The sequence below is a fragment of the Ochotona princeps genome, chromosome 22, assembly GCF_030435755.1.
Source record: "Ochotona princeps isolate mOchPri1 chromosome 22, mOchPri1.hap1, whole genome shotgun sequence".
NCBI lineage: Eukaryota > Metazoa > Chordata > Mammalia > Lagomorpha > Ochotonidae > Ochotona > Ochotona princeps.
In genome coordinates this window covers 18,907,698-18,975,130 of record NC_080853.1, presented here as the reverse complement: position 1 = coordinate 18,975,130, position 67,433 = coordinate 18,907,698, and the positions used below count along the sequence as shown (strand labels likewise).

The 67,433-nt window shown below is 51.1% G+C and overlaps 1 protein-coding gene across 2 annotated transcripts; it reads right to left on the bottom strand.

Annotated features, from left to right (window-relative positions):
* Window positions 1-33,491: 33,491 nt before the first annotated feature.
* COMMD7 (COMM domain containing 7) lies at window positions 33,492-62,019 on the bottom strand. Of its 2 annotated transcripts, none has more exons than XM_058679467.1 (9): window positions 61,826-62,019; window positions 51,278-51,328; window positions 51,077-51,179; window positions 36,672-36,728; window positions 36,552-36,589; window positions 36,053-36,143; window positions 35,729-35,778; window positions 35,315-35,363; window positions 33,492-34,824 (listed from the first exon to the last, which is right to left on the bottom strand). In XM_058679467.1, exons 1-9 carry the CDS (start codon window positions 61,907-61,909, stop codon window positions 34,748-34,750), a joined length of 600 nt encoding a protein of 199 aa, XP_058535450.1. In that variant the 5' UTR covers window positions 61,910-62,019; the 3' UTR covers window positions 33,492-34,747. The 2 variants fall into 2 exon arrangements, with proteins under 2 accessions (XP_058535450.1, XP_058535449.1); XM_058679466.1 differs by having other exon boundaries at window positions 51,278-51,331; window positions 61,826-62,015.
* Between the last annotated feature and the right edge of the window lie 5,414 nt (window positions 62,020-67,433).

The window sequence follows — 67,433 nt, the reverse complement described above, 5'->3', positions numbered from 1 at the left end:
TTCTGAAAGGCAGAGTTAGGGAAAGGAGTGTTGGAAAGGGGACTCGAATCCAGCCTCAGGCCCTTCTCTCCCATCCACCAATGGGATCCTGCGCCTACACTCCCAAGGGCACATGCCTGCCTCTGAGGACCTCCCCACGCACCCTGCAGTCCTGCCCCACATGAGGCAGCTGAGGCTCAGTCCTGAAATTGGAAGAACAGGCCCCCCCGCTAGGGGCCTCGCCCACAACAGGTGCCTGGTGAATGTGATGGGCAGACAGGCGAACTATCTCCGGGAGCCAGCCAAGCAAAGGGGAAGGAAAGCCGCCCATAACCAGAGTCTGCAGCCAGAGGAGGAAATGGCTGAGGCCCGGCTCCGGGAGGTGCAGATAAAGCTGTGAGTAGGCCAAGAGGCCCCCTGTGCAACTGTCCCCCATGGCCTTGGCGGTAGAGACAGCCTGGCTGCTTGCCTGCAGTGGCCTGTGACACGAAGGCTGGGAGGTGGGAGGTGGATGGGGGCCAACAGAGGCAGGGGTAGGAGGACAGAGGGGGCTGGGCCTGCCATGGTCTCCAGGGCCTACCCACAACCTCCTCATCAAGGCCTCCTGTATCTTTGGCGAATGGCCCTAATCTCCTGAGGCCATGATGGTGCCATGGGACCATGAGCAAGTCACTTGTGCCTTGGCTTCTGGAAGGGGCTGGGCCACTCATGGGGAGATTGGGAGCTGTCCCCTGGCGAAATGGGATTCCCTGGCCTTACCTGAGGACACTTGAGGCAAGTCCCTAAAGAAGCCACCCCTCAGACTCGGGAACCATTTACATGGGACAAGCAGTGGAGGCAGCTTTAGGTGCCTACACCAGGTTGGGCAGCAAGGGAAATAGGAGTGGCGGCCTCCTCCAGGCAGCCAGCGTCAAGGCCCAGCTCTGACCTTGGCTGGCTGTGAACCTCAAGCAATGACCTGGCTTCTCTGTGTCACTGTGTATCTCTTAAAAATAGAACCGACAGGGATAGCATTGTGGTACAGTGAGTTAAACCACCACCTGCAATAGTAGCATCCCATAGGGGTGCCAGTTCAAGTCCCAGCTGTTCCACTTCCCATCCAGCTCCCTGCTGATGCACTTAGGAAAGCAACGGAAGATGCATGAAGTGCTTGGGCCCCTGCATCCGGATGCAGTTCCAGGCTCCTGGCTTGGGCCGGGTTCAGACCAGGCTGCCGTGGCCATTGGAGGAATGAACCAGCAGATAGAATGTATCTCCCTCTCTATATATGTCTCCCTAACTCTGTCTTTCAAATAAACACTAAAAATGGCAAATAATAATAATAATAAATTAAAAGTATATAAAATAATAATAATAATAATAATAATAATAATAAAGGGGGCGGGGAGCCCAGTGGGTTTAGCCTAGTGGTTAAAGTCCTCGCCTTACACGCCCAGGATCCCATATGGGTGCAGGTTCATGTCCTGGATGCTCCACTTCCCATCCAGCTCTCTGCTTGTGGCCTGGGAGAACAGTCGTGGACGTCCCAAAGCCTTGGGACCCTGCACCCATGTGGGAGACCTAAGGGAATCTCCTGACTCCTGGCTTCAGATCAGCTTAGCTCCGGCCACTGTGGCTACTTGGGGAATGAACCAGTGGATGGAAGATCTTTCTCTCTGTCTCTCTTTCACTGTGTAAATCTGCCTTTTCAATTAACAACAACAACAACAAAAACTAAAAAATGGCAGAAATGACATTAGTAATTATTTTATAGAGTAGTAAGATTACATGGATCAATACAGATATGGGTAAAATATGAAAGTCTCATGCATTTTATGGCTTTTATTTTTTATTTGAAGAGCAGAGAAAAAAATCAGAGCCATCAATCTCCCAGAGCCAGAAATTCCAGCGTGTGCATCAACAGGAACCTGGATAGGAATTAGACTCAAACCCAAGCACTCCCCACAGGGCTGCAGGTGTCTCAAGTGGTAGTGTTACCCAATGTGCCACAAAACCCACCCTGAAAGTCTCAATTTGAAAATAAGGAGGGTGGGTACTTGTGCAAGTGGTTAAGACGCCTCTTTAGAATTGGTGTTGTGTGCAGTGCCAGCACACAAGTGGGTGTTGGTCAAGCCCAAGCCGCTCTGCTGATCCAACACCTTGGCTAATACACCTGGGAAAGCAGCAGGTGGGCCCCCTGTCAGCTACCTGGGAGACCCGGATGGAATACCAGGCTCCTGGTCCAGGTATGGCTGCTGTGGCCATTTGGGGAGTAAACCAGCAGATGGAAGATTTTGTCTCTCCCTTTTTCTACACAACCCTGCTCTGCTTTTCAAGTAAATAAAGCTTTTCTTTTTTTTAAAGATTTATTTATTTCATTACAAAGTCAGATATACAGAGAGGAGAGACAGAGAGCAAGATCTTCTGTCTGATGATTCACTCCCCAAGTGAGCCGCAACAGCCGGTGCTGCGCCGATCCGATGCCAGGAACCTGGAACCTCTTCCGGGTCCCACGCGGGTGCAGTGTCCCAATGCATTGGGCCGTCCTCAACTGCTTTTCCAGGCCACAAGCAGGGAGCTGGATGGGAAGTGGGGCTGCCGGGATTAGAACCGGCGCCCATATGGGATCCCGGGGCTTTCAAGGTGAGGACTTTAGCCGCTAGGCCACGCCGCCAGGCCCGTAAATAAAGCTTTTTAAAAAGCTGCCTCAGGCCCAGCGTGGTAGCCTAGTGGCTAAACTCCTTGCCTTGCATGCGCTGGTATCCCATATGGGTGCTGGCTTATGTCCCAGTTATTCCACTTCCCATCCAGTTCCTTGCTTGTGGTCTGGGAAAGCAGTTGAGAACGGCCCAAAGCCTTGAGACTTTGTACCTGTGTGGGAGACCTGGAAGAGGCTCCTGGCTTCAGATCGGCTCGGCTCTGCCCATTGTGGCCACTTGGGGAATGAACCAACGAATGGAAGATCTTTCTCTCCTTCACCTCGTAAATCTTTCTAATAAAAATAAAAATTAAAATTAAAAAGCTGTTTGCAGCCTTCATCAGAGTGCTTGGGTTCAAGCCCCAGCTCTACTTCTGCTTCTAGCTTCCTGCATTAGCACATGCTGGGAGGCAGTAGCTCAAGCAACCTGGTGCCTGCCATCCACGTGGGAGGCCCAGATGGAGTTCCCAGCCCTGAACACTGCAGACATGTGGGGACTGAAGCAGCAGATTGGAGCTCTCTTTGCCTGTCTTCCTTTCAAATTAAAAAATAAATAGGGCCTGGCACAATAGTGTAGTGGTTAAAGTCCTCATTTTGAGCACGCCAGGATCCCATATGGTCGACAGTTCTAATCCCGGCCGATCTGCTTCCCATTCAGCTCCCTACCTGTGGCCTGGCAAAGCAGTCGAGGACGACCCAAAGCCTTGGGACCCTGCACCTGCGTTGGAAACCTGGAAGAAGCTCCTGGTTTCTGGCTTCAGAATGGTGCAGCACCGGCCGTTGTGGTCACTTGGGGAGTGAACCATCAGACGGAGGATCTTCCTCTCTGTCTCTTCTCCTCTTTGTATATCTGACTTTCCAAATAAAAAGAAAAAAATCTTTAAAATAAATAAATAAATCTTTAAAATAAACAAGTAAGTAAGAAAATAGAAAGTAAAATAAAAGGCTAGAGTGTCTCCTGGATGCCGGAGACTCCCCAGCTGTGATGTGAGGGGAGCAAGAGCGGCTCACTCTTCTTTTTATTGGAAAATCAGATTTACAGAGTGAAGGAGAGTCAGAGAAGGATCTTCTGTCTGCTGGTTCACTCCCCAAGTGGCTGCAATGTCCAGAGCTGAGCTGATCTGAAGGCAGGAGCCAGGAGCTCTTCCGGGTCTCCCACGCGGGTGCAGGGACCCAAGGCTCTGGGCCGTGTTACTGCTTTCCCAGGCCACAGGCAGGGAGCTGGATGGGAAGTGGAGCAGCCAGGACATGAACCAGTACCCATATGGCATCCCAGCGCGTTCAAGGTGAGGACTTTCGCCACTATGCTACCATGAGTGGCTCACTCTTTTGGGATCTCCTAAAGCCAGTTCCAGAGCTGTGCCAACACAACACAAAAAGACTGCCCCACCCCCTCAACAAGCAGGCAGGTGCAGCCGTGTCCAGGGCCTTGAGTGGCCTCGCACCAGAACCCCACAGGACACACAGAGCCTGCTGGACGTTGGCCTCGGTGTTGCCCAGATTCATGAGACAAGGAAGGCTTTTTTTCTGCCTAATATCAGTTTAACATCCTCTGGGTAAAATGCTGATGGCCAAGGTCAGGCCAATCTCTCTGCGCCAGTGCTCACAAAAAAGATAGCAAGGTTTGCTGAAAGTCCCCACCCCTGGCCCCCTTGCGGGGGGGACTTGCACCCTGCCCCAGGACCAGAGGGGGTCCAAGCCCAGTGGAGGGCTGCCTCCGGGACACCTGGCACGCTTGGCCACCCAGCTCCCTGCCCACACCCCATCCCCTCACAATCGCCTCCAGCTCCCACAGACCAGAGAGAACACCCAGAACACTGTCAAAACAGAAGGTGGGGTTTGCCAGGAGGCTTCTAGAAAAAAGCAGTTGCCAAAAAGCAGCTGTGTGGGTTGAGCCCGCCCAGCCTCAGGCCAGAGAGGTGGGCGGGGCCAGGAGTCACCTGCAGAGAAGGCCCTCTGACCTCTCCTCCATGGCAGCCACTCACAACACCCTGTGGCTGTCCTAGCCACCCCTCTACCTGCCATGCGCCCTGTCACCAGGGCAGCCTCTGGCACACAGGGACTGCTGCACATACCAGGAGGTCTGGAGCAAGAGATGACTCAGCTCATTGCTGGAGGAGAGTGGCAATTATTGAGCACCTACTGTATGTCACACAAGATACAAGAAGTTCTCCCTGTATGCGGACACCACTGATAGTAACCTCATTCATCTCACAGGTGAGCAGACCCAAGCCCATGGGGTGAATTACATGCCAGGGATGCAGGAGTCGGGACTTGAACCCACAGAACTGGCTGCTGCAGCCTGGCCAACATGGGTACCTCCCCCTAACTCGCACTCCCTGGTTTCCCAGATTCTTTAGGACCAAGGATGGAGGGAATCCCACAGAAGACCAGCAGGGCCAGCCTCTCATAGATTGGGCTGCCACTTGTGAGGAAATGGCCACTGGGGCTATTGGTGGCCTAGAGGGGCTGGTGGGTTTAGCCCCCAGGAATCTAGTGGGGGAGGAGAAGTGCAAGCCAGCCCCAGGGTACCCTGCCAGCTGAACCCTGCCACAGTCACCAGGGCCCCTCCTTATCTGTCCAAACCCCAGGAGGCAGCCTCCCTTCCCAGCATCCTCCCCACAGGCCTGCCTGCCTGTCTGCAGGGCCCCTCTGGCGGGGATGGCTGAGGGCTGGGAAACCATCTCTAGGATAACCAAGTTCCTTCCCCCTTCACAGAAACTGGTCTCCCCTATGCTCCCAGCTTCTAGAATTCCAGGGTCAGCCCCGCCCTTCCCTCTTCCTGGGAGGCTCCAGCCTTTGCAGGGGTGGAGCAACTTACTGTGCCTGGGGCCATAGCTCCCGCCTAGCCCAGCCTACGGTTCTGTCCCTGGGGAGTGGTGCTGGCCCTCAGGCAGGAGCAGGGACACATCCCAGGCCCCATAACGAAGCAGAGGCAGCTGGGCACTCAGCTCCCCTGCACTCAGAGCTGGGCTGAGTGACTGGACCCCACTGCATCTCCCATCACCTGTGATGTAAAACAGAGCCATTGTCACAGCTCCAGCCAGCGGGGTGGAGAGACAACTGTGAGGGCTTCTCAGGAGGAGCAGCCACTGGTCACTTGTGGTTGCTGTGGTTGCCATGGTTGGGGGTGGGGGAGGCAGGGCTGTCTAGATGGGCTCAGAAAAGCTAGATGGCCTAGGAAGTTCAGGAAACAGGTCCCAGGAGTCTCTGGTGGGGATGACCCAGAGTTGGGGACCCCAACCTGTCCCTGCCCCTTCACAGACGCACATACATGGGCACACGGATGCTCTTAACAAAGCTGGTTTCATATCTGTCATACAGAGCTCTGAGGACTCCTGGCACCTTGAGGCCCCACACCGCAGGGACCTCTCTAGCTGCCCCAGAGTGTTACCCCAGCTCTGCCTTTCACCCACTCCATGACTGTTAGTGAGACCCCTCTGCAGCTTCAAGGCCACGAGAGCCCCCTCCTGTTGCTAGCACACCATGCGGGCTGTGAGCATGTGCCCTAGCGGCCGAAACGCCCGAACTCTGTACTTGGGTACCTGGGTTTAAACGTTCCAGTTTCCTGCAAATACACATCCACTATGGTGGGGGGAGGAAGGGGAGAAGGGAAAACAGGTGCTAGGTTCCTCCCACCCTAGAGACCCAGATGGAGTTCCTGGCTCCAAGCCAAGCCCAGTGCTCTGGGTCTCTGCCTCTCAGAGAGGTAAAAACACAGAAAATCACTTGCCTTGGCATGGGGTAACCACTGGCCACTCTCACCTGGGAGTGTCAGCAACTCTTCCAGGACAGTGGTGATGATTAAAATAAAGAGCTGCTGGGGCCAGTACTGAGTAGCCAGTAATGCTGCTGCTTGCAATGCCGGCATCCAAGGTGGGCGCTGGTTCGTATCCTGGCTGCTCCACTTCCCGTCCAGCTCCCTGCTTGTAGCCTGGGAAAGCAGTAAAGCCTTGGGACCCTGCACCTGTGTGGGAGACCTGGAAGAAGTTCCTGGCTCCTTGCTTCAGATCGGCTCAACCCCAGCTGCTGAGGCCATTTGGGAACTGAACCAGTGATGAAAGATCATTCTGTCTCTCCTCTCTGTAATTCTGCTTTTCCAATGAAAATAAATAAATCTTGAAAAAAAAATGATGCCCTCCTGTCCTTTGAGAAGGTAAAGTGATGCCCTAGGGAGACTCATTCTGGGGTCCTGAACCTGTCTCCACCCCACTCCTGCTCTCATGGGGCTCACAGGGTGCTTCTCCCAGTATCTCAGGGGTCTGCCCACTTTTAGGGTCTTACCTGTACCCTCCATGCCCCATCCCCACAATGCCCTCTGAGGTGCCCCCATCCCTGGCCCCTCCTGCTTCTGGGCCTTGCACCTGCTGCTCCCTCCTACACATCCTTTCCTAAAGTTCCTGAGGCTGGCTCCTCCTCCCCTGTCTGCTCAAGCTCAGCCTCCTCCAAGACCCACCCGCTTTTCTAAGCATCCCTTCCTATCCCTGGTGTATGTTTTCTTTCTTTCTTTTCTTTTCTTTTCTTTTCTTTCTTTCTTTCTTTCTTTCTTTCTTTCTTTCTTTCTTTCTTTCTTTCTTTCTTTCTTTCTTTCTTTCTTTCTTTCTTTCTTTCTTTCCTTCCTTCCTTCCTTCCTTCCTTCCTTCCTCCCTTCCTCCCTTCCTCCCTTCCTCCCTTCCTCCCTTCCTCCCTTCCTCCCTTCCTCCCTTCCTTCTTTCTTTCCTTCCTTCTCTCTCTCTCTCTCTTTCAGATTAATTTGTTTTGGGTTCTGGCAAGATAGCTCAGTGGCTAAATCCTCACCTTGCAAGCTCCAGGATCCTATATGGGCACTGGTTCGTGTCCCGGTTGTTCCACTTCCCATCCAGTTCCCTGCTTGTGGCCTGGGAAAGCAGTAGAAGATGACCAAAGCCTTGAGAGCCTGCACCTTTATGGGAGACCCGGAAGAAGTTCCTGGCTCTCCATAAATCTCATCTGCCTTTACAGTAAAAATAAATAAATAAATTTTTAATGATTTATTTTTTTAATTGGAAAGGCAGACTTACGGGGAGAAGGATTAGACAGAGAGAAAGATCTGTCTGCTGGTTTACTCCCCAAACAGCCACAATGGCCAGAGCTGAGCTAATCTGAAGACAGGAGCCAGAATCTTCTTCTGGGTCTCCCACACAGGTGCAGGGTCCCAAAGCATTGGGCCATCCTGACTGCTTTCTCAGACCACAAGCAGGGAGCTGGATGGGAAATGGAGCAACCAGGCCACGAACTGGCACCCATATGAGATCCTGGCGCATGCAAGGCAAGGATTCTAGCCACTAGGCTAAACCACTCTGGGCCCTAGGGCTGTCTTTTTTTCTAATAAGCGTTTTTAGGGAGCACTCTTCGATATCCCAGAGCACGCCTGTGGAATCTCCAGAGTCCCCTAACACAGGACTGCCCCTGGTCACTGAGGTTACGCTTGGGACACACACAGCTTTTATCCAAGGACCTGTCAAGTCCCCACGACTGCTGCGCCTTTCAACCCAGCTTCCTGCTAACGCACCTGGGAGGCAGCTACTGATGGTGGCAGACAGGAACCCTGACAGAGTTTGTGGCCCCTGCCTTCCACCTGGTTCTCTGTCATTACTCCTTTAAAATAAATAAATAAATATATTTTGTTAAAGATTGGAAAAAGGTGGGCTCGGTGCAGTAGTCTAGCAGCTAAAAGTTCTCACCTTGTATGTGCTGGGATACCATATGGGCACCAGTTCTAATCCCGGTGGACTCACTTCTTATCTAGCTCCCAGCTTGTGGCCTAGGAAAGCAGTTGAGGATGGCCCAAAGCCTTGGGACCCTGCACCCATGTGGGAGACCCAGAAGAGGCTCTGGGCATCTGACCTTGGATAGGCACAACTCTGGCTGTGGCGGCCACTTCCATCCAACAGATGGAAAATCTTCTCTGTCTCTCCTTCTCTCTGTATATTTCACTTTCCAATAAAAATAAACATACATCTTAAAAAATAAAAAAGATTAGTAAAAGCTCCTAGCACTGTAGCCTGGTGGGAATCTCCTATGGATGCCGGTTCGTATCCTGGCTGCTCCACTTCCCTTCCAGCTCCCTGCTTGTGGCCTGGGAAATAAGTTGAGAACAGCCCAAAGCCTTGGGACCCTGCACCTGTGTGGGAGACCTGGAAGAGCTCCTCGTTCCTGGCTTTGAACTGGCTCAGCTCTGGCCATTGCAGCTGTTTGGGGAGTGAATCAGTGGATGGAAGATCTTTCTCTCTGTCTCTCCTTCAGGCTATAAGTCTGACTTTCTTAAAAAAAAAAAAAAAAAAAAGCTTTAAAAAAAGTCTAGAAGGTTGACAGGGGCACCTTGCCTGCTCTACTGCGGGCTTTACTCTCATGCAGCTGTGAATTTTTTTCCTCTCCCAGGAGCAGTAAGTTGAGAAGCTTTGGAGGGGGGCAGTAAGGAGGTATCTGGGGCTCCCAGGCAGTGAGAGGAGGAGGAACCCCAACAGCGAGAAAGCCCTCTGCCCCGCTGAGCTATTCCTGAGCGCTAAACAGGCGGGAAGCCACTTCACCCGGTGGATACTCATGTGGGGAAACTGAGGCAGGCGCAGCCTGGGGCTAGGGATCAGCACGGACGGCAGTGCCCGGTGGGGATGGGGGGGCCCTTCGCCCCCGAGTCGCTCCTGCTCCTGATCGGCCTGAACCCGGTGAGCTCCGGCCTGGCGGCTCCGGGCCGGCTGGGAAGGGTGTGGGCGCTCCTCGCGCAGCGCCCGCCAGGGAACCAGAGGGCGGCGGCCCGGGCTGCTCTCCCGGCCACCCCAGAACCCCACGGCCGTGGAGCCTCCCCCTGTGTGCGCGCAGGGACTGGGGAGAAGGGAAGGCGAACAGGTGCGGCCGCACCCCCATGCCCCGCAGCGTGCCCGCCGGTGTCCGGTGTCCGGCCCCGGCTTCCGAGCGGCGCTGGATGGGGTCGGAGCGGAGCAAGCGACGCGACGACAGCGACACGGTGGCAGCCGCCGAGCGAGGGGGAGGGGGCGCCATGCGCGGCTAATTAAACAGTGACTGTGATGAATCGGTAGAGGCTGCTGCCGCCTGCTAATTAAAGGTGCGGGCGCCGTGGCTGGTGAAGAGAGAAGGCAGCAGCAGCCTGGCCGTGGCCAGGGCCCATGCCAGCAAGGCCCAAGCTTGGCCACAGCCCCTCATGGCTGCGGTGCCCGGGCTACTCCAACTCCCCTCCCAGCACACGCATACCCGCAGTGGGGGCCCTGGCCCCCTCCTCACTTCCCTATCTCTCTGCCCACCTTGTCCAGCCAGAGCCCACTTCCCCCTCCCCTTGCCTCCAACCCAAATCGCTTTCCTGATAAGGCCTGGTTGCCAGGAGCGGGTGCCTGTGGGTGACCGCCAGGGCTGGGGTGGGTGAGGGCCCCTGTCTCCCCAGGATGCAGGGTAGGGCAGATGAGTCCAACAGGGACAGACCCTGCACCTGTGTTCTGTCCCCTCAGCTCCTTGGTCACACACCTGGGAGGGCAGCAGGAGATGAGCTTGGCTTGGGCTCTTGCACCTGCTTAGGAGCCCTGAGTGAAGCTCCTGGCTTCTGCCTGGTCTAGCCCCGGCCAGTGCAGCCATTTGGGGAGTGACCTGGTGGGGGTGTGTGAATTTGTGAGTGGTCGGGGGTGTGTGTGAGTGTTGGTGTGAGTGAGGCCAACTCTCTGGGTCCTGTCGGTCCTTATAAAGTACATGGCATTGGGGGCAGACATTGGGCACAGCAGGTTGACCTGCCACCTGGGACTCCCGCATACCAATCCAACTGAGGGCTTCCAATCCAACTTCCTGCCCAAATCCAGGGAGGCATGATGGCTTGCTCCAGAGCTTGGGTTTCTACCACCCACATGGGAGACCCAGATGAGGTTTGAGGTTCCAGGCTCCTGGTTTTGGCCTAGCCTTGTTCCAGCTTTCGGGGGTGTTGGAGGCCTGAACTAGTGGATAGAAGATCTCTCTCTCTGTCTCTGTCTCTCTCTCTGCTTCTTCCTCTTTTAAATACATACAAACTTAAAAAAAAAAAAAAAGATGCAAAGCTTCCCTAGGTCAGTTCAAGGCAGAGGTGTGTCCCAGGAGCAGAGCCACCTGCTGGGTGTCTTGCCTCCCCATCACTGCCTGAGGTCAGCGATGCCCCCAAACCCCAGCGGCCTAGCTGGCTGTGACGGGAGTCTGGGCCAGCCGCTGTGCAAAAGCATCCAGGGACTCCTCCCAGGCCCCTGCTGTGCAGGAGCAGCCCCCAGGCCCTCTGAGAGAAGCAGAGGGCAGGGGCTGGGGTCCCAGGCTTACACCTGGTGTAAGCCCTGGCCCTGCACCAGCCACTGTGGGGGAGCTGGGACGCACTGGAGCCTCCCTGTGATTCCAAACGGAGCCCGAATCCAGGAATCCGGCAGGGCTGAGGGCGCTGGCATTGGGCCAGCTCCAGGATCCCTCCCCAGAGAGGCTGGGCTAGACTCAGGACTGGAACAGCCGCTGTGACTTCAGGCTTAGTGTACAAACATGTATGATGCAGCAGCATTTGTGGCCATGCCCAGGCCCTAGCATGAGTACAAGGGTATCTGCAGGTCTGTGCTGTGCCCTCCAGGAGGCCAGACGCCCTCAGCCAGGGAGGGGCTTCCTGCCACCAGGCAACCTAACTGGGGAAGGACCTTAGCCCTGCTAAGAGGCTTGGAGAAGGAGGGAGGAGAGAGGTTCAGCATTTTAGGCAGCCAACACTTAACTCTGATGGTCTCTGTCCTTGGGAGGGATGCCTCCTCCATCTCTGTTGTAAGAGATTAGGACTTGTCTGGAGAAACCAGGAAGACAGCCTGGGTAAATGCACCCACCAGGACGCCTGTGCCAGCAAAGCCCCAGCTCTTGGAGAACACGCCCTGCCTCTGTCTGCCTCCCTAGGGGGACGCCGGTACCCAAGTGGGTCAAACACTGGTCTGGTGCGCCCTCTGGTGGCTACTCCTGGCAGTGGCGGATCCCGAGGCAGTTGTGGTTTTAAGGTGGGTGGGACATAGTAGTCACTATTGCCCCTTACACAGATGGGCAAATCCAGGCGCAGCAAGAACAAACTTGCCCTCGGTAATGCAACAAGACAGGGCTGAGCTGGGAACAGAACCCAGGTGTCCCTCTGCCCAGTGGCTTTGCTTGGTGGGGCTATCAGGGAAAGGAAGACAACATCCAGGGCGCTGGTGTGGACGGCTGCACTGCATGCGAGGCCTGGGGCTCTGCCTCTCCCTACCCAGGGGAGCTGCTGAGGATACAGTGCTGGGGCAGGACCCGCGGCCTCCCTCTCACCGCTTCCCCTGAGGTCTGCGAGAAGGGAAGGCTGTCCTGTCCCACTCCATCTAGCCAGTGTTATTTGGGAGGCTCCTGGCTGGGCAGGCTGGTGCCAGACACTACCCAGGTATCCAAGGAAGGCTGTGGACCCGCCTCTGCAGCTTCCCAAGGGTGTGCATCAGCAGGAAGCTGGATCTGAAGGGGAAGCCAGGCCATCCCCGGCAGCAAGCACCTGTAGCATGAGTGTGGGCTGGAAGGTCGAGTGGGTTGAGTTGTCAGGCTTCAGTGCTCAGTAATGTGAATGGGATGTGGGACAGACTTGACCAATTCACTGCACATGCTGGCAGGCCTGGGAATCAGAGCTGGGGGCCAGTCCAGCGGGGATCCCTCTAACTGGACTGCAGCTCCCCCTGGTGTATGCCAGGGCCAAGCATGTGGTGAGTAGGGCTGGGCTGGGCCAAAGTACTCACTGGTTTGCAGAGGAAGGACAGGACAAATTGATCAGCTACCCAGTAAAGCTTGATAGATTTCTGGGCAAATGGAGACTCTGAGGTGGACTAGGTCAGCCGATTGACCTTGGAGAGATTTCCTCATCCTGGGAGCAGCGATATCAACAGCGTCTCAGAACTATCAAAAAGACTTGAGCAGAACCCTTGGAGCATGTTCCACATCAGGGACCCTGGCATGACATCAGGTGGCCATTTCCCATCCCTAGGTACTGAGGCGGCTGGGAGGCTGCGTGTGGTGTCTTCCCTTGTATTCCCCCTCCCCCAGATACAGGAAGAAGAAAAAGAAAATGTGTAAACAGGGCCTGTCACGGTAGCCTAGTGACTAAAATCCTTATCTTGTATGCACTGGGATTCCATATGGGCACCAGTTTGTATTCCAGCTCCTCCAATTCCCTTCCAGTTCCCTGCCTGCAGCCTAGCAAAAGAGTCGAGGACAGCCCAAAAGCCTTGGGACCCTGCACCTGCATGGGAGACCCAAAAAGATACTCCTGGCTCCTAGCTTCAGATCGGTTCAGCACCAGTCATTGTGGCCACTTGGGGAGTGAACCAGTGGATAGAAGATCTTTCTCTCTGTCTCTCCTTCTCTCTGTAAATTTTCCAATAAAAATAAATCTTTATGGGCCCAACGCGATAGCGTAATGGTTGAGGTCCTCGCCTTGCAGGGAACCTATATGGTTGCCGGTTCTAATCCCGGCAGCCCCACTTCCCATCCAGCTCCCTGCTTGTGGCCTGGGAAAGCAGTTGAGGATGGCCCAGGTCATTGGGACCCTGCACCTACGTGGGAGACCCAGAAAGAAGTTCCTGGCTTCTGGCTTTGGATCGGTGCAGCACTGGGTGTTGTGCTCACTTGGGGAGTGAATCATCGGATGGAAGATCTTCCTCTCCGTCTCTCCTCCTCTCTGTACATCTGCCTTTCCAATCCGGTGCCTGTCTGGAATGGCGGTGCCTCAGGTGGAGGCTTCACCTCTTGGGCTGTAATGCTGCTCCTGCAGATTTGATTTGCTCACTGGGGTGTCTCTCTGTCTTAACTTATATGTACATACTGACTTGGATATATACCTGCACCTGGCCCGTGTTAGTAGTCCACACCAACCCACCCCATGATCCCTTCAGACATGGGAGCCACTGGACCCTGCTGGGGGACATGTAGGTTACTTTCATGCTTTTGCTGCCACGAGACAGTGATGAGAGCCTTCTTGTGTATGTCTGCGCACTTGAACGGCTCCTAGAAGAGACTTGTCGCTGTGGGACCAAGGTCCTAAAAATGGGCAGGACAGCTTCACTGGGAAGTCCTTGACAAACCATGCAGTTTGTGCTTCAAGTTTGCAATCGAGCAGTGTTTAGTGTTTACAGAGTCACTCAGCTTTAGGACACGGTGACACCCTTGCAGCGGGCCTGACTGCCTCTCCGCCCCCCAGCTCGAGGCAGGCCCTCACCCGCATGCCGTCTGCCTGGTATGCACGTTCACGTCTGCACAACCACACAGCGCATGACCTTTTGTGATCACTTTGGGGCTGTGGTGTAGTGAATAAAGCTGCTGTCTGTGGTGCTGGCATCCCATATGGGTGACAATTTGAGCCCAGCTGCTCCCCTTCCCATCCAGATCCTTGCCTGGAAAAGCGCTGAAAGATGGTCTAAGGCCTTGGGACCCTTCATCCATGGGAGAGACCTGGAAGAAGCTCCTAGCTGCTGGCTTCGGCCCAGCCCAGCCCTGGCCATTGTAGCCATTTGGGAAATAAACCAGTGGATGTAATATCTCTCTTTCTGGGCCTGGTACGGTAGCCTAGAGGCTAAAGTCCTTGCCCTGCACACACTGGGATACCATATGGGCGCCGGTTCTACTCCTGGCAGCCCTGCTTCCCATCCAGCTCCCTGCTTGTGGCCTGGGAAAGCAGTCAAGGACAGCACAAAGCCTTGGGACCCTGTACCCGTGTGGCAGACCTGGAAGAACTCCTAGCTCGTGGCTTTAGATCAGCACAGCTCCGGCCATTGTAGCCACTTTGGGGAGTGAATTATCAAACAGAAGATCTTCCTCTCTGTTTCTCCTCCTCTCTGTATATGTGACTTTGCAATAAAAATAAATCCTTTTTAAAAATTTATATTATATACACATACAGCCTGGGACAGTAGGTCCTTTCACATTTACTGAATCTTACATTCTTCCCTGCAGTAAGCAAGAACACTTTAGGGTCAGAGAGAAAGCCTCAATTCTGGCTGAGTGGCAGATGCTCCACCCGGTGTATACGGGAAGGCTGGATATGCTGACTCTTGGCTGCAGGCAGACGGAGCAGGAGGAGGTCCACTGCCTTCCCAGCCCCTCGTGCCCAGCCAAGCTCCTACTGCGGCCCCAGGGGAGAGGCTCCGGGCATGCACCTGTGGCCAGCTGAAGGTCACCCTGGTCCCAGGTACACCTTCTCTCCTCGTGCCCAGGAAGGAAAGGCCCTGGAGGCCCTGGGCCGCTTGCTCCCAGCTCTGTTTCTCTGAGCCAAAAACCCTCCACCATGTGCCCAGCACAAGTGCAGGGTGGGCAACCTCAGGCAGTGGGCGGGCATCACGTCCTGGGTCCATGCTGGCAGACTGAGGGCTCAAGTGCTCACAATGGAAGCACCTGCAGCAGCCATTCTCTTTGGACCTGGCCAGAGGCCTCACATGCACAACCTTGGGGAGTCCTCCAGGGAGGAGGGGCCCAAGGCTGAGAAAGCAAAGCCACGTGCCACCTCGGCTGTGTTGTTGCATCAGGTGCAAAGCCACGTCTTGCGTTCCCAGTCTCCTCACCCTGCCATGGGCCGTGGCCTGCACCACCTCCCTGAGCTGGCTGCTAGGGATGCTAATCAGGCTCCGGGCAAGCTGCAGTCCAGCCCTCCCCACTCCTCCTGGTGGGAGAAAGGACACTGAATGTCAGAGTCAGGGACCTGCCAGGAACCTGCCAAAGGGAAGCGAAGGTGGGGGAAGGTGCCAGGGCCAACTCCCAGCAGCTCAGGGCATCTGTGACCTTCTGCCACCTGCCCTAGCCCAGGGTCACTCCAACCCAGCCCACTGAAGCTCCCAGCACGGACAGCACGGACAGAGGGCCAGGTCCCACCCACAGCAGGTAAGTCTGCTCCCAAGAGTACACCACCCGACCATGCAGCCTCAGCCTCACAGTGGAGGCACAGCGGCCTCAGTGTCTTGTCCCCAGTATCACACCAGGAAGCCCCCAGAGTCCTTGGTGGTCAGCTTGAGCCAGGAAGGAAGGGAATGGAAGATGCCATCAGGAGCAAAGGTGGGGAGGGTCCAGCCAGAAAGCATAGATCCTCCCGGGGTGTGACATTCCCCCAGTGCCCAGTCCTCATCTGTGAGCTAGTTCTCTGACTCCCACCCCACGCTGGGCGTGTCCTCACTGGGCAAGGAGGTGAGCGGGGCCTCTGTGGATCAACAGCTGGCTGGATTCAGGGCTGGGCCTTGATGGCACCCAGGCTACTACCTTCCCCCCAAAATGTTTTCAGGCCCCAACCAGTCAACCACCTCTGAGCTCATCGATAGGGAGCTGGCTTAGGGAGCGATATCACATTCCACTCTGCCCTGGACAATGGACTTGCCCAAGAACCCACCACTAGCTCCCGCATAGGCACTAGAAGCAGTGGGCTGCATCCTATGCCAGCTCAGGCCAACTCTGTCATCCAAAAGGACAGATCCAGCTCTGTGTGGGTGACATGGGACGCCCTATCACACATGACCATCATGAACAGTGTGAACCCTGGACACAGAGAGGACTGCCCAAATCACGGTGGCAGTAGCTGCCTTGCTGGTTTTTCATAAATGCTAAGCCTTTGCTGACCTTCTGGGAAACTGAGATCCTCTCCAGGAGACAGGGTGCCCCAGGACCTCTCCATCTCAGTCTATGAAAAGGAGGGGCTGGAGGTGACCTTGCAGTGCAGTGAGCTAGGCAGCCACTTGAAAAGCTGGCAGCCCATATTGGTGCTGGCTCCAGCTCTGACTGCTTCACTTTCAATCCAGCTTCCTGTTGATGTGCCCAGGGAGATGGCCCAAGCACCAGGTCTCTGCCACCCGCATGGAAACCCAGGTCCTGGCTTCAGCCTGGCCCAGCCCTGGCTGTTGCAACCATTTGGGAGGTGACCCAGCTGGCGTTACTCCTTCTCTCACTCTGTCACTCTGGCTTGCAAAAAAAGAGAAAGAGAGAGACAGAGACAGAGAGAGAAGGAACAGCTGGATTTACATTTTTAGATGGAATTTTGCAAATTGCTAAGTTCTCTTGTTAAAACAGTCAAAATAGGAGATGGTTCCAAAAACCCAAAAGGCTAAATCAATGACTATCAGACATCTGATAGAGTCATCAGATGATGGCAGAAGGCATGTTAATGCTATGAGCCACGTTTCCAGGATAAAGTTAGGTACATGGGGACATGATTGAGACTGAGACACAGGTGCACACATCCGTGGAGAGGAGAGGGCAGGGGCGGGAGGGCAACACAGGGGACCTGGTAACAGGCAATCTCTGTGTCCTCCTTCCACTTTTCTTTTTAAGATTTATTTTATTTTTATTAGAAAGTCAGATGTATGGAGAGAGGAGGAGAGACAGAGAGGAAGATTTTCTGTTTGATAATTCACTCCCCAAGTGGCCGCAATGGCCAGAGCTAAGCTGATCTGAAGCCAGGAGCCAGGAGTTCTTCCAGGTCTCCCACATGGGTGCAGGGTCCCAAGGCTGTGGGCCATCCTTGACTGCTTTCCCAGGCCACAAGCAGGGAGCTGGATGGGAAGTGGAGCTGCCAGGAGTAGAACCGGCGCCCATATGGTATCCCAGTGTGTGCAGGGCAAGGACTTTAGCCTCTAGGCTACCGTACCGGGCCCACCTCCTTCCACTTTCATCATCAGAAACAAAGCCAGGGTGTCAATTGGGGGCTGGGGCTACCTCCATTCTCCCTAGGGAACTGGGTGGGGCAAAGTCAGCTAGCCCAGCTGTGAGAGTCCATGTAAGGGGAGCCAGCGGCAGCCCAGGGCCTGCTGGAGGGTTACTCACAGGTTCCTGGGGACACGGCCAGGAGGACCGTCTTACCGGCTCAGAACAGAAACAAGTGCTGTCTGAGTGTGGGAGAAGGCAGCTCCTTTGCCTCTTGCTGCGGAGTGCAGGGACAGGCTGGGGAGAGCAGGTCCTCACCATCTCCCTCTGCCGGCCTGCCTGAGCACCCTGGGCCCTCCCAACTCTGAGGCTCTGAGTCTCCTTGGACTCAGTAGGTGAAGGCCCAGGTGGCTTGAGTCCAACTGAGTCCAGGAAGAATGGAGTTCAGAGACCGGGACACCAGCACCCACCCTCCTGTCTGTTTGAGGCGCTGAGTGATGTGAGTCAGGAGCAGGTGGGGCCCTCCAAGAGTGTACCCCAGCGCAGGGCCCAGGGTAGAGATCCCATGTTCCCTGGGGCCTGGCACCCTCTCCCCCAGTCCCAGCCCCATCCTGGAGCCTCTATCTGAAGCTGCTGCCTTCCTCCTGGGCTGGTGTGGCAACCACAGGTAGATGCATGCTGGGCAGAGGCTGATGGAAACCCACAGGCCTCCTCCAGCTCCTACCAGCAGCAGGATCCTCAGAAAGATGAGAGAGAACGGGGGTGGGGAGGGCAGGCATGGTCTAGTTAGTTAAGCTTCCTGGTAATACCCTTGGAAAAGCAGTAGAGGATGGCCCATTGACTTGGATCCCTGCAACCCACATGGGAAACCAAGATAGAATTCCAGGCTCCTGATTTTTGCCTGGCTTGGCTCTGGCTATTGTAACTGGGGAGTAAATCAGCAGATGGAAAAAAAAAATCAGTCTCTATAACTCTGCCTTTCAAATAAACAAAAATCTTTACACACACACAGGCACACGTGTGTGCAAATGTATATGGTCAGTATCGAGGCATGGCTTATACCATTGGCATCTCACGTGGGCACTGACAAGAGTCCCAGCTGCTCCACTTGTGATCCAGCTCCCTGCTAACACACCTGGGAAAGCAGCAGAGGATGGTCTATCTCACTGGGACCCTGTACCACGTGGGAGATTTGAAAGAAGCTCCTGGCTTCAGCCGGGCCTAATCCCAGCTATTGTAGGTATTTGGGGAGTGAGCCAGCAGATGGAAGATTGTCTCTCTCTCTCCCCATCTCCTTCTCAAATAAAGTAAAAATAAATAAAAATCAAACAGAAAGAGTGTCTCTTCAAGTGTAGTGGCTTTCGCTGGGAGGAGCAATCACCCCAGGATGTGAGTGTCCCCTGCTTTCATCCTTCGGTAACCCCCCCACTACTCAGGGCAGCAGCCCCTGCCAGCCCAGGGGAGGTAAGGTCCCCGCTTCTGCAATACCCCCCCAACAAGGACTTAAGGAAGGTGCAACTCAGGATCGGCCTCAACAACAGGGTGCAACTACTGTTCACTACAGAAAGTCCTCCAGTGTGATGGCTCCACTGGCTAATCCTATACCGCTAAGCACTGGACTCCAATTTGGGTGTCACTTTATGTCTTGGAGAGACCTGGAAGAAGCTCCTGGCTACTGACTCCTGGCTTCAGATCAGCTCAGCTCTGGCCATTGTGGCCATTTGGGAAGTGAATCTTTCTCTCTTGTCTCTACGTAAATTTACCTTTCTAATGAAAATAAATAGAGCCCGGCATGGTAGCCTAGTGGCTAAATCCTCGCCTTGCATGCATTGGGATCCCATATGGGTTCTGGTTCATGTCCCAACTGCTCCGCTTCCCATCCAGCTCCCTGCTCATGGTCTGAGAAAGCAGTCCAAAGCCTTGGGACCCTGTACCTGAGTGGGAGACCTCTTGGGGAGTGAACCAGCAGGATGGAAGATTTTCTTCTCTGCCTCTCCTATTCTCTGTATATTCGCACTTCAAATTTTAAAAATCCTAAAAAATGTACTCAATAACTAAATAAAATATTTTAATATAAATAAATAAATCTTAAAATAATTTTTTAAAAAGTTTATTAGTTTACTTACTTGAAAGGTGGGAGGGGAGAAAAAGAGATCTCTTTCATTGGTTCCCCCCCAAGTGGCCTCAACAGCCACGTCTGGATTAGTCTGAATCCAGGAATCCCATCCTGGCCCTCCATGTTGGGGCAAGGATCCAAATGCTTGGACCATCATCCATTGCCTTCCCTGGCACATTAAACCAGCAGTGTGATATGGGCTGCTGGCATTGCAAGCAGTGGCTTAACATGCTATGTCCCAATAGCAGCCCATGTCTGTTCTAACAAGGGAGAAACAGCAAGGCCAAGGCACTCGATGTTTTTAGAATATACCACTAGGAGTCGCTCTGGGGCCAGGAGCTCCCTCAGATTAGCCCAGAATTCTTCAATTTAAATGATTTAAATGACAATACACGGGCTTGGCAGCGTGGCCTAGTGGCTAAGGTCCTTGCCTTGATCCCATATGGCCGCTGCTTCTAATCCCGGCAGCTCCACTTCCTCTCTGTCTCTCCTCCTCTCAGTGTATCTGACTTTGTAATAAAAATAAAATAAATCTTTAAAAAAAAAAATGACAATACACAATCCTTCTAAAGAACTTCTCAGTCCCACCCTGGGGGTCCCCTCTGCCCTTCCTCCCAGACTGCTCCCCCACCCATCCCTTCTCAGAGACTGCTTCCCACCACCACTCTTTGCCTGGGCCACATGGGTGCCACCCACCCAAGACCCCATTCACTGCCCTTCCTGGTCCCTGCCTAGGACACGGCTCCTGCACCTCCCTGACTCCAGAGTATCCCACCCCGCAGGGTAGCCCCTCTCTTCCTGAACTGGGCAAAGAAGCTCAGATGGGCTGAGCTATTCTCCACTCCTGTCCAGCAGTTTTTCATTAAAGGAGGAGGAACATAAAAGTATCCCTTTTCCTGGCTCCCATGGCTGTTTACAACGGCAGTTTGGGAGGAACTGGAATTTCAGCTGTGCACACACGGGTAAACACACACGAGCACACACAGTACACACACATATCCACCATCTCAGGAGGCAGCCAGGCTTCCTCTCCTGGTGGACAGGAGGAACAATTCCAGGGGTGCCTGCTGTCTTCCCTTGTCTCCCCAGGCAGGTCTTGCCCTACGCATGGTGGACAAGGCCCAGGGCTCTGGTGGCCCGGTTGGCCCTTTGGCCAGCACTGTCCTTACCTAATGCCACCTGGCTGTGCCTGGCCAGGTGAGTCTGCAGCTTGGCATGTGCTGTGCCCTTTTCCCATGGTCTCCACCAGCCAGGCCCCTTCCTTGCTCAAGACCAGCCAAGTGCCACATCTTCTGAGACAAATGTTTACCCCAGCCCAGGCAGCTGGCTTTAGGGTCAGAAGTGCTAGTTCCCCCAGTCCGAGCCCTTCCCCAACACTCCCTTACACACATACACACACACACAAACACACACACCTGCCTCAGGAGGATGCAGTAGCAGGGCTACAAAGCCAGGAAGGACAGTCTAATGTTAACCACCATGGTGGTGGCTCCAGAAAGGTCACTCTTGGTCTGAACTAGGCCTGGGGTGGCAGGGTATGCCCTGGCAAAGCCAGTTCCTGGGTGGGATTCCCTGGCTCTGGCCTGCTGGTTTAAGAATGCACTACTCCTATCTTGGGCAGATGGGTGGTCAAGGAAGGCTTCCTGGAGGAGATGGCCCCTGCGCTGAGACAGAACCCTGTGTAGGACAACCTATAGACAGGTAAATTGAGGCACCAAACGAGGTGGCTGCAGCTGTCTGGCAATGCCTTCCCAACCACCTCCCTCCCCTGCATTCAAGAGGATGTCCAGCCCAGAAACAGGCCAGCAGCCACACACCACGCACTCCTGGCTGAGGCCTTCCTCAGACAGCCCCCTGGGGGAGGAGCAGCGGGGGCAGCTCCAGCTTGGAGCCTCCCTGGGGCCAGTTTATCAGCTTTGGCAGAACAGCAGGAACCACCAGCTCAGGATGTGGCAGGTGCCCGGGTGGAGGGGCAGGCAGGGGAGAGGAAGTGCGCTGCCTGCAGCAGGCTCTTCCCTCGGCAGCCTGAGGATCTTTTCCTCTCCAGGCAGGGTAGGCTTCTGAGATGACTATGGGGCAGGCAGGGATAGGATAGGCGGTAGAGGGTATGCAGAATAGTGCACAGGGCTTAGAAGCAGGAGGGGGAGGGTTTGGCACTATAACTCAATGGCTAAATCCTTACCATGCAAGCACCAGCATCCCATATGGGCATGAGTTCATGTCCCAGCTGCTCCACTTCACATCCAGCTCCTTCCTTATGGACTGGGAAAGCAGTAGAGGAAGATGGCCCAAAGCCTTGGGACCCTGCACCTGCGTGGGAGACCCAGAAGACACTTCTGACTTCAAATGGGCTCAGCTCTGGTCATTGCAGCTGTTTGGGGATTGAACCAGTGGATAGAAGATCTCTCTCTCTCTCCTCTCTGTAAATCTATTTGCCAAAAAAAAAAAAAATCTATTTGCCTTTCCATTTAAAATAAATCTTAAAAAAGAAAAGAAGAGGGCCCAGCACGGTAGCCTAGTGGCTAAAGTTCTTGTCTTGCATGTGCAGGGATCCCATATGGGCGCCAGTTCTAATCCCAGCAACCCCACTTCCCATCCAGCTCCCTGCTGGAAAAGCAGTCCAAGATGGCCCAAAGCCTTGGGACCCTGCACCTGCATGGGAGACCCGGAAGAAGCTCCTGGCTTTGGATTGGCTCAGCTCCCTGGCCGTTGCGGACACTTGGCGAGTAAATCATCGGATGGAAGATCTTCCTCTCTGTCTCTCCTCCCCTCTGTATGTCTGACTTTCCAATAAAAATAAATAAATCTTTTTAAAAAATGAAAAAGAAAAAAGAAACAAGGTGGAACTCCAAAAGTAATGGGTGGAGTGGGGTTTGTGCACATTTCCTTTTGCTGCTGCTTCTCCAACAGCCCCGGGGCGGGGCAGGGAAGCACTGCTCTCATTTCAGAGATGGAGAAAGCAAGGCAGGGAGAGGCCACTGATTTGCCCGTGGGCCTGCCGGCAGTGAGCACAGGACTGGTGGAGGAAGCAGGACTGCTGCTTCCAGAAATGTCCCTAAGTAATAGCTTGAGGGGGCCTCCAAGCACCTGCTGTGTCTAAGCAGCCGAAGTAATTCAGCTACCTGGGCTTGCCTCTAATAACACCAGCTACTCCCACCCAGCCAGCACTGTGGGGGCGTGTCCAGGGCCTTGGCCCCACCACCAAGGCCAAGAGGCAGGCCTGCAGACACAAGGGGGAGGAGGAGGAGGACCTTGGCCAGATGCCAGTGGGCGAATAGATTCCAGGACCTCCAGAACCTGCCTGCTCCCCTCCATCTGCTCCACGGACACCTGCGGATGGTTTCCGGTGCTGCCAGCTGCAAGAGGCCCCACCCGGAGTAGCTCCCTACCTTGGTGTGTCCTGGAGCCCTTCAGCACCGGTCACCTCCCCTGAGTGCTTTGAACTGGACACTGTTTATTTTCCGAGCCCCAGCAGAATCTTCCCGGGCAAAATGTGGCCTGTTTTTTCCCAGCAACTCCTGTCCTCATTTGAGCTGAGTGAGCCCTTGGGGCGCATGCAGGCAGAAGACAAGCCAGGCCAGGCTCTGGCTGGTCAGCAGGTCAGGATGGGCCAGTAGAGCCAGTGTCCAGCCCCAGGCAAGCGCTGTGGCAAGGGAAGATCCCTCCGGAAGGAAAGAACAGCGCCGCTAGCAGACACCTGAAAGGTGTTCAGATGGGATGACGGAGGAGCCGGCAAGGACACAGCCCGCCCAGAGCTGGGAGCAGGGCAGGCCAAGCCCTGACTCCTGACTTTGGTCAAGGGCTTACCAGCCCACAGGCCCTGGGGCTGGCCAGAGCAGGCTCCTCCACCCACTTGGGTTTTGCGTGTGTTTGGGTAACCCCTTCCCCTCTCTGAGCACATTTTCCAAGGCTACAAAATGAGGGAAATGACTGTTTCTTAAGGTTCTAGGGCAAACTCCATGATGGCACAAGTGCTTATCACAGTGGTTAAACCACTACCTGGGACACCCTTGTCCAGTGTCACAGTACCTGGGCCGTCCTTCCTCGGCGTCTAAGTCCAGCTCCCTGCTAACATCCACCCTGGGAGGCAGCAGAGGACTGCCCATATAGGGGATCCTAATGGAATTCCTGACTCCTGGCTTCTCACTGGCTCAGCCCTGGCTACTGGGGGCCTTTGGGGAGTAAACAAATAGAGGAAAGATCTTTTTCCAGCTGTCTTTTTCTTTCTCCATCTGCTTTTCAGCATTTCCAAATTATTTTAAAAATAAACATCAGGGGCTCGGCAGCGTGGCCTGGTGGCTAAGGTCCTTGCCTTGATCCCATATGGCCGCTGGTTCTAATCCCGGCAGCTCTACTTCCTCTCTATCTCTCCTCCTCTCAGTCTATCTGACTTTGTCGTAATAATAAAATAAATCTTAAAAAAAATAAATAAATAAAAAAATAAACATCAGGTCCTGGCACAGTAGCCTAGCGGTTAAATACTTGCCTTGCATGCCCAGGATCCCATATGGGTGCTGGTTCATAACCTAGTTGCTCCATTTCCCTTCCAGCTCCCTGCTTGTGGCCTGGGAAAGCAGTCGAGGAGGCCTAAAGCCTTGGGACCCTGCACCTGAATGCAAGGCTTCTGGCTTTGGATTGGCTCAGCACCGACCATTGTGGCTACTTTGGGAGTGAACCAATGGATGGAAGATCTTCCTCTCTGTCCTTCCATTTTGTAAATGTGGCTCAACTGGCTGATCTTCTACCTTCAAGTGCTAGAATCCCATATGGGTAACGATTTATGTTTTGGCTGCTCCACTCCCCATCCAGCTCCTTGCTTGTGGCCTAGAAAAGCAGAGAGGATGGTCCCATTCCTTAGGTCACTGCACCGGTGTGGGAAACCCAGAGGAAGCTCCTGGCCCCTAGCTTTGAATTGATTCAGTTCCAGCCATTGTGGCCATTTGGGGAGTGAACCAGTAAACAGAAGATTATTCTGTCTGTTTTGCCTTATATCTCTAAATCTCTCTTTCTAGTAAAAATAAATATTGAAATTAAAAAAATAAACATTAAAAATATCATTTAATAGAATAATTAATCTCCAGGTCAGGGAGCTTTGTGGCGGCCTTGACAGGTGGCAGGTGAGGCTGGGCTTGGAGGAGGCCTGGCAGGGCCAGTCCCTGGCCTTGCTGCCTCTGCCTCTCCTCTCAGTCCAAACACACCCAAGCTCTGCCATGTGTTCCCTGCCTGGTCTTGAACACTCTTCCACGCTGGCCATGAGCTCACGCCTTTTAGGTTCTATCACCTGGAGGGGTAAAGGACGGACCCAGCAGTGCAGAGCTAAGTGAGAGCTCCCGGGCTGGCAGAGTTCCTGGGCTGGCATAAGCTGGACTGGCAGACCCTGCCTCCCCATCTCTGCCATCCTGGCTCACTGAGGCTCAGTGCTTGCCCCTAGCCCACCCTCCCCTGCCCCCACCCTGGGTTTCAAGGCTGGCTGCAGAGACTGCTAGCTTGGAGTGGGGGGCACTGGTCTGGGAGAGCAGCCTTTCCTCCCTCCAGCAAACACAGCTGTTATAGGCCGTGCAGGCTTGAGGCTGGCAGTGGAACTGAAAGCTGCTGACAGCAGCCTTCTGAGAGGCGGCTGGGGTGGGTCCCTCTCCGCAGCCCACCCCAGACAAGCTAAGAAAAGCTCTAGGGCAGAAAAAAAAAAAAAAACGGCCAAAGCAGCAGCACAGTTTCCAGCCCTGTCTGGCAGGAGGCCCTTCCTTCCCGGGGGGCCAGCTGCCCCAGGCAGATTAGTATTGGGCTCCGGAAAAGCAGGCGCCCACGGCAGCCTCTGTGCAGGCTGCGGGCTGTGTCAGCTTCTCTACCTGTCAGGAAATCATTCATAAAAACTGACACCTGCCCAGGCCCCTCTGCGCCTTACTCAACCCATCTCCCCCTCCCCGTGCCACTTCCTAGAGCACATCTCCCTCCCTCCCTCTCTTGGAGCAAGATGAATGGGCTGATGGAACGGGCGGCCAGCCCAGCCTCGGTCCATCAGGACATCAGTGTTCGCAATCACCTGCCCCTGGGACAACGGCAGAGTCCAGATTCCAGGCGGGAAGGACGTCCCTCGTCTCTGGGCTGTGGACAGATGTCAGTGACACCCGCAGGGCCCTGACTCTGCAGGGCTCTTATCTTTCATTTCAGCTGTGTAGCCAGGGGTTCCCAGGACCCGGGGCTCCCAGCTCTCAGGGCTGGTCCTCCCAGGCTTTCCCACAGGGAAGCGGAGGTCTGCAGAGGGCCAGGGCTTGCCCTGGGTCACATGTGTGTCCAGACTCCAGGGCCATGTCCTCCAGACATCCCTGGCATTTAGCATTGTCCTTTGTACTTTGTCACTGAACCCTGACTTATTCTCTCCAGGAGAGATTATGGGAGTTGGGATTTTTTTTTTTTTTAAGATTTATTTCTTTATTTGAAAGGTAGGGTTACAGAAAGAGAGGGGAGGACAGAGTGAGTCAGAACTCTTCCACCTGCTGGCATACTCCCTATATGGCTGCAATAACCTGGGCTGAGCCTGGCTGAATTCAGGAGTCTAGAATTCCAGCCGGGTCTTCTGCATGAGTGACAGGGGCCCAGGGACTTCAGCCACCCTCTGCTGCTTTTCCAGACACATTAGCAAGGAGCATGATTGGAAGTGGAACAGCTGGGACTTGAATTGGCACCCATATGGGGATGCTGGCTGGCATGTTCTCATTTTAGGCTCTTCTGTTTTTCCTTATCCCCACTGGGCTTGGGTTACAAACACAACAAAGTAATTGTCACTGCAGGGCCTCTGCACATGCCACCTCCCTGGCTTCCCATCCACTCCATGTCAGGCTTCTTATCAGATCTACCACACAAGCACCCACCTGCTCTCAGCACAAGTGCACACGCTTACACACACACACACACACACACCATGCACTGCCTGTGCAAAGACAGTGCCCATCCTCATTCGCATTAAGGCTCAGTGTGCACTTCCTTCCCCATCTACCAACTGTCCACTCACCTCACCCCCACAGAGACAGCAAGTCCATGAGATTGGCTTTGCTCGCCATGGGCTCCCTAGGGTCAATAATGCCAGGTGCCAAGCAGACCTCAGAGAACATTTGTTAAACAGGTGATCAAGTTCTCACCATGCATGATCAGAACCCCTTCTGCTGGCATGCAAGCCTGCCTGCCTTCTGTGTTCATTCTCATTTGATGTTCAGGCTCAGAGGAGCACAGAGCATGAAGCTGTGAAAAGGTGCAACCGGATGATGCTACCCCATTACAGTAGGCAGATGTGACTCCATCTTGGTCCCTTGGCTAAGTTTTGAGCATGGCTAATTGCAGCTATCTGCTTTTGCAAATGCACTTGTTAGCTGATTGGCTTCAGGTGTGGTCTGAATGTAAATTGATTGGATGCTTTGTAACGGCGCACCACCTTAGTTACCTGGGTGACTACTGTGTACCAACGCAAACTAAAAATCCCCTGACTGGCCGTAGCCACATGGTGTGGTGGTTCCTGGAGTACAGTGGAAGCTGCCATCGCCAAGCTTGGCTTCTAGACTCCTCCTTCCATCCCACACTGGTCTGTCACTCTGCTCACCACACCCACATTCTGCATCCCAGTGCCAGGACCTGGCTTCTCACCCAGCTCACTGCTAACATTCCTGGAAAGCAGCAGGTGGCCCATGTACCTGGGCAGTGACTCACCTGGGAGACCTGAGCTCCAGCTCCTGGCCTTCTGCCTGGCCAGCCCTGGCTACTGTAGACACTTAGGAAGTGAACAGATAGATGGAAGATTTTTTTCTTTCTCCGTCATTGTCCCCCCCCCCACTTTTAATATAACCCTAACAAACTAAGTTTTTTTAAAATATTTATTTATTTTATTATTATTATTATTTTTTTTTTGGAAAGGCAGATATACAGAGAGAAGGAGATACAGAGAAAGATCTTCCGTTTGCTGGTTCACTCCCTAAGCAGCCTCAATGGCTGGAGCTGAGCTGATCTGAAGCCAGGAGCTTCTTCCAGGTCTCCTATGCAGGTGCAGGGTCCCAAGGCTTTGGGCTGTCCTCTACTGCCTTCCCAGGCCATAGGAAGGGAGCTGGATGGAAGTGGAACAGCCGGAATTAGAACCAGTGCCCATATGGGGTCCCAGCATGTGCAAGGTGAGGACTTTAGCCACTAGGTTACCACTCTAGGCCCTGTGATTGTGCCTTTTAAATAACTTTTAAAAGATGTGGTTCCTGACCAGGCCTCGCTCCCCTCACAGCTGGAGGCCGGGCAGTTCTGATGCACACCAAAGACTGAGGCCTGCCGGCCCAGGTCAGAGATGCCTGTTCCTCGCCTTGTAGGACCTCCCCATACACCTCAGTGCCAGGGCCCCCTGGCTGGGCACTCAACAGTGGCTTTTGTCAAACAATTCTTATACCATTATGCAAATGAGAAGATCTTTGGCCTGGAACCTGCCCCAGAGCTGCCAGCCTGGATTACCCCCCCCCCCGTGGGGAGGAGCATATTTAGGGTCAGCACCACACAGCCACCCTCAGCAGCCCTATCAGGGAACACCAGGCCAGTACTGAATGTGGCTCCTTCCTCCCTGGCTGGGAGGCAGCTAGCAGGGGCACGGCCAAGGCAGGGGTCCAGAGCTCATGCCCCTCTCGTGCTGCTAGTCCCCATAACTCCTTTTACCACCTGAGGGCCACACGGTGACCTGCCTGCCTTCCTGGCCTCCTCCCCTCTCGCCCAACACTCACCTGGGGCCTCTGTGCCCGCTCCTTTTCACCTCCCTGCCAGGCCAAACCTGGCCCCTTGAGCGACGCTGTTCCTTACCTTGCCTGTCTGCCTCACTCCTGGTGCATCTGACCCTGGTGGCCGTCACAGATTCCCCGCTTGGATTCCTGGTTGTACCCTGCTGGCTCCTTTCCAGGGGCGTCCATCACTGTGTTGGAGTTAGGGCCCATGTCCATGCTGAGTGAGGCTCAGCAGATCCAGCCTCTGACATTCAGGGCACGTCCAGGGTTGGGAATTGAGTGTATGCAGGGTCAAGCTGTATCCTTCAGAAACTTGTGTCCATCAGGTTGAAAGGGTTTTTGTGGAGGCTGAGAGTTCAGGGAAGGCACTACAGGACAGTGCTCTGGAGTAGACTAGGAGTTACAAAGCTGCCTCGCCAGGCAGAGCATGCTGGGCTGCGCGCAAACCACCTGTGGGCCTTGTTGCGTCCTCACCCTAAGCCTCACTCTGCAGGCTCAATGTCCTCATTCTTCCAACTAAAGGTGGCTGGAAGCAGGGAAGCGAGCACACGTGCATAAAAGCACTTAACCCAGCGCCAATCGCTCAGGACACCTGGTGCTAAGAAGGCCTTGGAAAGCCTCCTGCCCAATCTCTGCTTTTCCACACTCAGGGAATCAGCAGTGCAGATGAAACTCTAACCAGCCTCTGGGCCTCCAGACTCAGGGCAGGCTGTAGCCAGTCGCACTTGGTTGACTGGCAGCGCTGGTCGGACCTCAGCCTGGGGTCTCTAACGACATGGAGCCTGACATATTCCCAACTTCTCGGCTTTCCTTTCAGGCAAGCTCATCGAGCATATTTTAGGATCAACAAAAACCCACAATGCCTTTGGCGGAGCACTTTTCCTCTTCTGGGGAAGCCCAGGGGTATTTTCTAGGAAATTGAATCCATCTGTTTCTGATTCGTTTGTACTTAACTCATCACCCAGCTGTTTTGTAAGAGCCCTTTGATTTGAAAACCGCCTTTCTCTCTAAGCCTCGCTAAGCCTTTATTTAGCCAACAGTAGGTAAACTGGTCTCTCCAAAGAGGCCCCAAGCAGCTTCCTGATCTCACCGCATGCTGGCCAGGCCAGGGGAAGTTTGGCCAGCTGGCCAGTGTCTTCGCCCTTTGATCTGGAGACTCCTGGCCCCTGAACCTGCAAGGCAAAGCAGATAGTACCGTGTGACCCAGCTCCCCACACTTCCAGCACTAAGAGACTCCCTCCCAGGGTGTGGTAGCCTCTTCCTCCATGCCTTCCAGCCTCTCTACGTAAGACTGAAGGCTTTTCTGAAGACCACAGGCCAGGCCCCCTGACTCACTGCATGCCCACGACCTGGCACCATCCCTTGTCTGCAGTCACAACAATCATTACTTCTGCACCGGAAGCCTGTAAGGATGGGTGAATAGTGTAAGGGTGCCCAAAGGAACGAAGGCACAGAATAACTGAAACCAGGGCTGCCAGACACACAGGGAGCAGCTCTAAGCACTGCACCTGCCAGCCTGTGAGGGGGAACTCTGTCTTCTATTGTCTGACACCAGCTCAAGCTCCTTATAGTGGGCTGAAAAAGCTGAGGTACTCCCTAATCCTAGAGTTAGTGTGACTGTGACTCAGGAGAGCCGTGGGAGGCTTGAGGGGCTTCCTGAACTTTGGATTGGTTTTAGCACTCAACACTCCACCCAAAGATGTCTCTGTTGTCTCTATGTTTACCAATGATACATCTGGGGGTCTCTCACAGGTGGGGCGTGCTGAGCCTGGTGGTTCTCAGGCTTAAGTATAGCATCAGAATCATTTTCTAAGAGCTTGTTAGAACAGGCCCCTGGGGTGAGGATCCGGCAGGGCCCAGGTCTCCTGGCCTGGGTCCTTGGACCCGCCTCTGAGAACAGGTCCTCCTCAGTAAGACAGAGCAGTGGACGTCGGGCCCCTGATGCACACGAATATGGCAGCCCATTGAGGCCTGCAGAGGACATCTGGTGCCATAGTAGAGGAAGAACAGAACAAATTAGATAACTACCCCAGCCAAACGGTGACAGCAAAAATGTGGGTGAATGGAGACTCTAAAGTTAACTGTCACCCAGTGGACATTGGGAGGGTTTCCTTATCCTTGGATCGGTGAAATGGACAGCATTTCAGAACTATCCAAACCACTTGGTCAGAACCCTCACAGTGTGTACCATATTAGGACCCTGGGTTGATACTGGATGGTCATTCCCTATCCTGGGTATTGGGGTAGTCAGGAGGCTGGAGATGGCTTCTCTCCTTATCCCCCTACCTTTCCCCAGAAACAGGAAGAAACAAATTTTGGAAACGATGACCACACCCTGTTTTCCCTAATCCTAGATCCTTTCCACTCTGATCAACTATGTAAACATCATCAATAATAATAATAATAATAATATTCAACAGGCCCCCGGGTCCCCACCTTCTCTATCAGGCTAGAGTGAGGCCCAAGAAAGTGTACTGTTAGTGGGATCCCAGTTGATGATGATGCTGTGGGTTTGGGGCCTCATTTTCTTTATAAATCTTTTCAAGATTTGTTCTTATCGGAAAGGCAGATCAAAATTACAGAGAGGAGAGACATTGAGAAAGATCTTGCATTAACTGGTTCTCTCCCCAGGTGGCCACAATGGCTAGAGCTGGGCTGATCTGAAGCCAGGAGCCAGGAGCCAGGAGCCAGGAGCCAGGAGCCAGGATCTTCTTCCAGGTCTTCCATGTGAGTGCATGAGCCCAAGTGCCTGGGCTCCCACTGGCCATGTGAGACTATATGGAGCCTAAGCTCCCTGCTTCAGCCTGGCCCAGGCTTGGCTGGCGCAGCCATTTTGGAAATACACCAGCAAACAGCAGATTTCTTTCTCTGTCTGGAACTTTGCCTTTCAATTAAATAAGTAAATACATCTCTTAACAGAGAGGAGGGGGGCTAGCACCATGGTGTAGGCAGTTAACCTTTCTACATGGGTATTGCGTTGTGTCCCAGCTGCTCCATTTCCCATCTAGCTCCCTCCCTGCTCATGGCCTGAGAACGCAGCTGAAGATGGCTCAGGCCCGTGTCCCCCGCACCCTCATGAGACCTAGAAAAGGCTCCTGACAACCTCAGCTCCGGCCATGGTGGTCAGTTTGGGAGTGAACATTTTGGGATCTCTCTCTCTGTAAATCTGTCTTTTCAATAACAATAAATGAGCTTTTTTTTTTTTTTAAGATTCATTTATTTTTATTGCAAAGGCAGATTTACAGAGAAGAGAGACATAGATAGAGATCTGTCTGATGATTCACTTTCCAAGTGGCCTCAATGGCCGGAGCTGTGCCGATCTGAAGCCAGGCCTGGATTTTCCTCAAGGTCTACCATGCAGGTGCAGGGTCCCAAGGTTGGGCTGTCCTTGACTGCTTTCCCAGGCCACAAGCAGGGAACTTTATGGGAAGCATGGCTCCTGGGATTGGAGCCAGTGTCCATATAACATCCCCGTGTTAGCCACTAGGCTGCCATGCCGGGCCCAATAAATGAGTCTAAACAAGAGAGAAAGAGCCTAGTGCAATGGCTCACTTGGTTAATCCTCTTCCTACAAGTTTAGGGATCTCATATGGGTGCCAGTTCATGTCCCAGATATTTCACTTCCCATTCATGCTTGTGGCCTGGGAAAGCATAGAAGGCGGCCCAAAGCTTCGGGACCCTGCAACTCACGTAGCAGATCTGAAAGAAGCTCCCAGCTTTGGATCAGCTCAGCTTTGGTCATTGAAGCCATTTGGGAAGTGAATCAGCAGCAGACAGGGTCTGGACCACTCGACTCAAAACTCCATATTCCATCTACAGGGAAAATTTCAGGATCTGTGGTCTGATCATGTGTCTGAACTGGGTCTCCTCAGTTGCTGAAGCCTGTGCAGTGGACAGCATGCCCAGATGATCATGGGGGACACGACAAACAGCTGTCTTATCCAGTTCATTGAGGCCTGCATATGACATCTAGTACCATGGAAGGCAGAACAAATTGGACAGCTTTCAGGGCCTAGCTTTGACAGCGAGTATCCGAGCAAACTGAGACTCTAAGGTGGACTATGTCATCTAATAGACCTTGGAAGGATTTCCTCAACCTTATAGCAATAAAACCAACAACATCTCGGAACTATCAAAACCACTTAAGCAATATCCTTGGGACAGGTTTCACATCAGGGACCCTGGGATAACACTGGGTGGCCTCCCCCATTCCTGAGCACTGATGTGGTTGAATTGCTGGGAGCAGTCCTCTCCTCTTCTCTCCCCACTTTCCCCAGGTACATTAAAAAAAATAGAGAGACTGGAAACAGCTGTCTTATCCACTTCCCTCATTCCTCAATCCTCCCAACCCTCCCAACCCTAATAAGTGGTCCACATAGGCATGCATGGTTAACTATGTAAACATCATAAAAAATATAATTCTTATAAAAAATTATAAGCATTGGGCCTGGTATGGTAGCCTAGTAGCTAAAGTCCTCACCTTGCACGCGCCAGGATCTCATATGAGCGTTGGTTTGGGTCCTGGCTACTCTACTTCCCTTCCAGCTCCCTTCCTGTGGCCTGGAAAAGCAGTGGAGGATGGCCCAAAGCCTTGGGACCCTGCACCCACACGAGAGAGCAGGAGGAGGGTCCTGGTTCCTGATCGGCTCAGCTCTGGCCAGCCACTGTGGCCACTTGGGGAATGAACCAGTAGCTGGAAGATATTTTTGTCTTTTCTTCTCTCTATAAATCTGACTATCCAACAAAAATAAACAAATATTTTTAAAAATTATGAACATAAAAAAACAAGTGGGTATTGTGGTACCCAATGTTAAACTGCCACATAGGATGACTGTGTGCTGTGCCATAGTGCCCAGTCTGAGGACAGCCCATTCCACACGTCTGATCCAGCCTCAGTGTACATGGGAGGCAGCAATGATGGCTCACGTACTTGGGTTCCTTTTATACACATGAGAGTTTCTGGTTTTAGCCTGGCTCAGCCCTTTTTTTCTTTTTAAGGTTTATTTATTTTTATTAGAAAGTCAGATATACAGAGAAAAGGAAAGAGACAGGAAGATCTTCCGTCCAAAGATTCACTCCCTGTGGCCGCAATGGCTAGAGCTGAGCTGATATGAAGCCAGGAGCCAGGAGATCTTTCGGGTCTCCCATGTGGGTGCAGGGTCCCAAGGCTTTGGGTCATCCTCGACTGCTTTCCCAGGCCACAAGCAGGGAGCTAAATGGAAAGTGGGGCTGCTGGGATTAGAACCGGCGCCCATATGGGAACCCAACGAGTGCAAGTTGAGGCCTTTAGCTACTCGGTTAACACGCTGGGCCCCCAGCCATGTCTTTTGTAGTCACTGGAAGACTTTGTCAACCATTCAGACAAATGAATATATTTTAAAAAGCAACAAGAACAACAATAAGAAACTAGTAAAGAGAATGGTGCCTTCAAATGTTCTGAGATAGAGTGATTTCCAAGGTAAGGGGAAGAAGGCAGGGCACAGGATGGTATGTGTAGGACATCCTATCGTTTGTGTGGGAAGGAAAGTCAAACTGAACGTATGTGTGTTTATAAATGCAGCAAATGTCTTCAAGAACACAGAATGAATTCTGTTTGCCTCTGGGGAAGAGAACCAGGGAAAGGCGGTGGGGGCAGGAAGCGGAATAACTTTCTACTGTATCTGCTGAATCCCAGGCATGCGTTATCTATTCAAAACTCAATAGAAGTGTCCGAGGCCTGGTTGGTGGGAGAGGAGGTGAGGAGGAGGGTACAAAGCACTAGTCTTGTGATGCTTTAACCTGTCCCCCCCATGCTGTCATGGACTCCACTCTAGACCGCAATGGCTGGTGCCGCCTGACATCCTGAGCTTTTACCAAAGCCAGGCAGAGACTTGGGGAGATGAGACCACTAGCTCTCGTCTAAGCAGATGACTTCAAATCAAGCCAAAAGACAAGTGGCTGAAGACCTTCTCCACCTTTTTTATTCATTGTCTAACCAATAGACGTGGTCGGCTTGAACCAAAATAGGCTCAGATGGCCTCAAAAATCCTGTTCTATTGTAACACCACAGAACAAAACCAAAAGTGGGGGCACAGGTTGGCCTCATTTCTTTTCAGGTACCAATCACGCATCTGTACACGGGTGACTGATGCGTTAAAAACCGTGGGCAAGGCCCCACTGATCAACAGGCAGCAGCCATGAGCGCTGCACACACATTGTCACTCATACCGACCACCTCCTCCTTAGCCAGGAAGGGGTGCTGGCTCTTGGTAGGGACGAGGGATTGGTGTGTTAGCATGAGAGATGGTACCATTAGTTTTCTTTGGACTTTGAGGAGCAAGCGGCAGTGGACTGGCTTCCCTGAACCTGCGTAAGATAGCCCATGGGGACATGGAGCTGTGTCCTGGGACACGGGAAGTGGCTGCTCTCTAACAATATTTGTATGGGGTAAACTGTGCAGGGAGGGCCCTTTCAGGACTTAGTACTATGGTTTTCCAGAAAGCTTTTTGCACCTGGACTCTCCAAGAATCAGTAGGGGGAAATGGAGCACCCCAGGCCTGCGTGGGAGGTGCCTCTGCGAGCTGTCACCTAGTAAGGGATGAGGGGCCACGGAGAGATACAGGGGACAAGAAATCAGCTGAGACACTCCATGCTGGCTCTGACTCGCTCCATTTCATGCAGGAAGCTGTAGAACTGAGGCAAGGTTAATTCTGGAGAGAAAAAAAGAAAATCAGCTTCAGGTAAGTGTTTCCAACTCCATAGTATCATCCATGAAAATTAATTTCCACCTAGAGGCTTTCACTTTTGTTTGTCATGGGTAACTGATCATCCTAAAGGGCTAGGGCCCCAAGCTCAGGAGCCCTCAGCTCCACTTCCCAGGCACAGCCCCACTGCGCAGAGGGGCCAACAGGCATCGGTCCACGGCTTCGTGTCCTTCAGTTGCCAAGGCCAGCCATGGCTTCCCCATGCTTCCCTTTGTCCAAAACGCTCTCGGGCTGTAGGATCTCCAACCTGCCAAAGGCTTCTTACCAGCCCTTCCCTGTACCATCTCCAGTGCATGCAAAAGCAGTGGGATGGCTACCCCACAGGGTACTCAGCATTTGTTTTCTGGAAGAGATAACTTGTAGCTGGGCTTCATGAGGCCACTGATTGAAGAGAGCATGCTAAATATGAAAGGCTCACGTGGGAATTCAGACTCACCTATATACAAATTTTCAGTTTGATTGCCTTTCTTAACCACCAACTTTAACTGAGAAGGAGGAAGAAAAAATTCAATATAAAATGATGACAACTGCGCAAAGAAATTCTCAAAACCTTTTCACCTAATTAAACACAGAAGCATCCAGCTTCTTGTTTGCAAGCGATACAGAAGCAGTGTGGATTGTTCCCCATCAAGAGTCCCAGCAGGTCATGAGAATAAAGGGGCAGACTGTTACAAACATTATTAGGAACTATTTATCTGAGAGCAGGCATATCAGAGACAAAGTCCTCAGGTGGTGACACTGAGATCAACACAAGCATAGAATGGCTGTTTAAAGAAACTCAATATAGATTTCATAAAATTTTAACCAAGTCCAAACATCTATCTGTGTTAAGGGTCAGGAGAAGACTTACTTGTAAAAAGATGCTTCCCACTTTCTCCAGTTCGCTGCTTCCAGATGTCACTGTGGCACAGAAGAGAAAAACAAGAACTGAGTGACTGAGGGCTCAGCCTGAAGACCCCGATCTTACAGGTGGTCCAGCAGAAGGACACAACTTGTGCTCTTCAGGGAGTGAGCCCGCTGAGCCAGCAAGGGAAACAGCTGCTGAACTTGGACATCAAGTCAGAAGGCAGCTGCTGGCCTGCCCCGGCAGTGTAGAGGACTGAGGCTGCCCCTAAGTCCCTGACCCCCAACCTCTCCTCACCCCAAGCCCCTGGGACCGGCTCTAATGGCTTACCTCCAAACTTCCACTCCATGTCCACAAGCTGGTTAATCATCAGAGTCTGACCTATGGCCCGGCGAGCAAGGGTGGGGGCGTTCTGCTTCCACTGGAACAAAAGTACAGAACCGAAGTCACCAGCACAGGAAAACGCTGCCCCTCCGGATACTGCTCCCAGTGCAGCACCATGGAGTGTTTACACACAGTGGGAAGAATGCGGGGCCCAGGGCCGGGCTGTAGCACGCACAACCAGGGAAAGAGGAGTGCAGAGAAGACATCTAACTCACACAAACGCTTCCCTTCCTTCCAAAGCTTAACGCACATTGGAACAAAAACCGTATGGCATTTAAATTCAGTCAAATCAGAGAAGAACTGGACATGCATGACATGCTGCAGATGGTTAAAGCACTCTAATATTTATGTGAAGTCACATGAAATGACACATCAAATTCTGCCTTAGTCAGCATTTTTTCCCAATTAAAAAAAAATCTTAACTTTGATTAAGAAGAATTAATACCTTTTCAGAAAAGTAAGTGGCTTTCTCCTCACTGAGACCTGCAAGAAAACAGAAGGGTTTGCTAATAGGATAAAAAGTCGAAAAGGCCCTCTCCTGGAGCAACCCGGGCCAGGAACCTACCCAGAGCCAGGAAATCGGCCAGTACCTGCTCCGCGGAGAGACTCTTCTTCAAGGCACCTGGAAATGGGAGAAATCAGTTAAAAGGGCCAACCAGGCCCGGCGCAATAGCGTAGTGGTTAAGGTCCTCATATGGGCGCCGGTTCTAATCCCGGCAGCTCCACTTCCCATCCAACTCCCTGATTGTGGCCTGGGAAAGCAGTCAAGGACGACCCAGAGCATTGGGACCCTGCACCCACGTGGGAGATCTGGAAAGAAGTTTCTGGTTCCTGGCTTCAGATCGGCGCAGCACCGGCCACTGCGGCCACTTGGGGAGTGAGTCATCGGACAGAAGATCTTCCTCTCTGTCTCTCCGAAGCCCTTGGCATATCCCCTGTGACGCCTGCATTGTTCTGCTGAGGGCTTAGGTTCTTGAAAACACTGTGGCAGCAGCCAGCCTTCTGAGTGTTTCACCTGCAAGTTGCAGGCTGCAGCCTAGAGCCACAATTAGGAAACCACTTCAAAATTTATGCAGGTCTTCGTAAACCAGAAGACCGAGAAGATATCTCACCTCCGTGAACAGGGGGAGGTGGAGGACCTGAACTGACACCCTAAGCCCAAGGGTCCACCCCTATCTCACTCCAGAAAAATAATCCTAAAGACTGTTGTTGTGTCCTGTAAGATCAGCCTTGTAAACAAAGGGAGGAAATCTTTTATCTCCAAAATCAGGCTGTGCAAGGAAGCCACAGGGAAATAGAAAAGACAGGACCCCAGGAAACTTGGGCCACAAAGACTGCTTAAGGGGGCCGTTTCCCCTGCCAATCCAATTAACTCCTAACTGCCCTGAGCACTACTCCTCCATTTACACCCATTTTTTTAAAATTTTATTAGTGATGATGTTTACACAGTTGATCAGGGTGAGAGGGGTTGAGGATCAGGGCATAGTGACCCTTGTTTACACATTTTTTCTTCCCGTGTATGGAGGAGGGGGGGATAAAAAAGAAACCACGGCCAGCTTTCCAACTGCCACATTACACCGGGGACTGGGGAACTGCCACCTGGTGTCATCTCAAGGTCTCCATTGTGAAGCCTCTTCTGAGGGTTCTGTTCGTGTGTTTTGGATAGTTCTGAGATGCTGCTGGATATTGCTGCTCCAAGGATGAGGAAATCTTTCCGAGGTCAATTGGCTATCATAGTCCGCCTCTGAGCCTCCACTGGCGCAGAAATTTGCTGTCGAGCTTCACGGGGGTAGTTGATGAATTTGTTCTGCCCTCCACCCTCAGCAAACTAACGGGTGCTGTGGCCCGCTCCAGCCCTGCCCAACACATGCTTGGCCCTCATTACACCCACTTCTAATCCAGTATTTGGTTTAGTGATCCCCAAACACTGTAAAGTGGGGATTGTGATTACAACCTTTAATTTAACAGGAAACTGAGGGTCAGGAGTTGACAAATGCAAATACTCAAGAGTTGTCCACTGCACAGCTATGCCGCAGAAGGCCTGTGGAGATGCAGACGCACCGTGTGCTCAGCGGGATGCAGTCTCCAACACTAGGCTGGTCTTGGGGCACTCAGATCTTGAATGCCAAAAAGATTTTAAAACCTCAATCAGGATCGCACCCGACCAGGGGGGAGGGGCGTGGGGAGGGGTGGGGGATTCCCAGAGCCTATGAAACTGTCACATAATGCAAAATAATTAATAAAAAAAAAACCTTCAATCAGACATGTTCCTCTGTAAGAAACCCAAAGTCTGATCTGCCTCCCCCAGAACCCCTTCTGTTCCTTGTGAACTCTGCTGTTGTCTGAGGCATTTCGATGAAAGTGTGGAAAAATGGAAGCAAAAGACAAATGCGAGGCGCCCAGGGTTGTGGGTGGTGGGTTGAGCTGCTGCCTGTGACACTGGCGTCCCATGAGTGCAGGTTTCAGTCCTGCTGCTTTTGTTTTTTGAATTCATTGTTTCCTTTGTTTTGTTGAGAGCGAGCTCAAGAGAGAGTGCTTCCATAAGTCAGTATACACCCTCAAAGGCTGCAATAACAAGAGCTGGGTCAGGGCAAAAGCCAGGGGCCAAGAACTTCTTCCAGGTCAACCACCTGGATGCAAGGGTTCAAGCTCTTGGGCCATCCATTCTGCTTTTCCAGATGCATTGGCAGGGAGCTGCATCAGAAGCATGCAAAGCTGTCATTACACGCAGTGGCTTAACCCTCTAGGTCAAAGTACCGCCCCTTACTGCTCTACTTTCAATCCAGGTTCCTACTGATGCACTTGGGAAAGTAGCAGATGATGGCTCAAGCGTTTGGGCCCTTTTCATCCATGTGGGAGATGCAGATGGAGTTCCTGGTTCCTTGCTTTGGACTGACTCGGCCCAGCAGCCATTTAAAGAACGAACTAGTAGAGAGAAGATTCTCTGGGCCACTCTTCTATGCATTGAGGCCGGTTGTATAATGCAACAGGTTAAGCTGCTGATCGCAATACCGGCATCCCACACTGGAGTGCCAGTTTGAATCCTGCCTGCTCTCCTTCCAATCCAGCTTCCTTCTAATGCGCTGGCAAAGCAAGGGCTAATGGTCCATGTCCTTGAGCCCACGCCATCAATGTGAATTCCAGACGCCTGACCTCAGCTCGTGGCTGCTGCAGCCATTTTGGGAATAAACCAGGGACTGGAAGATTTTTTCCTTTCTGCTTATTTCCACTCTGTCATTCTGCCTTTTAGGAAAAAATTTTAAATGAATAAAGCTTAAAGAAATCTTTGCATAGTTTTTCATAATCCACATTTTCTATAAGGTTTCTTTAAAATATATATATATTTGTTTTGCGCCCGGCATGATAGCATAGTGGTTAAAGTCCTCGCGTTGCATACACTGGGATTCCATATGGGTGCCGGATCTAATACCGGTGGCCCCGCTTCACTTCCCATCCAGCTCCCTGCTGGTGGCCTGGGATAGCAGTTGAGGACGGCCCAAAGCCTTGGGATCCTGCACCTGCATGGGAGACCCGGAAGAGTTCCTGGCTCCTGGCTTTGGATTGGCTCAGTTCCAGCTGTTGCGGTTACTTGGGGAGTGAACCATGGGACAGAAGATCTTCCTCTTTGTCTCTCTTCCTGTCTGTATATCTGGCTTTATAATAAAAATAAACAAATCCGTAAAAAAAAAAAAAAAGAAACAAAGAAAGAAAGGCAGAGTTACACAGAGAGAAAAAAAGAGCAAACTTCTATCCAATGCTTTACTCCCCAAATGGCCAAAACTGCAGGGGCTGGGACAGGTGGGATCCAGGAGTCGAGTTTCTTCTGGTTACCCACGGGGGTGAAGAGCCGGACTGGAAGTGGAACAGCTGAGGGCCTGGTGCTGGGACCAAAAAATAATTTTTTTAAAAGACTTATTTATTTTTTATTGCAAAGTCAGATACATAGAGAGAAGGAGACACAGAGAGAAAGATCTTCTGTCTAATGATTCATTCCCCAAGTGACCTCAATGGCCGGAGCCACACCAATCCGAAAGCAGGAGCTCAGATCTTCTCTTCCAGGTCTCCCACATGGGTGCAGGGTCCCAAGGCTTTGGGCCATCCTTGACTGCTTTCCCAGGCTGCAAGCAGGGAGCTGGATGGGAAACAGAGCTGCTAGGATTAAAACTGGCGCCAAAATGGGATCCCGGCGCGTTCAAGGTGAGGACTGTAGCCACTAGGCTACCACATTGGGCCCGAAAAACAATTTAAAAAACAAACAAACAAACAATATGGGGACCAGCATTGAAGTATACCATATAAAGCCACCACCTGCAGTGCCAGCACATGTGGGTACCTGTTTGAGACCTGGCTGCTCTAAGTATTTATTTATTTTTAACTTCTTTGTTAATTTTAATTGGAAGGCAGATACAGAGAAAGAAAGAGGAAGAGAGAGAGAGAGAGATCTTCAATTTATGGCCTCACTTCCCCAATGCTCTAAAGGTAGGAGCTTGGCCCCTTTGAAATCAGGAGCCTGTAGCTTCTTCTGGGACTCCCACAAGGGAGCAGGAACCCAAGTGCTTGGATCATCTTCTGCTGCTTTTCCAGGCACATTAACAAGAGACATGGAGGTCAGTACCTGCCATGATCCCATATGCATGCCAGTTTGCTCCACATCCAATCCAGCTCTCTGCTAAAAACTGAAAGCAGGAAGATGTCCCAGGGCTCAGTACTATGACTCAGTGGCTAAATCCTTGTCTTGCAAGCACCAGGAACCCATATGGGTGCCGGTTCTTGTCACAGCTGCCCTCACTTTCCATCTAGCTCCCTGCTTATGTCCTGGGAAAGCAGTGGAAGATGGGCCAAAGCCTTAGGACCCAACAGTCGCATGGGAGAACCGGAAGCAGCTCCTGACTCCTGGCTTCGAACTGGCCCATCGCCAACCACTGAAACAATTTGGGGAGTAAAGCAGCAAATGGAAGATTGATACTTCTCTTTCCATGACTCTGTCTTGCAAATAGAGTGATAAATCTTTAAAAACAGAAACAACAACAGAAACCCCCAAGCAGCTGGATGGGAAGTGGAGTAGCCAGGCCTTTGAACCAGCACTGGAAAGCAGGTCTTTCTGTCCAGGTCCTTCTTGTAGGCTGGTTTAATGTAGCACCACTTAGGTGCTAGACAAGGAAGGCCATTACGCTTCAAGGAACGACGAGCAAGCTCTTTGTTCTGTAGCTACCGGGCATCGGCACAAACCACACTTTAAAAACAGATGTGGGGCCGGGCGCAATAGCGTAATGGTTAAAATCCTCGCTTTGCACACGCCGGGATCCCAGCGGCCCCGCTTCCCATCCAGCTCCCTGCTTGTGGCCTGGGAAAGCAGTCGAGGACAGCCCAAAGCCTTGGGATCCTGCACCCTTGTGGGAGACCCGGAAGAGGTTCCTGGCTCCTGAATGGCTCCGCTCCAGCTGTTGTAGCTGCTTGGGGAATGAAACGTTGGATGGAAGATCTTCCTCTCTGTTTCTCTTCCTCTTTGTATATCTGCCTTTCCAATAAAAATAAATAAATCTTAAAAAAAAAAATCCACAGATCTGCATCATGGCAGACCTCAAATTTATAACTCTTTCCAACTTTTTCTTAACGACTCCTTTGTCCTAAGCAATGCGAGTATTAAAGCAGACCTGTACCCCAACCTCTGTGCCTAATAATGGAAGAAACTTATAAACATCAGGACTAGAGTCTCTACCACGTCACTTGTAAAAAATGGAAAATGTCCTTCAAAATTTTTTTTATTAATTTTATTTATTGGAAAGTCAGATCAGATTGAGAAGAGGAAAGACAGACAGCAAGACCTTCCATTCACTGGTTGATTTCCCAAGTGGCAGCAACAGCCAGAGATAAGGCAATCTGAAGCCAGGAGCCAGGAACCTCTTCCAGGTCTCCCACATGAGTGTAGGGTCCCAAGGCTTTGGACCGTCCTCCACTGCTTTCTCAGGCCACAAGCAGGGAGCTGATGGGAAGTGGAGTAGCCGGGAAACAAATCAGTACCCAAATAGGAACCTGGTGCTTGCAAGGTGAGGATTTAGCCACTGAGCCATCATACCAGGCCCCAGTTTTTGTTTTGTTTTATTTTAAGACTTATTTATGGACTGGTGCAGTAGCCTAGGGGTTAAAGTGCTCACCTTGCATTCACTGGGATCCCATATCGGCTCTGGTTCATGCCCTGGCTCTTCTGCTTACTATCTAGCTCCCTGCTTGTGGCCTGGGAGAGCAGTAGAGGATGGCCCAAAGCCTTGGGACACTGCATCTACGTGTAGACATGGAAGAAGCTCCTGGCTCCTGAATCCTGGCTTCAGATCAGTTTATCTTGAGCTGTTGTGGCCACTTGGGGAGTGAGCCAGCAGATGGAAGACTTTTTTCTCTGTGTCTCCTTCTCTCTGTTTATCTGACTTTCCAATATTATGAATATTTTTAAAAAGATTTATTTATATTTAAATAATTGAAAAGCAGTGTTAGACAGTAAGAGATTGTCTACCGGTTGGCTCATTTCCTAAACGGCCAGGGCTGGAATGGGCCAAAGCCAGGAGCTTCTTTCTAGTCTCCATCATGGGTGCAGGTGTCCAAGGACTCAGGCCATGTGTTGCTCTTTGGGTGGGGAAATGGGAACAGCCAGGATTCAAACTGGAAGCCATATGGGATATTAGCATGGCTGGTGGCAACTTAATGTAGTTTGCAACAGTAATGCCCCCTGGGCTGGTCTTTAAAGCCTCAAACAGCACAGAGGACAGAACACGTGTAGAGGACAATGAAGAATTAGTTTAGCCAAGAATCACTTGGAAATGTAGCAAGCATTGTTCTTCCCCTCAAAGATCTACAGGAGTTTACTCAGCCTAATTAGAGAAGCCTGAAGAATAGGATTCAACATGGAATTACTTGACTTTCTGTTGCTCTAATAAAATATCTAATGTAGTTTGTTTAAGTCCAGAGAACCCAGCATAGGCTTGGACCAAGACGGGTCATGTGCAGCAAGAGGCAAACATCTTGAACAGGAAGCCAAAGACTCAGAGATCCACACTCTAGAGGGCAGTGTGTTCCTTCCCAAGGTCAGGGACTCCAACAATCCAAGGACCATACACTAAGCCCGCCTCTTACCAGTCCCATCAGCTCCCACTTTGTCACACTGCAGACCAAGATCTAAACACAAGAACCTTTGTGGGATGAAGCACATTCAAAACCAAAGCAGAGGGCCCGGCACGGTGGCCTAGCAGCAAAGTCTTCACCTTGAACGCACCGGGATCCCATGTGGGCGCAGGTTTTAATCCTAGCAGCCTCACTTCCCCCTCGAGCTCCCTGCTTGTGGCCTGGGAAAGCAGTCCAGGACAGCCCAAAGCTTTGAGACCCTGCACCCACGTGGGAGACCCAGAAGCAGCTACTGGCTTCTGGCTTCAGGTCAGCTCAGCTCTGGCCGTTGTGCTCACTTGGGGAGTGACTCATCGGACGGAAGATCTTTCTCTCTGTCTCTCCTCCTCTCTGTATACCTGACTTTGCAATATAAATAAACCTTTAAAAAATAAATAAATATTTTAAAAAAATAGTAAAGGACTTGGTGTGGGGGGTGGACAGAAAAAAGTAGAAACAGGCAGTGTTAAATAAACGCCTCCTGTTTCCAAGGACCACGTATTAAATCCCTCCTGTTTACTTTCTCTCTTCATTTTTTTTTTCCAGTTTGCAAAGCAGGATTTATTTCTCGGGAGAAAAAGAGGGAAAAGGGCTCCTGCCATAGTGGCAGCAGGGGACTCCATTGTCACGAGGAAAAACCCTCAGTTCTGGATCCAAGGAAGAAAAAAATTCCCCTCTCTCTTCACTCTTAGAGCACCGTTGAAAGCTTCATCAGCTCTTTGCAGGGCTAAATGAGGAACTTGGCGACAGCTGTCAGAACTGGCCCTAAGAGAGTGGAGGCAGGCACAGGAGCGCCCGCCAGCACATCAGAGGAAGAGCTGCCCCATTTGGACCAATGGAAACCAACCCTAAATAAAGAAAATGCAGGAGACAATGGGACACTTGACCTGTGGCTGCCTAGTGCTCTCCCAGATAGGAATAGTGGCACTGTGGTTTGATAAGGGGAAGAAAACCCTTTATCTTTCAGAGATAAATAGCTCATAGGTATCTAGGAATGAAAATATTTCTTTAAAACAATCCGATCTGGGGGCTCAGCGGCGTGGCCTAGTGGCTAAGGTCCTCGCCTTGATCCCATATGGCCGCTGCTTCTAATCCCGGCAGCTCCACTTCCTCTCTGTCTCTCCTCCTCTCGGTGTATCTGACTTTGTAATAAAAATAAAATAAATCTTTAAAAAAAAACAACAAAAAAAAAACAATCCAATCTGGAAAGCAGAGAGAAAAAATGGGCTGTGTACAGAAAAAAGGGTTGATAACTCTGGAAATGAGCTGTCTTAAAGAATTACATGCAGGGGTCCAGCGCAGTAGCACAGTGGCTAAAATCCTCTCCTTGTACATGCTGGGATCCCATATGGTCACTGGTTCTATCCTGGTGGCTCCACTTCCCATCCAGCTCCCTGCTTACGGCCTGGGAAAGCAGTGGAGGACGGCCCAAAGCCTTGGGATCCTGCACCCGCATGGGGGACACTCGGAAGAAGCTCCTGGCTCCTGGCTTTGGATCAGGTCAGCTCCCATCATTGGGGCCACTTGAGGAGTGAACCAGCAGATGGAAGATGTCCCTCTCTGTATCTCCTCCTCTCTGTATATCTGACTTTCCAATAAATATAAATAAATCTTAAAAAAAAAGAATTATTTGAAGGTCCACCCTAGTGGCTAAAGTCCTCACCTTGGACACCTGGGATCCCATATGGGCACTGGTTCATATCCTGGCTGCTCTACTTCCCATCCAGCTCCCTGCCTGTGGTCTGGGAAAGCAGCAGAGGACAACGCAAACCTTGGGACCCTGCTTCCATGTGGGAGACCTGAAAGAAGCTCCTGGCTCCTGGCTTCGTATCGGCTTGGCTCTGGCTATTGCGGTTACTTGTGGAATGAACCAACGGATGGAAGATTTTTCTTTCCTTCTCTCCTTCATTCTGTAAATTGGACTTTCCAATAAAAATAAAATAATTGTTAGAAAAAATAAATCCGGGCCTGGCGGCGTGGTCTAGCGGCTAAAGTCCTCACCTTGAACACACCGGGATCCCATATGGTCGCCAGTTTCTATCCCAGCAGCTCCACTTCCCATCCAGCTCCCTGCCTGTGGCCTGGGAAAGCAGTTGAGGACGGCCCAAAGCCTTGGGATGCTGCACTCACATGGGAGACCTGAAGGAAGTTTCTGGCTCCTGGCTTCGGATCAGTACAGCACCGGCCGTTGCGCTCACTTGGGGAGTGAACCAACGAATGGAGGATCTTGCTCTCCATCGCTCCTCCTCTCTGTATATCTGCCTTTCCAAAAATAATAAAACAAATCTTAAAAAAAAAAAAAGGCTACAGGTGCTAGCACTGTGGCACAGCAGTTATGCTTCCTCCCGCAGTGCCATCATCCCACATGGTGCTAGTTTGAGTCCTGGGTGCCCCTTTCCAATCCAGCTCCCTGCCAATACACCTGGGAAGGCAGCAAGACAGCCCAAATGCTTAGGTCCCTGTCATCCACACGGGAGACTCAGATGGACTTCAGGCATCTGGCTTCAGGCAGGGCCATACGGAGAGTAAATCAGCAGATGGAAGAGCTTTCCTTCTTTTTAACTACCTTTCAAATAAACAGATAAGTCTCTCCAAAAAAAAAAATTTTAAATGCAGGCTACTGTATAGCCAACACTGTATTTTATTCCTAACATCTGTACCACGAGCTGCTCTTATGACTCCATTTCTCAGATAAGAAATTAAGGCTCCAGAGGCTCAATTTCCTGGAGCACAATAGTTACATTATCTGATGTGACCAAGACTCAAATCTCATCTCTGATTTGGTAAGTGATGTGTCCCTCCATGCTCTCGCTACTTACAGAAAATGAGCTGTTACAGACACTAATAATCTTGCTTGCAAACTACATGCCCAGGAGCTAGCACTGTAGTGTAATAGGTCAAGCCTCCACCTGTGGGCCAGCACCTTCCCATATGGAAGCCTGTGTTCCACTTCCCATCCAGCTCCCTGTTGGAAAGTCAGATATACAGAGAGGAGGAGAGACAGAGAGGAATATCTTTCATCCGTTTATTCACTCCTGAGGTAGCCACAACGGCTGGGGATAAATTGATCTGAAGCTAGGAGCCTGGAGCTTCTCTTTAGGTCTCCCATGCAGGTGGCAAGGTCCCAAGACTTTGGGCCATTCTCTACTGCTTTCCCAGGCCACAAACAGGCAGCTGGATGGGAAGCAGGGGCCGCCTGGATTAGAACCGGTGTCTATATGGGATCCCAGCGCTAGCAAGGTGGGGACTTTAGCCACTGGGCTATCATGCCTGGCCCACCTACCTCCCTGTTTATGCACCTGGGAAAGCAGCAGAAGCTTGCCTAGTTTCTGGCTCCTGGCTTGTTTGGCCCAGACCCAGGTACAATGGAAGGAGTGAACCAACAGATGGAAAATTGCTCGCGCTCTCTCTTTCCGTCTCCTGATCTGTCACTTCATCTTTCAAATAAGCCATTTATTTGGTTTTTAAGCCTCTGTCTGGCATGCCTGTATTCTATACCACAATGTCAGTTCAAGTCCTGGCTACTTCGTTTTGGATCTGATTTCCTGCTAATGCAACTAAAAAGCAGCAGATGATGGCCCCAGTACTTGGGTCCTTGCCACCCATGTGGGGAGACCTGGCAGAGTTCTTGGCTCCTGTTTTTGTTTTGTTTCTTTCTTAAAATTGTTTACATAGTTGAGAAGAATACACATCCCTGTGTGGGCTCTAATTAGGGTGGGGAGAGTGGAGGTAAGGAGGAAGGTGGGTGGGACAAATGTTTCAGATTTTTTTTCTCCTATAGCCTTAGGGAGAGGGGGAGAGAGCCACTGTTTGCTGCCAAACTGTACCCATCAGCACCCAGGGAAGGGTGGGGGCGGTCGTTTGATGATGCCTTTGAGACTCCCAAAGTGGGGAAGAGTGTCCCAAGGGTGTGAGTTGAGTGGTTTTGATAGTTCTGAGAAGTTGCTGGTTTCATTGCTCTAGGGTTGAGGAAAATCTTTGCAAGGTCTTTTGGCTGCTCAAGTCTACCTCAGTGTGCATCCAAAGGCCCAAGAACATGTTGCAAAGCTTTGCCAGGAGAGTGGTCTAACCTGTTTTGCTTTCCATCCTCTGATGAGGCACTCGATGTCCTCCACTAGCTCAGGTCCTTTGTGAGCATTTGGACATGCTGTCTACCGCATGGGCATCAGCAACTAAGGAGGCCCAGTCCAGACATGCACTCAAAGGTCGGACCACACATCCTGTGATTTTCCCTGTGGTTGCGGTTTGAGTCCAGCCATCTAGTTGGGGAGTCCCCCAAGAAACCTCACGTCAGATGACCTCAGACTGCACTCTTGTGTGCACCAGCCAGTGCGTGCAGAGCCAGTTTTACTCCATCACCTGCACCATGGGCTCCTGGCTTTAAGCCTGGCACAGCTCTTCGTGTTGCAGCCATTAGGGGAGTGAATCAACAAATAGAAGTTCTGTCTCCCTCTTTCTCTTTTTTCCCTTTCTCTCTCTGTCTCTGTCCTACTGTCTTTCAAATAAAGAAATATTCAAAGATTACACTTAGCGCACAATACGAAAAACTAAGAGCAATCTTATGGCAGCACTTAGCTATAAGCATTATATTGTCATGATCTCAATCAATCTTCACATGTTCCATACCCTTTAGAAAGAAAGGCGTAGAGGTGGGTAAAAATCACTCTGGGGAGGGTTTGTTACAGGTCAGAAAGGCAGGTGCCAGGCTAAGGCACATCACTCAATAAAGGATGGACATTGTGGTGACCTAGGCAGCCAGTTCAGGGTCATGAGCTTGGAAGTCACTCCCCTACCACCTAGGTGTTCCTTCCTGCCCACCTGTGACTCTCACCTATCACCTGAGAGGGGGCGGTATTGCATTGTTGTGTAACCACTCCCCTCACAAGCTCTTTAAAGGCCCATGAAAAGGAAGGGCTCTTTGGTCATGTGTTTCCATCGCTCTGGCACTCCGACTCTCGGCTTCCCCAGTACCTCTGAGGACAGGTATCCCCTGAGCATGGCCCCTGTGTGTCTACTCCTCACCCTCTGTTTACTGTTGGGGTGGGACAATGAAGATAGCAATGCTAAGACGCTTTGTATTTCTAATTTGTGTACTATCAGAAGTTCCAGGAGAGTTGAGGTCTAGCAGTAGTGGAATGTGGGCAGAGAAGCCAGGGAAAGGTGAATGCCTGCAGCTTTGTAAGTGTGTCCAGGTTACTTATTGCACGTCTCTTAGGATAACTTATACTGTGGGGGAAGCTGGGACACAGGTCTTTAGCTTAATGTATGGACTTGAGGATAATGACCATTTCTTCCTCTTGGGGTTACAACTGATTGGACTGCCATATGGACTTGTGATTTGCTATTTCTAGTGGGCCCTGCTATTACCGTGCTTTGTTAATAAAGACTTCTTAATAAACCTTATACATGCCTGGCATGATCTCGCTTGCACCCTGCAATAGACATGAATTGAAAATGAAGGCCACCTTCTTTGAAGCATGACATTTTGATCACCATGTGATTTCCCTGTCAGGACCAGCAAAACCTGGGCCTCGAGCGGTAGCCTACTGGTTGCAGTCCTTGCCTTGCATCCGCTGGGATCCCATATGAGTGAAAGTTTGTGTCCCGGCTGCTCCACTTTTACTCCAGCTCCCTGCTGGTGCACTGGCAGAGCAGTAGAGAATGGCCCGAAGCCTTTGGATCCTACACCTGCGTGGGAGAGCTGGAAGAAGCTCCTGGCTAGTAATTTCAGAACAGCTCAGCTCCCATCATTGGGGCCAGTTGGGGAATGAACCAGTGGATGGAAGAACTTTCTCTCTGTCTCTCCTTTTTTCTCTGTAAATCTTACTTTCCAAGAAAAATAAATACATCTTAAAAAAAAAAGAAGACCACTAATGTCTGTTAAAGCTGTGTCTAACCACAGGATACACAAGCTGCAGCCAGGATACACAAGCTGTGCCAGGATACACCACAGCCACCTTGAACATCACTCTCTTCCACTGGAAATGACCTGAAGAGGCAAACTCAGATTCCTAAAATTCTCCATCTCTCTCTCTATATATATCTGTCTTAAGATTTGTAATTCACGGACTTGGCGCAGTGACCGAGTGGCTTAAGTCCTCGCCTTGAACACACCGAGATCCCATGTGGGTGTTGGTTCTAATCCCGGCAGCTCCACTTCCCATCCAGCTCCCTGCTTGTAGCCTGGAAAAGCAGTGGGGATGGTCCAAAGCTTTGGGACCCTGCACCTGCGTAGGAGACCCGGAAGAACTCCTGGCTCCTGGCTTCGGATTGACACAGCATTGGCCTTTGCAGTCACTTGGGGAGTAAATCATTAAGCGGAAGATCTTTCTGTCTCTCCTCCTCTCTGTATATCTGACTTAGCAATAAAAATAAAATAAATCTTAAAAAAAAAGATTTATAATTCATGAGGAACCAGTATTTCTTTTTTTTTTTTTAAAGATTTATTCATTTTATTACAGCCAGATATACACAGAGGAGGAGAGACAGAGAGGAAGATCTTCCGTCCGATGATTCACTCCCCAAGTGAGCAGCAACGGGCCGGTGCGCGCCGATCCGATGCCGGGAACCTGGAACCTCTTCCGGGTCTCCCACGCGGGTGCAGGGTCCCAAAGCTTTGGGCCGTCCTCAACTGCTTTCCCAGGCCACAAGCAGGGAGCTGGATGGGAAGTGGAGCTGCCGGGATTAGAACCGGCGCCCATATGGGATCCCGGGGCTTTCAAGGCGAGGACTTTAGCCGCTAGACCACGCCGCCGGGCCCGGAACCAGTATTTCTATAAAATCCAATGACAGGGCCCAGCAGCGTGGCCTAGCGGCTAAGGTCCTAGCCTTGATCCCATATGGCCGCTGCTTCTAATCCCGGCAGCTCCACTTCCTCTCTGTCTCTCCTCCTCTCAGTATATCTGACTTTGTAATAAAAATATAAAATAAATCTTAAAAAAAAAATTCAATGACAATTAATTGCCAGAAGTAGAAAATTAAACAACATGCAAGGGCCCAGCGTGATGGCCTAGTGGCTAAAGTCCTTGCCTTGAACGCGCTGAGATCCCATTTGGGTGTTGGTTCTAATCCCAGCAGCCCCGCTTCCCATCCAGCTCCCTGCTTCTGGTGGAAAAGCAGTTGAGGATGGCCCAAAGCTTTAGGACCCTGTACCCACATGGGAGACTTGGAGGGGCTTCCTGGTTCCTGGCTTCGGATTGACACAGCATCGGCCTTTGCAGTCACTTGGGGAGTGAATCATCAGACGGAAGATCTTCCTCTCTGTCTCTCTTCCTCTCTGTATATCTGACTTTGCAATAAAAATAAATAAATCCTTAAAAAAAACATGCAAAACACAAGCCTTAGATAGTTAAAGTGGGGACTTCCTGGAAGAGGCTGGCTGAACTCTCAGGCTGGCTGCTGGGCATGGGCCCTCCATCAGCTGTCCCGCGACTTGGTTCAAGACACTCTTCAGATACCAACTTCCAGACACCCCAGTGCCCTACATCTGATGACACAGTATTTCCATGTGACATACAATGACCTACACACATCCTCCTGTACACTTGAAGTTATCTCTAGATTACTTTATGATACTGAACGTATTGCAAATGCCACGTAAATAGTTGTTAGACTGTATTGCTAAGGTAATAAAGACTGAGGGGGTAAAAAGGAATGTACGTGTTCAGTGCATGTACTGTATGTACCTATTCACTTGGGTCCCGGCCCTAGACTGCGAGCCCCACCCATGTCTGGCTTGCGACAAATGCTGGCTCTGTGCCCTGGGCATGCCTGAGTGAAGCCATGGCCTTCCCCCTGGGGCCGTGAGAAGCTACTCACCACTGGGGACCAGGAGGAGGCTTTTCACGATGCTTCGGAGCGGGCCCGGGCTGATCTGATGAGTAGTGGCAAACGCAGAGAGCTGAGCCTGGAACCTTTCCACCTGCCAAGGACAGCACAATCCAGGCCTGTCACTTCCTAAGCCTGACAGGATCACTCACCCACCCGCACCTAGGCACTCTCTGTATCAAAGCACTTTACCTCCTTGGGCTCCATGAGAAAGTGGAAAAGCACTTCTGTCAGGGCTGAGAACTGCTGCGGAGAGAAAACCACAGAGCATCAGTAAAACGGCAGCTTCTGGCCAGAGCCGCCTCCACCAGCCGCAGACCCTCGAGGGAAAGGAACCAGGGCAGGCACTGGGACTCAACGTGGTGGCCATCAAGTTAAAACGCCTACTACCCGCTGCTAAGGTCAACAGATCTATTGCCGAAGAAAAAATGAAGAACCTTTTACTGGGCTATTTAGGAGACAGACACTGGGAGACTATGTACACATACATTTGTAGGGTCAAAACACACATGATGCATGTGCCATTCACACACACCACACATACCCACACATATAGAGAAATGATCTAAAAGGGAGCTCACCGGACAATTAGGAGCTGTGACTTCCCTGGGGGTGACTTTGGATGGGTTTTCTGTTTTGTCTTTCCACATTTCCTAGGGCATCCTCACACTACATATTTTTAAAATTTATTTATTTTTATTGCAAGTCAGATATACAGAGAGGAGGAGAGACAGAGAGGAAGACCTTCTGTCTGATGATTCACTCCCCAAGTGACCACAACCAACCACGGCTGGTGCTGTGCTGATCCGGCCAGGAACCAGGAACTTCCTCCAGGTCTCCCATTTGGTACAGGGTCCCAAGGCTTTGGGCCGTTCTCTACTGCTTTCCCACCAGAAGCAGGGAGCTGGATGGGAAGCGGGGCTGCTGGGATTAGAACCAGCACCCAAATAGGATCTCAGTGCGTTCAAGGCAAGGACTTTAGCCACTAGGCCATCGCACCAGGCCCAACACTACACATTTTGTTACACAGCACAATGGTCAACTGTAACACTTCGTTGTGCAGTGTCAGTGTGTTAGAAAGCACCTGTTTTGTGTATGTTAACCTTTCCTTATTGGCACTGCGTGGTTAAGGACTGCCTGCTGATGTTTTTTGTGGGGAGGTGACAGTCAACATGCTAAAACCCTGACTTGCAAGGCGATTGCACTTGGAGACAGGCCTGGGAGGTGATAGGAGGTTAAATGACAGCCTGGAGTGGCGCTGCAATCCCCACAGGGCTGTTACCCTTGAGGAGGAAAAGACTGCAGAATGTTCTCTTTCTCTCTCGCCATGTGACGGTCCAGCAGGAAGGTAGCCATCTGCAAGGTGGACAGCAAACTCTCACCAGAAACACGCTAGGCATTGACCCCGGCCCTCTGACCTCCAGAGCAGTGGGAAACCCGGCCGTGGGAGCCATCCAGTCAAGGCTGTTGCAGCAGGCTGAGCACATGCGGATAGCAATTGTTAATTTCCTACACCTGCACTCAAGGGCACAGAATTACAGCAGAGTCGGGGAAACTGAAATGCCAGAGTTTAAACCCCTCCTGCGAGGGGCTGCTGTTTGGCACAACGTAAGTTGCTGCCTGGGAAGGCCACAGTCACACTGGAGCACCTGGATCTGCTTCCCCACTTTGCATCCACCTTCCTGCTAATGTGCCCCCTGCCTCAAGTATTTATGCGCTTACTTCTTCATTGGGGACCCAAACTGAGTTCTGAGGTCTTGCTTTTGACATGACCCCGTCTGGCTGTTGGAGGCACTTGCCTCTCTCTCTGCTTTTCTAAAAATGGTGGCGTAGCCATGGGGTGAGAATGGAGGGTGGTGGTGGTAGATAAATATATAAATCAGCAAAAGACCCAGACGTGGACCAAAGTGATACCCCTGACCACTCCTGCGAACCTGGGCAAGCTCAAGAGCCTGGAGTTTTAGTCCCCACAGGGAGGACAGAGGTGACAGCCATCTTGCAGAGAACTAAAGCCAAAGCCTCCAGCAGAGGGTATAGCTGGAAGTTAAGCAAGCTGCAGCAAGGACTGGAGCCACAATCATATAACTGGAGCACCAGGCCCTCTGCCCACCTTCCAAGAGGAACTTAATATATGAAAAACAAACAAGCAAAAACACTAAGTGGATCCCTTAGCACTTTAAATCAAAGTCTACAAACACACCTGCCTCTTCTGCTAAATTCTCTATACATTCCTGACAGTGCTTTGTACAATTTTCTTCTAAAATGCATTTAAAAATATACAAAAATAGGTTGTAAAATTATAAGAGTAATTTATGGGTAAGGTTTTATTTAAGTGATCCAAGTGATACAAAATAAGATAAAATCTCTTAAGGCCGATGCAGTAGCTCATACAGGTGTCATTTCATGCCCCAGCATACATGTGGAACACCCAGAAGAAGCTCCTGGCTCCTGGCTTCAGATCAGCTCAGCTCTGGCCATTGCAGCCCTGTGGGGAGTGAGCCAGTGAATGAGCCTCTCTTTTTCTCTGTCTCTCCTTTTCTCTGTAAATGTGAGTTTCTAATAAAAACAAATATGTCAGGCCCAGCGCAATAGCCTAACAGCTAAAGTCCTTGCCTTGAATGCTCCAGGATTGAATACGGGCACCGGTTCTAATCCCAGCATCCCTGCTTCCCACCCAGCTCCCTGCTTGTGGCTTGGGAAAACAGTTGAGGCTGGGCCAAGGCCTTGGGAACCTGTACCCGCGTGGGAGATGTGAAGGAGGCTTCAGGTTCCTGGCTTCGGATTGGCACAGCTCTGACCGTTGTGGCTACTTGGGGAGTGAACCATCGGACACAAGATCTTCCTCTCTGTATATCTGACTTTGCAATAAAAATAAATAAATAAATAAATCTTTAAAAAGAAAAGAAAGGAAACTTCTGCAAACTTTGAAAATAAAAGACCAGGTAAAAGAGAGAGAGAATAAAAAAGCAGCAGAAGAAAGCTGGAGGCCCACTCAGATATACAATTTCTTCGGCCTCCTCCCCAAACTTCACCTATGGACGCCTTGTCTCTTCCCCTTTGATAAGGAACACAGCCTGCCTGAGCTGAGATGGTTCCTTGAGCTGCTCAGCATTATCACAGCACCTCAGCTATGTTAAGTGCATGGTATCTGTTGGATGGATCTTCTCCTGGAATGTTTCCCCCTCCTGTTGGGACCATTAGGGTCTAAGGATCTCAAGTACTCTCACCCAACAGACAGTCAAGGTCACTCTGGACTAGACAAATGCAGGTCAGGAAAACAGGGACCCACTCTCCACTTATCAGCTCTTGCAAACAACACTGGAGGAGGACACCAGAGCTGGCCAAAGTACAGGAAGCACACAGGCTCTGCCCGCCCAGGGGAAAAGCCAGGGCACCCCTACCTACGACAAAGTGATTTCACAAAACATTTTTTTAAAGATTTATTTATTTTTTATTACAAAGCCAGATATACAGAGAAAAGGAGAGACAGAGAGGAAGATCTTCCATCTGATGTTTCACTCCCCAAGTGAGCCACAACGGGCTGGTGCATGCCGATCCGAAGCCAGGAACCAGGAACTTCCTCCGGGTCTCCCACACGGGTGCAGGGTCCCAAAGCTTTGGGCCGTCCTCAACTGCTTTCCCAGGCCACAAGCAGGGAGCTGGATCGGAAGTGGAGCTGTCGGGATTAGAACCGGCGCCCATATGGGATCCCGGGGCGTTCAAGGCGAGGACTTTAGTCGCTAGGCCGCGCCGCTGGGCCCCACAATACATTTTTTTAAGTGGTTGTACTCCATGGCCCAGTAATTCCATTGCCAAACTATCTCCTTCCTAAATGTTTCAAAGGAAAACCATTAAAAAAAAAAAAACAGATCTATTTTTCACCAAAGAGATAAGCCAGATTTGTAGGGAAGAGAGACAGAGATCTTCCACCCACTGTTTCATTTCCCAAAGGACTGCAATGGCAAGAGCTGAGCCAATCTAAAGTCAAGAGCTCCTTCTGGGTCTCTCACGTGGGTGCAGGGGCCCCAAGGACTTAAGCCACCCTCCACTGCATTCTCATTGAACAATTAATCTTCTAATTTAAACACATTTAAAGCACACTTTAAAACACTGCTTTTTGGACCCAGCGCAATAGCTTAGTGGTTAAAGTCCTCGTATTGCACGTGCCAGCTCCCTGCCAGTGTAGCATCCCTAAGAGGCAGCAGCCATGGCTCTGATGGATTCTTGTCACCCCGTGAGACACCTGGATTGAGTTCGAGCCCTGACACTCCCTTTGGCACTATTACATGCCTTCTTACTGCCATTTTGTGTATTTGGGAAGTGAAGCTTTCTTTATGCTTCTCAACTAAACAAAATTTCAAAAAAATCTGTAATGGGCCCAGCGCAATAGCCTAGTGACTAAAATCCTCACCTTGCAAGCACCAGGATCCCATATAGGCACCGGTTCTAATCCTGACAGCTCCATGTCCCATCCAGCTCCCTGTTTGTGACCTGGGAAAGCAGTCGAAGACGGCCCAAATTCTTGGGACCCTGCACCCTCATGGAAGACCTGAAGAAAGTTTCTGGCTCCTGGCTTCTGATTGGTACAGCACGGGCCGTTGTCGCTTGGGGAGTGAATCATCAGACGGAAGATCTTCCTCTCTATCTCTCCTCTCTGTATATCTGAATTTGCAATAAAAATAAATCTTTAAAAATAAAGGAATACATGAGACCAGTGCTATGGTTTAGCATGTTAAGCGGCTGCCTGCGATGCCAACATTCCATATGAATGTTAGTTTGAGTCTTGGCTCAATCCAACTCCCTGATACTGTGTACCTCACTCACTCAGAACGCAGTAGAAGATGACCCAAGTCCTTGGCCCCTGCACCCACATGAGAGAGCCAGAAGAAGCTCCAAGGCTGCTGGCTTCTAACTCACTTAGGTCTGGCTGTTGCAGCTATGTGGGGAGTGAACTGGCAGATGGAAGATCTTGCTCCTTCTCTCTCTTTTTTTTTTTGAAAGATTTATTCAGTTTATTACAAAGTCAGATATACAGAGAGGAGGAGAGACAGAGAGGAGGAGAGACAGAGAGGAACATCTTCCGTCCGATGATTTACTCCCCAAGTGAGCCGCAATGGGCCGGTGCACGCCGATCTGAAGCCGGGAACCAGGAACCTCTTCCAGGTCTCCCACGCGGGTGCAGGGTCCCAATGTACTGGGCCGTCCTCGACTGCTTTCCCAGGCCACAAGCAGGGAGCTGGATGGGAAGTGGAGCTGCTGGGATTAGAACTGGCGCCCATATGGGATCCCGGGGCGTTTAAGGCGAGGACTTTAGCCGCTAGGCCACGCTGTCGGGCCCCCTTTATTTCTTTTTTAAGATTTATTTATTTTTATTGCAAAATAAAATATATAGAGAGGAGAAGAGACAGAGAGGAAGATCTTCTGTCCGATGATTCACTCCACAAGCGGCCACAATGGCCAGTGCTATGCCAATCTGAAGCCCGGAGCTCTTCCAGGTCTCCCACGTGGGTGCAGGGACCCAAGGCTTTGGGCCATCCTTGACTGCTTTCCCAGGCCACAAGCAGGGAGCTGGATGGGAAGTGGAGCTGCTTGGATTAGAACTGGCACCCATATGAGATCCTGGCATGTACATGGCGAGGACTTTAGCCGCTACGCTATCATGCCAGGCCCTTGCCCCTAGCCTTGTATGGGCCCAGCTCCAGGTATCGCAACCATTTGGGGAGTGAACCAGGAGATGGAAGCTCTCTCCCTCTCTGTCTCTCCTGTCTTTGTAGCTTTGCTGTTCAGATTAATCTTTAAAAATCAACAAAGAAGACAGAGAAGCACTATAGTCCCTAAACTGTGCTCACTGACATCCGTGAACAATCCTAACTAATGTGAACCTTGGCAAATTGGTAGATGTTTAAATCATCAATTTTTAGGTAATAAGAGAGTAAATTCAAAAAATATAATGAAGAAGACACAGACTCCATGATTCTGTCACTTCGAGGGATGAGAACAGAACACACAGGAAAGTTGGACAGTATCCAGACGTATGAAACTAAAGTATATTTCTCTTAAGCTCAAAAGTTATTTTAATATTTTTGTATTTGATAGAAAAAATCTTCAATTATCAGTAAATGTATGAATGTCTTTAGAATTTTTCCCTTTTTACAAAGAAGATGTAAAAACGTGTATCATGGATATTATCCCTGTTTAGCAAGCATAGATCTGTATTTTTTTTTTTTTAGGATTTATTCATTTTTATTGGAAAGGAAGAATTATTGAGAGAGAAGGAGCAGGCTTGGCGGCATGGCCTAGCGACTAAAGTCCTCGCCTTGAACGCCCCGGGATCCCATGTGGGCGCCGGTTCTAATCCCGGCAGCTCCACTTCCCATCCAGCTCCCTGCTTGTGGCCTGGGAAAGCAGTTGAGGACGGCCCAGTACATTGAGACCCTGCACCCGCATGGGAGACCTGGAAGAGGTTCCTGGTTCCCGGCTTCAGATCGGCGTGCACCGGCCCATTGCGGCTCACTTGGGGAGTGAATCATCGGACAGAAGATGTTCCTCTCTGTCTCTCTTCCTCTCTGTATATCTGGCTTTGTAATAAACTGAATAAATCTTTAAAAAAAAAAAATAAGAAAGGCCAGGAGCAAAGAGCTTCTCTTGGCTTTCCCATGCAAGCAGCAGGGGCCCAAGGACTTGGGCCATTTTGCACTGTTTTCTCAGACATGTTGGCAGAGAATGGGATCAGAAGTGGACCAGCAGGACTGGATGTCATGGGGGATGCCAACATCACAGGCCACAATGGCTTGACCCACTTGGTTACAACGCTGGCCTCTGGTTTTCCCCTTTCTGACCTGCACTGGCTGGTCACAAGCTGTCCAGGACAACGAACGGTGCTCATTATGACTTCCTAAAACTCACGGTTTACAGTTTAGGAGCTATTTGGCAAATATCCATGGACTGAAAAGGTGACCCCAAGTGAACACAATGGCTTGCTGGTCCTTGAGGCCTGGGCGGTAGACTGGAAGTCCTTCAGCTATCAGAGAGGTGTGTGCAGAAGCCTGCATCCAGCAAAGGCAGGCGCATGGCTCAAATGACTCAGCTCAATGGCTCAAACAGCAAGGCTTCCTGCACTCAGCAGTGTTACTATGGTCTCTAAAAGGTACCATTTCAAATAACAAGGTATCAGGTCCTACAGGATAGACTAGTAGCTAAAGTCCTCGCCTTGCATGTGTCAGGATCCCATATGGGCACAGGTTCATACCCCGGCTGCTCCACTTCCTTTCCAGCTCCCTGCTTGTGACCTGCAAAAGCAGTGGGGGACAGCCCAAAGACCTGGGACCCTGTACCCACATGGGAGACCTGGAAGAAGCTCCTGGCTCCTGGTTTCAATTGACACAGCATCGGCCTTTGCAGTCACTTGGGGAGTGAATCAGCAGATGAAAGATCTTTCTCTGTCTCTCCTCTCTGTGAAGCTGATTTCCCAATCAAAATAAATCTTAAAAATAAATAGATAAGTAAATATAAATTAAAAAACAAAGTGCCAATTTAAGAAACGTGTAAGGTTTCTGCCTTTGTGAAAACAAAAATTTGGTGTTTTGGAATTAGAAAATGCGTCAAGGGCCTGATGTGGTATCCTAGTGGCTAAAGTCCTCGCCTTACATGTACATGTTTGTGTCCTGGCTACTCCACTTCCCATCCATCTCCCTGCTTGTGGTCTGGGAAAGCAGTTGAGGATGGCCTAAAGCCTTGGGACCCTGTACCTGCATGGGAGACCTAGAAGAAGCTCCTGGCTCCTGACTTAGGGTCAGCTCAGCTCCGGCTATTATAGCCACTTGGGGAGTGAACCAGCAGTTGGAAGATCTTTTTTTTTAAGATTCATTTATTTATTTTTAATTTTATTATTATTATCATTTTATGATACAGTTCCATAGGCCTTGGGATTTCCCCTACCCCAACCCCAAGTCTCCTCCCCTGATGGAAGATCTTTCTGTCTCCCCTTCTCTTTGTAAATCTGAATTTCCCATAAAAATAAATATATCTGAAAAGAAAGAAGAAAATGATTCAAGCCCCAACAGTAAAGGGACAGGCTCACATCTTCCATTCCTCTCATGTTGGAGGTGAGCTCGGGTTCTCAACCCCTTAGCATTTTAGCAGATGTCAAGGAAACACCAAGTTAACTCTTCCTCGGGCTTTGCCAGCTGACATCCAGTCTTCAGTTCTGAAGGCCTGACCTTAAGCAGGTCAACCAATGTCCCTGAACCCTTTTTCCGCTCTGTAAAACATGAGTAAGATAGCACCTGCCACTGCCCTGTCCAGACCAGCAGCTCCCAGCCACACAGCACAAGAGAAGCACAGTGAGTCTCAAATACATCCCAGATTTAGGACATTTTAGTAGGAAAAAGTGAAATATCTGAGCCAAGGTCATGGCACAGCATGTTAAACAGTCACCTGGGGTGCTGGCCTCCCAGCTCCAAGCATTACTTCACGTCTCAGCTGTTCTTCCAACCCAGCTCTTTGTTAATGTGCCTAGGAAAACTGAGAAAGATACCTACATGCTAAGGTTCCTGTCATTCATGAAAGAGACCCAGATGGAGCTCCTAGGTCCTAGCTTCAGCCTGGCCCCGCCATGCCTGTTGTTGCCTTTGGTGAGTGAGGCAGCAGATCGAACACCACACTCTGCTTCCTCTCCGTCGCTCTACGTTTGAAATAAATAAATACAGTGCTATGACCAATGGCTAAATCCTCACCTTACAAGCACCAGGATGCCATGTGGGCACAGCTTCATGTCCTGACCTCCTGGCCACTTAGTGGGAGGTCAAACTCCCTCCCACTGTGCCTGGGAAAGCAGCAGCAGAAGGCCCAAGTGCTTGGACCCCTGCTATCCACGCGGGAGGCCTGGATGGAGTTCCTGGTTCTTGGTTTTTACGAGGCAAGATGCAGCCACTTGTGGAGTAAACGAGAGGATAGATGACTTCTCTCTGTAATTCTGCTTTCTAAATTAATTAATTAATAACATTAGTGTGGAGGGAGGGGAGAAATATCTCACAATTTCCCTCTTTTTTTTCCTCCCTGAGAAAATCTTCCACCTGCTCATTCACTCCCCAAAAGACCACTGCAGTCAAGGCTAGGAAAGGCACAGGGCAGGAACCAAGAGCTTCTTCCAGCTCTCCCATACGGCTGAAGAGGCCCCTTGCCACAGTCTCAGAAGTGAAGCAGTGGGCACTTGAACCAGCACCCTTATAGGATGCAAGCACTGCTGGCAGAGGCTTAATGAGCTAAACCAAGATAACCAAGATGCCAGGCCCTCAGGGTTTATTCTGTTGGACAATGCAAGCTTAGAACTCATCTGGCAGGGTTAGTGTTGGAACACAGTGGGTTAAGCTGCTTAGGATCTTGCATTCCATAATCTATACTGGAAGGCCCTGGTACAAGTCCTGGCTACTCAGCAATTCCAATCAGCTCCCTGCTAATGCACCTGGGAAGGCAGCAGGTTGCGGCCACACAGCTTGGGCTCTTGTGGGAGACCCAGGGATTCCTGGCTTCAGTTTGCAGTTTGGCACACTCTGGGCTGTTGTGGACATTGGGCAATAATTCCCTGTGTCATTCTGTCTTTAAAAAGAAAATGCCCCGGGCCTGGCGGTGTGGCCTAGCGCCTAAAGTCCTCGCCTTGAATTCCCCGGGCTCCCATAAGGGCGCCGGTTCTAATCCCGGCAGCTCCACTTCCCATCCAGCTCCCTGCTTGTGGCCTGGGAAAGCAGTTGAGGACGGCCCAAGGGTTTGGGACACTGCACCCGTGTGGGAGACCAGGAAGCGCTTCCTGGTTCCCGGCTTTAGATCGGCGCGCACCGGCCCGTTGCGGCTCACTTGGGGAGTGAAACATCGGATGGAAGACCTTCCTCTCTGTCTCTCCTCTCTGTATATCTGGCTTTCCAATAATAATAAAATCTTAAAAAAAAAAAAGAAAAGAAAAGAAAATGCCCCAGCATCACTATCTTTATTATTACTTTATCAGTAAACTGGTAAGTTAGGTGTTTTTTTTTTGTTTGTTTCTCCACAAACAGACCTGTGTAGACCTATGTGGGAAGGAAGCCGGGACAGATACTGAGATAGGAGACTGAGGTATCTTTACAACAGAGCCGGGAATCATTGTAATCTGTTCCCCCGGGCGGCTGGCTCCAGCAGGCATCCTCCAAGGAGGACCTGGCCTGCGCCTGGGCCCGAATCCGGAGAGGAAGGCTCGGCCTCCGCCCCGCACGGCCAGGGTCCACCCTGTGCACACTTCCGGGCACGCCCCTCACTCCGAGCAGGACTGCCCTCACTCGCAGGGCCTGCCCAGCCATGCGCACCTCGGATGCCGCTTCCCCTCGGCCGCCCCCACCCCCGGGCTCCCTCCAAAAGCGCTCACTGCCCAGCGGCCCCCAGGCCCCCGCGCCTTTCGTCTGCGCCCTCGGCTCCCCCGTTCCCTCAGCCGCGGCACAACGACCCCTCCGTCCCTCCTCTAGGACCCCGAAGCCCCCTCGTCCCGTCCCCGTGTATCCTACGCCGTCCCCAGAACCCCTCAGCTTGAACTGGGCCTTTTGATTCCACAAATTCTCCTCAGACCACAATCCCCGCCTACCGCGGTCCACCTCACACTCCTCAAACGCACGCCGGCAGCCTCTCACAGCTGCCAACTTCCTGGAGGCCCCTAGGCCGCCCCCTTCAGACCCCTGACCCGGGCGTCCGCCGCCCCAGCCAAGCCGCGCGGCCCACCTGAGCGCCGAGCTGGTTCAGCTGCTGCATGTCGCCGCCCACGGCCTCGGGCACCGGGTCCTGCGTGCAGTGCAGGCGGCCCATGGTGCCGGCCTGGTCCCGGCCCCGCAAGCAGCCGCGGAGCTCCTCAGCTTGGTCCCGCGCCGCTGCCGCCGGCCTGGCCGCGCTTCCGCAGCCGCACTTTCGCCACGGCGACGGCCGCGCTCCTCCCCCTCGCTCCCGGGCAGCGGCGGGGGCGCGCTGGCAGCCAGGAAACCAGCGCATCAGCTGTGCCTGACTGATGGCGCTGAGGCACAGCGGTGCGACCCTACATGGCATTGATTCACCTGCCATGGCCGGCGGGATGACCCCTAGGTACAGGCTGGGCTTCTCCTGGAGCTCAGTTTTCCTGTCTGTGAAATGCCCCAGGAGTGCCGGCTGGGATGAATTCTTCCCACAGACACTTATGGCAAGCAGTTGGTATATAGCAAATTACCAGGCGATGACCAACTGCTGGGGTCTCTGTTATGACTCCTTGATTCCGATGCACCATGCCAGGCCCCATCGAGGCAGACCTGAGACTGAGAGCACACATCAAGCCCAGGCAGGTGCATCCGCAGCATTTCACTGAGGCTCTGACCATGAAACCTCAGAATTTGCATTTCTGCCAAGTCTCCAGGGACCACACTTTGATATCCTTTACTGTGGTGGGAAACAGACTCAACAAAGGTTATGCAAAGAATGGCATGGATTTGGAGGCTGGCATTTAAACTTGGTCACTAAAACACTACTTTTGCTGCCACCATGGGTGGCAGAAAGTACTGGAACTTTTAAGTCCTTTCCACACAAGTTGGAGACCCTGAGGGAGCACCCAGCTTTGGGCTTTGACCTGGCCCAGCCATCATGTATCAGAGCAGTCACTCTGTATTTTCTGTATTTCCAACACACAATGTAGAGCAGCCGAAACTGGAACCAGAGCCCATTTGGCCCAGTGTTTGCCTTTCAATCATCCCCAGAGGGTTTGGGGGAACTCATTCAGGGTTTTCTTTTATTTGATGATGATGATTGTTTTAATTGAAAAAGCAGATTTACACAGAGGAGAAACAGAAAGATCTTCCTTGTACTGGGTCACTCCTCAAATGAACTCAGTGGTGGGAACCAAGCCAGGAGGCTGGAACTTCTTGCAGGTTTTCTACGTGGGTGCAGGGTCCTAAGGCTTTGGTCCATCCTCTGTTGCTTTCCCAGGCCACAAACAAGGAGCTGAATAGGAAGTGGGACAGCTGGGACATGAACTGGCACTTACATAGTTAACTGAACCATTGAGTTGGGCCTTTTTTTTTTTTAAGAATTTATTTATTTTGGGGCCTGGTGCGGTGGCCTAGTGGCTAAAGTCCTTGCCTTGATCACGCCAGGATCCCATATGGCTGCTGGTTCTAATCCTGGTGCCCCCCCCCCCCCCAGCTTCTCATCTAACTCCCTGCTTGTGTTGGGAAAGCAGTCAGGGATGGCCCACGGCCTTAGGACCCTGCATCCATGTGGGAGACCCAGAAGAGGCTCCTGGCTTCTGGCTTTGGATTGGTGAAGCCCTAGCTGTGGAGGCCATTTGGGGAGTGAATCAGTGAAGATCTCCCTCTCTGTAATTCTGACTTTCCAATAATAATAAAATAAATTCAAAGGAACCTTTGAATTGCACTCTGAAATGAAGGCAGGAGCTTGGATAACTGTGAACGGGAATGATTACAACAGTAAATGCAGACAGGGAGCTGGACCTTCCGTCCACGTCGGGGCCTTAAAGGACTCCACTCCCTGCATTCACTTTAAAATGTCCCTGTGGAGGGCAGCTAAGTCCTTCTCCCCACCCCCGCCCCTACTCCTGCAAGTGAAAGGAGTTCATTAAGAAGAAGCTCAGCCAGCCGCAGGGGCGTCCTGCTGGGATTCTCACCGAGGGACCAGCTTTCTGCTAGGAGAAAGGTCAGACCCCTCCTGACTCGAAAATGCCAAAGGGCATTTTTTAAAAAACAACTCCTAGGGTGAGATTCCTGGTCCCAGCTTCTCTCTGTGCATAGGTATGGGAACCAACACAACAACATCAGGTTGATGTTGACATTGTGAGTCAAGACATACAAGGTTTGTGTCCCAGCAAGGATCTAGAGTTGTCCCAGGGCATTTTAATACACCGGAAAAGCCTCAGCTCCTCTTTCCACATAGAACTAGGAAAAGGAAAATACTGGACATTTCTTGTTTCTACCTGACATCATCATTGTGCACACTTAACTCTTTTGTTGTTATACTGCATAACACAATGGTTAAAAAAAAAAAAGAGTGAGAGAGAGATGTCTTAGCCTCTTACCACCTATGTCACGAAAGTCATTGGACAAAGCAAGGCTGGTTTGGGAATTGCTCCAGTTTAAAAAAAAAAAAAACTGAAAGGGCATTACTAGGGGCAGGTGTTTGATACAGTGGTTAAGATTTATTTTGGGGGGGTCAGCGTAGTGGTCTAGCGGCTAAAGTCCTCACCTTGAATGCGCCAGGATCCCATAAGGGCACTGGTTCTAATCCCAGCAGCCCTGCTTCCCATCCAGCTCCCTGCTTGTGGCCTGGGAAAGCAGTCGAGGACGGCCCAAAGCCTTGGGACCCTGCACCCAAGTAAAGACCTGGAAGAGACTCCTGGCTTCTCTCCTCTGTATATCTGAATTTCCAATAAAAAATAAATTTTATTTTAAAAAAAGATTGCTACATGATCTTTGGCTCATCCCATTACAACACTAATGGTTTTTTTGTATTAACAAAAATATTCTTAAGTTGTCATAGGGAGAAGGGAGCAGCGTCATCCATGGGCACATACTGGTTAGGAGCAGTTTATTGAATTAAAGCTCCCAAATGTGTGCTTGGAATCCTTCTGGAATGATCTAGGAGACTTTTGCATATTACTTTGTTTTCTCCTTCTCCCTTTGCAAAGTCATGGACACATCACAGTGAGCAGAGGTTTTTGGGTTTGCTTTTTACTTCCCTCCACCCGCACTCAGCAGTATTTCTTGGAGATCTCTCTGTATCAGCACAGTATATACTTCCTGTTTTTCAGTGTTACCTGGTGCTTGCTTGGCTAGATGATGAAAGGAGGCTCCTGTTGATGGCCAAGAAAGTTTCCCTTTGGCAAAGAAGGCTCAGAGACACTTTGACATATAGAGTGGAGTTACTCAGTTTTAGAATGGAATTGTAAAGTTTTCACGTGACAAAAAAAAAAAGAAACTAAAAAAAATCAAAATCAAAAACGAAAGTTTTCACATGACTAGGAACAAATTCCCAAAGAAACAGGAAAGATTTGAACTGACTCTTGCAGGTATATTTGTTCCTTTGGGCAATGTGGCTTTCTAGAACACCCATCATACACCAGGCACCACGCTGGATGCTCAGACAGGGTAGTGAACCAGGTAGCAGGGAAGATGTTACAATCAGAGGAAGTAAAAGAAGTAAAATAGGAGGATTAGGGGGAAAACTACAAAGAGTGCTGGGTCAGAGAGGAAATGAACTCACCAAGATACACAGCAAGGGAGAGAAGGGTAATTGATGAGCTTCCAAATTGTCTCTGGAAGGTAGGGAAAAAAGCATTACTTTCACGCTGTTTTCCATACTTCTCAGGTAATTTAATATAAATAATTTTCACCTTTTAGACTTACAGGGTGGTGCTAATTCTCGTTTCTGCACTGGATAGGGTAATAAACTTACTTGCTTCTTCCAAAATCTCCAAATTTGAAGATCCAATGTTGAGAGAAACTGGTGGAATTCTGGTGGTAAAGGCTAAGCCTGTTGATGTTCCTTGAGCCTAAGCTCCAAAGGACATTAAAGCCGTCACCTCTAGAAATTTGCTTTTTAAAGAGTCTTTTGGCAGTTCCTCACTGGAGGGTGGGGGTGATAATACCTTTAGGTCACCAGCTTTTGGAAATCTTTTCCCTCCATTTCAAATTCAGGGTAGGAAATGTGAAAATGAGGCCGGGGATCCCCATTGTCTGCTTTGTTTTTGTCCTGGGTACAATTATAAAGTGAATGTGCACCCAGCTGGGAGGATTCAGGACTGCAATGCAAGTCGCTGCTGGGTGCTGGGAACACAACTTGGGGCAGGGTAGCCTCTATGGAGCCCTAGGGCACTTTTCCTCCTGAAAAACTTTTCATCTTGTGGAGGACCGCAGAGGCCAGTTGTTCCTTTAGGCTGGCTGCATGGACTGGGCACCTGGTCTGCCACAACCAGAGGTGGGTGCTAGGGGGCACAGGGCTCTGCATCAGAGACCCACAACTGCTTCTTCCTCTTGCTCGCAAGGCAAGGTAGCAGTCACACCCTCCTGGATGAGTAACTTCAGGACATGGCAAAGCAGATTAATACTGAGAAGGCCAGTGGGGGCTGGGCAGAGGTAGGGGCGCCAGGTGTGAGCAGCACAGCTGGATGCACAGCGGCCAGGCAGTTGGAGCTGGAAGCTTGGGTCAAGCTCTGCATGAAGAAGGGACATCACAGGCATCTTGAGTAGTTCACCCTGTCTTCTCCCGTTACGCTACAGGTCATCACAGTCATCCTTTTCCAAGTCGAGGCAGGGTCCTGGGCTTTTTGTGTTTGTGGATTTTGTGATGTTTAGATGCTCAGGGTTTGTCCAGAGGAGCTGAGAACATGCTACATTGGGGTGGCGTGCATGGTGCGGAATCTTTCCTCCTTAATTTGTATTACCCCACAACATCAGAACAGAGTCTGCACTCAGAGTCCTTTTAGGGAATAGAATCTAGCAACTGGAGACAGCAGTAGTCTTGGATTTTTCCAGGGTGTTTGGGTCCTGACATTTGCCTTCTTTGAAGTGTAGTAGAAGAAGCAGGTGTCCAAGGAGGGGAAGACTCTTGCTTGCCTGGGCTTAGTCCCTGCATTGATGGAAGGACAGAACCAGTCTGGCAACCCTCTTCCTGTCACCATCCTATGCTCCTACAGGGGTTGGCCAGAGCTTTGGAGATTCCCAGAGCACTTTCTGGTTTACTTGAGGTTAACACAAGAATTGGAGCCTCCAGGAAGCAAATACGTATTGAGTAGCTAATGCCAAATACATGTGGACTCTATTTCCAGGAAGTTCCAATTGCAGAATTAAAGTCGAGTGTACTTCCATTTCATGAACATCACTGAATTTTAAGGAACCATGAGACTTCAAAGAGCAGGGACAGGTGGCTGCATCTGATGAGGGGGGATGGAAATGCCATCTGCTCCAAAGCCCACGATGAAGAGAGCAATTAGTGAGTTTTCAGTTTTAGAATCCAAATCAAACGGCATCCAATAAAACTCCTAAGTTTGTTCAGATGTGGAAGGCCACTCTGTTGACTGTTACTTAGTGCAGTAGGCAACAGTTGCAGGTTCTTCCACCTGGAGAGTGCATGATCCGGGTGTGGGAGTAGCCTACAAGGGAAATAGTGGGCTCCTCCCTCTTGGGTTACCACCCCCACTGGAGGGCAGGAAAACCAGGACAGGGGCTGGGGTGGCTAGGCAGAAAGGCACCCAACAGCATGTGTGTGGGCTGGATAGTTGGGCTCGTTGGATTGAACTAGGCTTCAATTTCCATTGACATGTATGAGAGCTGAAGGGGATGTGGGACAGACTGGACTG

Coding starts and splice junctions, on each gene's coding strand:
- COMMD7 (XM_058679466.1), bottom strand. CDS start 61,909: ATGGGCCGCCTGCACTGCACGCAGGACCCGGTGCCCGAGGCCGTGGGC. Junction 36,729..51,076: donor CCTCCTCCTGGTCCCCAGTG/GTGAGTAGCTTC, acceptor TCCCATTTCCAG/GTGCCTTGAAGAAGAGTCTC. Junction 34,825..35,314: donor AACTGAAAATTTGTATATAG/GTGAGTCTGAAT, acceptor TTTTCTCTCCAG/AATTAACCTTGCCTCAGTTC.